Raw genomic sequence first — 72089 nt, forward strand, 5'->3', positions numbered from 1 at the left:
AGGTACCGAAAAGAAAGCGGAGCAGAGGTCAATAACAGTGAAAAATTTCGCAGTGGGAGGGATTTGCATAAGGATGACAGCTGGATTTGGCACTACGGGGAACTGACTCTCAACTATTTTGTTGATCCCCCTTAGATCCTGCACTAGCCGGTAACCCCTCCCCCCACTCTTTTTCACAGGGAAGATGGGACTATTGGCAGTGCTGGACGTTCTTACCAGAATACCCTGTTGTAGCAAGCGCTCTATTACGGGATACACTCCTAACTCCACCTCTGGCTTCAGAGGGTACTGTGGGATTTTTGGAGCTATCCTACCATCTTTTACTTGTACAACTACTGGAGCTACGTTTGCCATTAATCCAGTGTCCTGTCCATCTTTAGTCCAAAGTGACTCTGGTATCTGGGATGTCATTTCTTCTACTTTGGATGGAGTCCTATTTGTCATAATGGTATGTGACATTAATTTTGATGGGGAGTCTAACATGTCTCGCACTTCCTGAGCGTGATTCTCAGGTATGTCCAAGAATACACCTTCAGGAGTACAATAAATGACGCACCCCATTTTACACAATAAGTCTCTTCCCAGGAGATTAGTCGGTGCCGATGCAGCCAGCAAAAAGGAATGCTTGGTATGTAAAGGCCCTACTGTAATCTCGGCTGGTTTGCTAACAGGGTAGTGCTGGACTACTCCCGTTACCCCTATGGCTGGAATTGTCTTACCAGTGGTTCTCATGCCCACTGTCGAATTTATCACTGATTTGGCCGCCCCTGTGTCTACAAGAAAGTTTAATGATTTACCAGCTACATTGATTGCAATTTCAGGTTCACTCCCAAGGCTTGCAATCAATTTTACTGGCTGCAGATTACAGGTATGGCTACACCCCTATTGGGTATGGTGACCTCCCTGAATCCCGCTGGCAGCAACTACTTGTGAAGGGGTTAAATGGGAACTGCCAGGAGTTTGCCAGTCTCTGTTCGGGGGGTATCTTTTTGTTTCTCCTGCATGTGGCTCATAACTCCGTCTCTGCGGACCTTGCTCCCAATGTCGTGTGTCGTGTCGTTGTCTAGGGGGTTGGTAAGATCTTTGCGAATTTTTCGCTCTACAGTCTCGTGCTATGTGTCCCTGTTTATGACAAAAATAACATGTTACCACATTTGACTTACCCACAGGGTTTGGTGATATAAACACAGGCTGTTTTGTGGTCAGGGCCTGTATACTTACTGACATTAACTTATCACCTTGCGACTCCCTGTGTCTGGTGATATTCCGGTCGTGATCAATAGCAGCCTCTCTCAAAGTAGCCACTGACAGACCTCGCCAACATGGTTGCGTGGTCTGTACCCTTGTCTTTAATGCTTCTTTTAAACCATCCATTAGCACAGATACTGCTACTTCTTGATGGTTTGCATTGGTCCTAATGTCCTCTATGCCAGTGTACTTTGCCATTTCTAATAATGCCCGGTGAAAATAATCAGCAGCTGTTTCTGTCTCTTTTTGTTTAATGGAAAAAATTCTATTCCATTTGGCTACAGCTGGGAAATACTCCTTTAACTGTAAATTTATTCTTTTTACGTTATCTTTGTTGTACACATCTGTAAGAGGTACATCCAGATCCAATCCACAGTCAGCTAAAAATTGAGCTGAGTCGACATTGGAGGGTAAACATGCCCTCAGCAATATCTGCCAGTCTTTGTTATTGGGCTCTAAAGTGTTTCCTAGGTCTCTGATGTATTTTTGGCTAGCAACTAAGTATTTTCTGGGGTCAGGGAATTCAGACACTATGGTCCTTAATTCCATTCTGGAAAATGGGATATACATGGCAATGTTCCTGATAGGAGTGACTCCTGATGTGTCAGTTTTCCCATTTGGAACAGCTATTACCCTAACAGGATTAAGTCTACTAACATCATTCTGTGTAGATTCTACAGCCTGTGGTGAAATGGTTTCAGCATAGTGTAAGGTGCCGTACTTACCCGTTGATACGACCTCACCTGTCCCTCCGCTAGGGGGCTTTGTTACTAATCTTATGGGTTGGGCCGTGCCTACTGTCGTTTCTAATATAGTGGCTGCTAGAGAGAGCGCCGATATTGTTGCCGATTCGTCCTCTTGATCACACTCCTGGGGAAAGTTCAAAACAGGGTACAACTTGCACGGGTTAATGCTTGCATTGGTTAACTTATTAACATTATCCTTAACATTTATACAGTTGCTAAGTGCCTGTTTGTTACCCCCTGATGCGTCATTCTCCGCAACCAATTTCTCTCCTGATATGTATGGTGGCGGCGGGGCCGTGGCTATCAGTTTCCTGATAGGGCCAGATCCCGCCGCCAGAGCCAATCCTCTCTGTATTTCACCCTCCTGTTGCCATAGCTGCAAATAATCATAATGTTGGATTCGTCTCTTTGTTGATTTAATGAGACATATCCTCCTCCTTAAATTCATTAACACTTCTGGGCTGAAGCTACCTACTCTTGGGAATTTCTCCCCGTCATGTACTGTCATTCTCTCCCATTCATCACATAAAATTTCTGTATGTAAACCATATTTTTCACACATTACATACCTTGCCGACCCGACTGGTCGGTTTACTGAATCAACCCGAACCGAGGTTGATCGCCCCCTTCCTGAACAACTGGCCCCCATAATTTGCAGGTGTTGCTTGCTCTACCTCTGACCTTTATCTCAGGGTCTTCAGCGAACCCTTACAAAAAACCAAAATATTAAAAGATAGGTTGACGGTGAAGTTTACCGAGCACCTCACTCACTCGCCCACGCCGACCAATACGCCCACACACTGATATAGCGCTGGCGTACTCGACCCAGGGCCCCTATGAACCTCTATTTACTGGAACATGCGAGAGATATCCGAAGAACACTTACTCTTTCCAGTAACTATTGGTTGTTGGACAATTCCTGAGTGACCAGCGAACTTCCCTTCAGAAAATAAAAAATTACACAAATAACGTCAGAATGTACAAATAGTTTTATGACCGGGTTTGTACACAAATGGTACTGGTCAGACTAACTTAATGCACACAATTACGTGCGGTACAATCGTTCAGCACATAAGCAACTAATCTTATGTACGGAGCGACCAGTGGAATCGACATTCAGCAGCTGCGAATTCCTTCAGCCTGAGCTTTTTATGGCCTATATGGGTGTCGCACCAACCCTTCTTGGTGTTGTGCCTTGTCTCTATAGCGGACTTCCTTGTCTGCTGTACTTGGACCTCCTGGTCTGTTATGCGACCTCCTGGTCTGACCTCCTGGTCTGTTACAGTATGACCTCCTGGTCTGCTACACTCTAATGCTCAAATTTTATGTTTAACCAGAGATGCCTCCCTAGCCACCACGTATGTCACTTACACGTATGTACTTCACGAGAACTCGATGATTTCTGTGGTTCAATCCCCAAAATTGTAAAAACAAACACTCACTCACCACATACACACTTTTGTTTCTATTTCTATTTCTGCGCAGAAATTTTTCTTTAGACCAGATGTGTTGTAAATTTGGAGAAGGATCTGTTAATTTAAATTTCGGATTTAAAATAGATTTGCGCTATTTATCGCCTGTTGCGCTATTTATCGCTTGTTGCGCTATTTATCGCCTGTTGCGATATTTATCGCTTATTGCGCTATTTATCGCTTATTGTGCTATTTAAAAATCAACACTATCGTGTGATTTGAGTTACGTGGGCGTACCCAGACGCTCCGTTGCATAATTTACGCTGCGTGCGTCGGCCTTTGCGTACGCGAGTCTCAGCCTTTTGTTAGAGACACGTGTATACAAAACCAATGTCCACCGTAACACAACTAACACGTTTTATCAATGTAGATGATCCTCAGTCGTCTACCGTGCAACACACCAATCTCTCCTTTTACCTTTAGGTAGAGCTGCGTGTGTGCTTTACACTTTATCCCTTAACGCATTACTTTTACACTTTAACTATGAAATAGCGACAAATCTCTCTTAGCACGTTTTATCAATTATAAAATGGCAAACAGGAGAGTGATATATGAAAATACACGAAAGAAAAAGAAATGCAGATATGCGTGTGTGCGTACGCAAGATAGAAATAAACAGTTTTAAAAGACACTAGTGTGTTGTTCTTACCTCCGGTTCCCGGATTCCTTCAGCACCCTTTACTAAGCGAAACAGACGCTTATCCCGTCAGCACTGCGAAGAATATGATCTCCCGCCCTTTGCTGATGGATAATGTCTGCTGAAATTACCTAGCAGAGATATGTGAAGGACAGGACGAGCCGCCAATTGATAAAGCTAAATATTTATCTTATTTAAAACCCTTTGTGAGGTCTAAGAACACTGTACGCTATTTGCGTATGGAGTACCGTAAGGGTACGCTCGTTGCGTAACAATCGCTTAGCCGTGGTCGAGACGCTCAAGCGTCACGTTCGCTCACGGCCAAGAGATCACAGGCAGGCACGCTATTGGCTGCTGACTAACGTAATGGTTCGCTATAGCGTAACGGACGCTGTATCGGGAGCGGGCTGCTCAAGCGATACAGACGCTCACGAGAATACGCTGTTGGTATCGGGCACACTTATAGGTGAGCGACTACCGTAATGCTACGCTATCAGCGTAGCGGACGCTCGAGACCACGAGGAGATCACGAGCGGCGCCGACGCTCACAATGTTAAACCTTTATGTCTAAACCACAAACAATGTAATTTGCTGTAAAACCTTAGTGTAGAGATAGGGTGTAAATGCAACACTGTATAACCTTATTAACTCAAAAGCTGTTCGAGCGTCACCGACGCTCTGAGAATACTTAACACTATAAGAAATACACAAATACCGTGCTTAGGGTCCAACGCCTAATATATATATTATGAATGTTATACTTGCAAAAGAATTAATACAATACAAGTCATACACTACAATATAACATAGACTAACTAACCAGGTAACTACACAGTAAATACAATACAAGTACGTTTAAGAGAAAATGAGAGAAAGAGAAGAGAGAGAGAGAAAGATATGGCCCATAATAACAAGAAAAGACAATATGATTACGGAGAAAACTTACGCACAAAGGAAACGATCGCATGCGCCTCTGGACATCCAGCTCCCGATTTTCAGCAATGATAACCGATGAAGAGTGAGTGCTGGATGTGATCGGCCTGTCTATTTATGCCCCACACACAATACAATTCAATGGTCCCTACAATCTCATTGTTCATTGGACACAGGAATTCGTCTTCGCATTATAACAAAAGGTCATAGGTTGATTCATACAGGTGGGCTGTGACTATTTCCAACAGCTCAGGTGGGAGGGAAACTGGGTTTCCCGCCGCATGGATAAGTAAGTGCAAATACAGTAAATGTTCATAAACTTCTTATGTCCATAACTATTCGCACGAGCGATTGATCCGCTTCAAACCAACACCGGAATATTGCTAATTAAATACTCTTCCGATGGATACTAAACACCACTGTATTACTCCTGTCTGACCCTTCGTATCAAACAATGAGGGATCTCTCTGTCCAGGAACATACTACATTAACTAAACTTTCAGAATCTATCAAAGGGACCATAATTTACAAAATGCATTATATGGTGAAAATATGTAACGAAAGAGTCGCCCGCTAGACGCACACAATCTCTACCGTAAATGCGCATACCGTGCGCCTGCGGGTGCCCGCAACAGCGAGTATGCGCACGCACGGGAGAGCGCACGCATGCGCAGCAGGGACACATATGAGGTGCAAATATGGCAGTGTGCATCGTGATATTTTTCTGACTTTGACAGCTTACATGATTCTCCGCCCAGCGAAGAATTCTGGTGGCTTCCGCCATCGCCACTCTGCTCCTTGTGCCGCCTTGGCGGTTTACATGAACTAGTGCGGTGACGTTGTCTGACTGGATCAGAACTGGTTGGTCGCGAAGTAAGGTCTCCGCTTGACATAGGGCGTTGTATATGGCCCTTAGCTCCAGGATGTTGATGTGAAGACAAGTCTCCTGACTTGACCAAAGACCTTGGAAATTTCTTCCCTGTGTGGCTGCTCCCCAACCTCGGAGGCTCGCGTTCGTGGTCACCAGGATCCAGTCCTGAATGCCGAACCTGCGGCCCTCTAGAAGGTGAGCACTCTGCAGCCACCACAGGAGAGATACCCTGGCCCTGGGGGACAGGGTGATCAACTGATGAATCTGTAGATGTGACCCGGACCACTTGTCCAGTAGGTCCCATTGCAAGATCCTCGCATGGAACCTGCCGAAGGGAATGGCCTCGTATGATGCCACCATCATTCCCAGGACTCGAGTGCAGTGATGCACTGACACCTGTTTTGGTTTCAATAGGTTCCTGACCAGAGTCATGAGTTCCTGGGCCTTTTCTATCGGAAGATAAACCCTTTTCTGGTCCGTATCCAGAATAATGCCCAAGCAAAGTCAGACGAGTCGTAGGAACCAACTGCGACTTCGGGATATTGAGAATCCAGCCGTGTTGCTGTAACACCTTCAGTGAAAGTTATACGCTGTTCAGCAACTGCTCTCTTGATCTTGCTTTTATGAGGAGATCGTTCAAGTACGGGATAATTGTGACACCTTGCTTTCGCAGGAGCACCATAATTTCCGTCATTACCTTGGTGAAAATTCTCGGAGAAAATTCTGGAGAGACCAAACGGCAACGTCTGAAATTGGTAATGACAATACTGTACCGCAAATCTTAGGTACGCCTGATGAGGTGGATAAATGAGTACATGAAGGTATGCATCCTTTATGTCCAGAGATATCATAAAATCCCCCCCTTCTAGGCTGGCGATGACCGCTCTTAGCGATTCCATCTTGAACTTGAACCTTTTCAAGTATAGGTTCAGGGATTTTAAATTTAATATGGGTCTGACCAAACCGTCCGGTTTTGGGACTACAAACAGGGTCGAATAATTTCCATTTCCTTGTTGAAGCAGGGGAACCTTGACCACCACCTGTTGAAGATACAATTTGTGAATTGCATTTAACACTATCTCCCTTTCCTGGGGAGAAGATGGTAGGGCCGATTTGAAAAACCGGCGAGGAGGCACCTCTTCGAATTTCAGCTTGTAACCCTGAGAAACAATTTCTATTGCCTAGGGATCCACCTGCGAATGAACCCAGATGTGGCTGAAAACTCGAAGACGTGCCCCCAACTGGGCGGACTCCTTTAGCGGAGCCCCAGCGTCATGCGGTGGATTTTGTAGAGGCCGGGGAGGACTTCTGTTCCTGGGAACTAGCTGTGTTGTGCAGCTTCTTCCCTCTGCCCTTACCTCTGGCAAGAAAGGACACACCTCGTACTTTCTTGTTTCTCTGTGATCGAAAGGACTGCATTTGATAATGTGGTGCTTTCTTAGGCTGTGAGGGAATATAAGGCAAAAAATTTGATTTACCAGCTGTAGCTGTGGAGACTAGGTCCGAGAGACCTTCCCCAAACAATTCCTCACCCCTGTAAGGTAAAACCTCCATATACCTTTTTGAGTCGGCATCACCTGTCCATTGCCGGGTCCATAGGACTCGTCTAGCAGAAATTGACATAGCGTTTATTCTAGAACCCAGTAGACTAATGTCACTTTGAGCATCTCTTATATATAGGACAGCATCTTTTATATGCCCTATGGTCAATAACATAGCATCCTTATCTAGGGTCTCAATCTCTGCTGATAAGGTATCTGTCCATGCTGCCACCGCGCTACAACCCCGGCCGACGCAATTGCCGGTCTGAGTAAGGTACCAGAATGTGTGTAAATGGACTTTAGGGTAACCTCCTGCTTGCGGTCAGCATGGTCCCTGATGGTAGCCGTATCCTGGGATGGCAGCGCTACCTTTTTGGATAAGCGTGTCAATGCTTTATCCACCCTAGGGGAGGATTCCCACCGTATCCTGTCCATTGGCGGGAAAGGATACGCCATAAGAATCCTTTTGGGAATCTGCAGCTTTTTGTCTGGAGATTCCCAAGCTTTTTCACATAATTCGTTCAACTCATGTGAGGGGGGAAAGGTTATCTCAGGTTTCTTTCCCTTATAGATGTGTACCCTCGTGTCAGGGACAGGGGACTCTGTGATGTGCAAAACATCTTTTATTGCAATAATCATATATCGAATACATTTAGCCAATTTTGGCTGTAACTTTGCATCATCGTAGTCGACACTGGAGTCAGAATCCGTGTCGGTATCTGTGTCAACTATTTGGGATAGTGGGCGCTTTTGAGACCCCGAAGGTCCCTGCGACATAGGGACAGGCATGGGTTGACTCCCTGACTGTTCCCTAGCTTCAGCTTTGTCTAATCTCTTGTGTAATAAGTTTACATTAGCACTTAAAACATTTCACATATCCATTCAGTCAGGTGTCGGCGTTGTCGATGGAGACACCACATTAATTTGCTCCTGCTCCTCTCTAGGAGAGCCTTCTACCTCAGACATGTCGACACACGTGTACCGACACACCATACACTCAGGGAATCCTCTTATCTGAGGACAGTTCCCCAACAAGGCCCTTTGGAGAGACAGAGAGAGAGAGTATGCCAGCACACACCCCAGCGCTATATGACCCAGGAAAAAAACACAATAATTTTATGTTTACCCAGTAGCGCTGTATTTCCATATATATATGCGCCTAATTATGTGCCCCCCTCTTCTTTAAGACCCTCTTTCTACCGTGGTATAAGCAGGGGAGAGTCCGTGGAGCTTCCCCTCAGCGGTGCTGTGGAGAAAATGGTGCTGGTGAGTGCTGAGGGAGAAGCCCCACCCCCTCAGCGACGGGCTTCTGTCCCGCTCAAATATAGTAAAAAAATGGCGGGGGCTCTTATATATATATATACAGTGCCTAGCTGCATATATATTTATTTTGCCAAAGAGAGGTCTATATTGCTGCCCAGGGCGTCCCCCCTGAGCCCTTCACCCTTACACTGACTGCCGTGTGTGAGGTGTATGGGAGCAATGGAGCACAGCTTTACTGCTGTGCGTTACCTCAGTGAAGATCATGAAGTCTTCCGCCGCCTCTGAAGTCTTCTTTTCTTCTCATACTCACCCGGCTTCTATCTTCCGGCTCTGCGAGGGGGACGGCGGCGCGGCTCTGGGACGGACGGCGAGGGTGAGACCTGCGTACCGATCCCTCTGGAGCTAATGCTGTACAGTAGCCTAAGAAGCAGAGCCTATCAACTCACAGAAGTAGGTGTGCATCTCTCCCCTCCGCCCCTCGATGCAGGGAGTCTGTTGCCAGCAGGCTCCCTGAAAATAAAAAAATCTAACAAATATACTTTCTGTCAGGAAACTCAGGAGAGCTCCCTGAAAAGCACCCAGTCTCCTCTGGGCACAGTAGTAAACTGAGGTCTGGAGGAGGGGCATAGAGGGAGGAGCCAGTGCACACCCAGATCTAAAGTCTTTCTTTAAGTGCCCATGTCTCCTGCGGAGCCCGTCTATCCCCCATGGTCCTTACGGAGTCCCCAGCATCCTCTAGGACGTAAGAGAAAAATTATGCTGGCAGAAAAATCCAATTGAGTGATTAAACAGCTCAAGAGCTGCTCTGTAAGGCAAGTAAAAGGGTGTGGGCCCTGCAGCACTACCTGTAGTTTGCATTGTGCATTGGAAGCCTAGTTTGCTGTCTGTTTCCACTTCTTTTTTCTTGAGCCCCTCCCGTCTATACCCTTGTGCACTATCCTGACTTCTCCTCCCGTCTGCTTACTTTGTGCCTTCCAATGCACAATGCATACTACAGGTAGTGCTGCAGGGCCCACACCCTTTTACTTGCCTTACAGAGCAGCTCTTGAGCTGTTACAGTGCCCAGCTGCTGCAAGAAATCAGCGTGAATGCTTCAGGGGCTGGGGCATGGCCAACATGAGCCCCACACCGAAGGAGGGTGGGGGTGTTTAATGCGAACTAGGGGTCTCGCACAATGCGAACTACAGGTAGTGCTGCAGGGCCCACACCCTTTTACTTGCCTTACAGAGCAGCTCTGGAGCTGTTACAGTGCCCAGCTGCTGCAAGAAATCAGCTTGAATGCTTCAGGGGCTGGGGCATAGCCAACATGAGCCCCACACCGACGGAGGGTGGAGGTGTTTAATGCAAACTAGGGGTCATCCAAGTGCCGCAAAAGGCCGCCATGCCCTGCACGCCCCTTTTCTCTTTTCATATGCAGACGAGGGTTGAAGCCAACTTTGACCCACTGCTTGGATGACATCGCCATATGCAAATCCATCTGCTGCAGGCCTTCCCCCAGGAATGCTTGCACTAGTTGTTGCATTTGGTTTGTTGTTTGGGGGTGCTTCAGTATTAGGCAGCCTTCTGCCCTCCCATGTTCATCTGAAAATATGTGTTCTCCCTGCAGTTGTTGTCCCCAGATGAGAGTTCCCTTGTGCTGCCTCAGTTGAATCTCCTTTACTTGACAGAGATGTGCCTGAGCAGCGGCCCTCCCCAGCCCTATCCCAAATCATACTTATTTTGCATAGGAGATACCATGGTCATGAAGACTGTTCTCCCAGGGTGCGGTTCATTCATTGCATTCTGGGTATGCTGACCCCTGTGATTTCCCCAAATGTGGGAAACTCGACTGCATTATTTAATGCGAACTAGGGGTCATCAAAGCACCGCAAAAGGCCGCCATGCCCTGCATACCCCTTTTCTCTTTTCATAAGCAGACGAGGTTTGAAGCCAACTTTGACCCACTGCTTGGATGACATCACTTGCTGCCTTTCCAATGAAGCAAGTTTAATTTAATAATAGGTGAAAAACCATCCCTACAAAGGTGTTAATCAGATACTTGGCTTTGTGGACACTTTTCAGAGCACAAATTTGTTAGCATAAAAATAAAGCCAGAAAATGAAGAGCTGTTTAATCACTCAATTGGATTTTTCTGCCAGCATATTTCTTTTTCTCTGCAACCCACTGCTAAATTGTGCTTCGTGGCTGTTTTTTTTATAAAATCACTTAATCAAATCTAACTCTGATTACATCAGAGAAGGCCAGGTACCCTACACCATAAGAGGTGGTTTGAAATTTTTACTTGTCTACTTAAAGATAACCAAAATCTGATAACGAGGTCAATTACGTCCCTAGGTGGGATTGAACCACCAACCTTTTGGTTAACAACTGAACACGCTAACTGTTTGCGCCTCAGAGACACTTTGCGAAAGTACATACTGACAAAGGTTAATAAGCATTCATCTAGAACGTTTCCTAGAAAAACTTTAAAAAGTCAATAATCTGGAGAGTTTTTGTAAGATGTTCCTTCCATCAACCAATGAAGAAACACATTGGTACTTTCCCATGATGAGTGAGTGCTTCAGGATCTCTTGCACTTACATGTGCAGCAAAGGACTACAATGGAAGCATGCTGGGCCTATAACCCAGAGGTAGGCAGATTGCAACTGTCCTCTGCTATATGCATTTTTTTTGTTAATTAAAGTAATCCAAAACTGGGATTGATATTTTGGCTCTTTTATTTTTACTTAAAGTACAATAACTTTTACTGTTTTAATTTGTTTTAATAGTATATTGACAGTATTGTTTTCTTTCAAAAATCCACTTAATTTTCTTTACCCTATTATTAAAATGGTAATTGACAAAAACAAACTACATTGTCACCAGAAGAGCAATACAAAATGTACAAGTGATATATTAAAATCATCTTTTCAGCTTGAATTTCAATGATGCATTGAGGTAACGATTTTGTGAGAAACATCTTCACCCTTAAATAAAGATTTTCTTAATTCCCTACCTGTGTGCTAATTAGATATCACCTTGTTTTCACATTAAACAGACTTTCACATGAGAAAGCAGCAAGGATGCAGTGGCGTTAATGTTTCCTGGTGTCAACCTGTATTATTTCAGTAGACATTGAAATGAGGATGCATCTTGCTGCCTTTCCAATGAAGCAAGTTTAATTTAGTAATAGGTTAAAAACCATCCCTACAAAGGTGTTAATCAGAGACTTGGCTTTGTGGACACTTTTCAGAGAACAAATTTGTTAGCATAAAAATAAAGCCAGAAAATGAAGAGCTGTTTAATCACTCAATTGGATTTTTCTGCCAGCATTTTTCTTTTTCTCTGCAACCCACTGCTAAATTGTGCTTCCTAGCTGTTTTTTTTATAAAATCACTTAATCAAATCTAACTCTGATTACATCAGAGAAGGCCAGGTACCCTACACCATAAGAGGGGGTTTGAAATTTTGACTTGTCTACTTAAAGATCACCGAAATCTGATAACAAGGTCAATTACGTCCCTGGGTGGGATTGAACCACCAACCTTTTGGTAAATAGCCTTATACACTAACTGATTGCGCCACAGCGACACTTTTCAAAAGTACATACTGACAAAGGCTAATAAGCATTCATCTAGAACGTTTCCTAGAAACATTTTAAAAAGTCAATAATGTGGAGAGTTTTTGTAAGATGTTTCTTCCATCAACCAATGAAGAAACACATTGGTACTTTCCTATGATGAGTGAGTGCTTCAGGATCTCTTGCACTTACATGTGCAGCAGAGTACTGTAATGGAAGCATGCTGGGTCCATAACCCAGAGGTAGGCAGATTGAAACTATCCTCTGCTATATGCATTGTTTTTATTAATTAAAGTAATCCAAAACTGGGATTGATATTTTTGCTCTTTTATTTTTACTTAAAGTACAATAACTTTTACCATTTTAATTTGTTTTAATAGTATATTGACAGTATTGTTTTCTTTCAAAAATCCAATTAATTTTCTTTACCCGATTATTAAAATGGTAATTGACAAAAACAATCTACATTGTCACCAGAAGAGCAGTACAAAATGTACAAGTGATATATTAAAATCATCTTTCCAGCTTGAATTTCAATGATGCCTTGGTGCAACAATTTTGTGAGAAACATCTTCACCCATAAAGAAAGATTTTCTTAATTCCTTACCTGTGTGCTGATTAGATATCACCTTGTTTTCACATTAAACAGACTTCCCCATGAGGAAGCAGCAAGGATGCAGTGACGTTTATGTTTCCTGGTGTCAACCTGTATTATTTCAGTAGACATTGAAATGAGGATGCATCTTGCTGCCTTTCCAATGAAGCAAGTTTAATTCAGTAATAGGTGAAAAACCATTCCTACAAAGGTGTTAATCAGAGACTTGGCTTTGTGGACACTTTTCAGAGAGCAAATTTGTTAGCATAAACATAAAATCAGAAAATGAAGAGCTGTTTAATCACTCAATTGGACTTTTCTGCCAGCATAATTTTTTTTCTCTGCAACCCACTGCTAAATTGTGCTTCCTAGCTGTTTTTTATAAAATCACTTAATCAAATCTAATTCTGATTACATCAGAGAAGGCCGGGTACCCTACACCATAAGAGGGGGTTTGAAATTTTGACTTGTCTACTTAAAGATCACCAAAATCTGATAACAAGGTCTATTACGTCCCTGGGTGGGATTGAATCACCAACCTTTAGGTTAATAGCCATACACACTAACTGATTGCGCCACAGCGACACTTTGCAAAAGTACATACTGACAAAGGCTAATAAGCATTCATCTAGAACGTTTCCTAGAAAAACTTTAAAAAGTCAATAATCTGGAGAATTTTTGTAAGAAACACATTGGTACATTCCCATGATGAGTGAGTGCTTCAGGATCTCTTGCACTTACATGGGCTATTAACCAAAAGGTTCCCACCCAGTGATGTAATTGACCTTGTGATCAGATTTTGGTGATCTTTAAGTAGACAAGTCAAAATTTCAAACCCCCTCTTATGGTGTAGGGTACCTGGCCTTCTCTGACGTAATCAGAGTTAGATTTAATTAAGGTGCACAAGGGCATAGAAGGGAGCGGTTTAAGAAAAGAGAAGTGGAAACAGACAGCAAACTAGGCTGGAGAGAGACCTGAGACAAAGAGATCTGAATTATACGAGAGCCGACCAGGGGAAACACAAATTATGCAGTCAAGTTTCCCACATTTGGGGAAATCGCAGGAGCAGCACACCCAGAGTGCAATGGGTGAGCCTTTCCCTGGGAGAAGCACCTTCCTGATCATAGTATCTCACCTGGCAGGTAAGTAGGAGTTGGGCTAGTGCTGGGGAGGGTCGCTGCTCGGGTACCCCCCTGTCAAGTGAAGGAGATCCAACTGAGGCAGCACAAGGGAACTCTCGAAAGAAGAACAAGGCTAGAGGAAGATCTGAGACAAAGAAATCTGACTTTTACCAGAGCTGACCAGAGGAAAGCACAAACACAGTACCCCACTACCACCAGGAAACATTAACGCCACTGCATCCTTGCTGCTTTCTCATGTGGAAGTCTATTTAATGTGAAAACAAGGTGATATCTAATTAGCACACAGAAAAGAAAATTAAGTGAATTTTTGAAAGAAAACAATACTGTCAATATACTATTAAAACAAATTAAAATGGTAAAAGTTATTGTACTTTAAGTAAAAATAAAAGAGCAAAAATATCAATCCCAGTTTTGGATTACTTTAATTAACAAAAAAAATGCATATAGCAGAGGATAGTTTCAATCTTTCTACCTCTGGGTTATGGGCCCAGCATGCTTCCATTGCAGTACTCTGCTGCACATGTAAGTGCAAGAGATCCTGAAGCACTCACTCATCATGGGAAAGTACCAATGTGTTTCTTCATTGGTTGATGGCAGAAACATCTTACAAAAACACTCCAGATTATTGACTTTTTAAAGTTTTTCTAGGAAACGTTCTAGATGATTGTTTATTAGCCTTTGTCAGTATGTAATTTTGCAAAGTGTCGCTGTGGCGCAATCAGTTAGTGTGTATGGCTATTAACCAAAAGGTTGGTGGTTCAATCCCACCCAGGGATGTAATTGACTTTGTTATCAGATTTTGGTGATCTTTAAGTAGACAAGTCAAAATTTCAAACCCCCTGTTATGGTGTTAGGTATTTAGACTTCTCTGATGTAATCAGAGTTAGATTTGATTCAGTGATTTTATAAAAACAGCTAGGAAGCACAATTTAGCAGTGGGTTGCAGAGAAAAAGAAATATGCTGGCAAAAAAATCCAATTGAGTGATTAAACAGCTCTTGGATGGTTTTTCACCTATTACTAAATTAAACTTGCTTCATTGGAAAGGCAGCAAGATGCATCCTCATTTCAATATCTACTGAAATAATACAGGTTGACACCAGGAAACATTAACGCCACTGCATCCTTGCTGCTTTCTCATGTGGAAGTCTGTTTAATGTGAAAACAAGGTGATATCTAATTAGCACACAGGTAAGGAATTAAGAAAATCTTTATTAAAGGGTGAAGATGTTTCTCACAAAATCGTTGCCCCAATGCATCATTGAAATTCAAGCTGGAAAGATGATTTTAATATATCACTTGTACATTTTGTATTGCTCTTCTGGTGACAATGTAGTTTGTTTTTGTCAATTACCATTTTAATAATCGGGTAAAGAAAATTAATTGGATTTTTGAAAGAAAACAATACTGTCAATATACTATTAAAACAAATTAAAATGGTAAAAGTTATTGTACTTTAAGTAAAAATAAAAGAGCAAAAATATCAATCCCAGTTTTGGATTACTTTAATTAACAAAAAAAAATGCATATAGCAGAGGATAGTTTCAATCTGCCTACCTCTGGGTTATGGACCCAGCATGCTTCCATTACAGTACTCTGCTGCACATGTAAGTGCAAGAGGTCCTGAAGCACTCACTCATCATGGGAAAGTTCCAATGTGTTTCTTTATTGGTTGATGGAAGAAACATCTTACAAAAACTCTCCACATTATTGACTTTTTAAAATGTTTCTAGGAAACGTTCTAGATGAATGCTTATTAGCATTTGTCAGTATGTACTTTTGCAAAGTGTCGCTGTGGCGCAATCAGTCTGTGTGTATGGTTATTAACTAAAAGGTTGGTGGTTCAATCCCACCCAGGGACGTAATTGACCTTGTTATCAGATTTTGGTGATCTTTAAGTAGACAAGTCAAAATTTCAAACCCCCTGTTATGGTGTAGGGTACCTGGCCTTCTCTGATGTAATCAGAGTTAGATTTGATTCAGTGATTTTATAAAAACAGCTAGGAAGCACAATTTAGCAGTGAGTTGCAGAGAAAAAGAAATATGCTGGCAAAAAAATCCAATTGAGTGATTAAACAGCTCTTCATTTTCTGGCTTTATTTTTATGCTAACAAATTTGTTCTCTGAAAAGTGTCCACAAAGCCAAGTCTCTGATTAACACCTTTGTAGGGATGGTTTTTCACCTATTACTAAATTAAACTTGCTTCATTGGAAAGGCAGCAAGATGCATCCTCATTTCAATGTCTACTGAAATAATACAGGTTGACACCAGGAAACATTAACGCCACTGCATCCTTGCTGCTTTCGCATGTGGAAGTCTGTTTAATGTGAAAACAAGGTGATATCTAATTAGCACACAGGTAAGGAATTAAGAAAATCTTTATTTAAGGGTGAAGATGTTTCTCACAAAATCGTTGCCCCAATGCATCATTGAAATTCAAGCTGGAAAGATGATTTTAATATATCACTTGTACATTTTGTATTGCTCTTCTGGTGACAATGTAGTTTGTTTTTGTCAATTACCATTATAAAAATAGGGTAAAGAAAATTAAGTGGATTTTTGAAAGAAAACAATACTGTCAATATACTATTAAAACAAATTAAAATGGTAAAAGTTATTGTACTTTAAAGTAAAAATAAAAGAGCAAAAATATCAATCCCAGTTTTGGATTACTTTAATTAACAATAAAAAATGCATATAGCAGAGGATAGTTTCAATCTGCCTACCTCTGGGTTATGGGCCCAGCATGTTTCCAATGCAGTACTCTGCTGCACATGTAAGTGCAAGAGATCCTGAAGCACTCACTCATCATGGGAAAGTACCAATGTGTTTCTTCGTTGGTTGATGGAAGAAACATCTTACAAAAACTCTCCAGATTATTGACTTTTTAAAGTTTTTCTAGGAAACGTTCTAGATGAATGCTTATTAGCCTTTGTCAGTATGTAAGTTTGCAAAGTGTCTCTGTGGCGCAATCGGTTAGTGTGTTTGGTTATTAATCAAAGGGTTGGTGGTTCAATCCCACCCAGGGATGTAATTGACCTTGTTATCAGATTTTGGTGATCTTTAAGTAGACTAGTCAAAATTTCAAACCCCCTGTTATGGTGTAGGGTACCTGGCCTTCTCTGATGTAATCAGAGTTAGATTTGATTAAGTGATTTTATAAAAAAACAGCTAGGAAGCACAATTTAGCAGTGGGTTGCAGAGAAAAAGAATAATGCTGGCAGAAAAATCCAATTGAGTGATTAAACAGCTCTTCATTTTCTGGCTTTATTTTTATGATAACAAATTTGTTCTCTGAAAAGTGTCCACAAAGCCAAATATCTGATTAACATCTTTGTAGGGATGGTTTTTCACCTATTACTAAATTAAACTTGCTTCATTGGAAAGGCAGCAAGATGCATCCTCATTTCAATATCTACGGAAATAATACAGGTTGACACCAGGAAACATTAACGCCACTGCATCTTTACTGTTTTCTCATGTGGAAGTCTGTTTAATGTGAAAACAAGGTGATATCTAATTAGCACACAGGTAAGGAATTAAGAAAATCTTTATTTAAGGGTGAAGATGTTTCTCACAAAATCGTTGCCCCAATGCATCATTGAAATTCAAGCTGGAAAGATGATTTTAATATATCACTTGTACATTTTGTATTGCTCTTCTGGTGACAATGTAGTTTGTTTTTGTCAATTACCATTTTAATAATCGGGTAAAGAAAATTAAGTGGATTTTTGAAAGAAAACAATACTGTCAATATACTATTAAAACAAATTAAAATGGTAAAAGTTATTGTACTTTAAGTAAAAATAAAAGAGCAAAAATATCAATCCCAGTTTTGGATTACGTTAATTAACAAAAAAAAATGCATATAGCAGAGGATAGTTTCAATCTGCCTACCTCTGGGTTATGGACCCAGCATGCTTCCATTACAGTACTCTGCTGCACATGTAAGTGCAAAAGATCCTGAAGCACTCACTCATCATGGGAAAGTACCAATGTGTTTCTTCATTGGTTGATGGAAGAAACATCTTACAAAAACTCTCCACATTATTGACTTTTTAAAATGTTTCTAGGAATCGTTCTAGATGAATGCTTATTAGCCTTTGTCAGTATGTACTTTTGCAAAGTGTCGCTGTGGCGCAATCAGTTAGTGTGTAAGGCTATTAACCAAAAGGTTGGTGGTTCAATCCCACCCAGGGACTTAATTGACCTTGTTATCAGATTTTGGTGATCTTTAAGTAGACAAGTCAAAATTTCAAACCCCCTGTTATGGTGTAGGGTACCTGGCCTTCTCTGATGTAGTTAGATTTGATTCAGTGATTTTATAAAAACAGCTAGGAAGCACAATTTAGCAGTGGGTTGCAGAGAAAAAGAAATATGCTGGCAGAAAAATCCAATTGAGTGATTAAACAGCTCTTCATTTTCTGGCTTTATTTTTATGCTAACTAATTTGCTCTCTGAAAAGTGTCCACAAAGCCAAGTATCTGATTAACATATTTGTAGGGATGGTTTTTCATCTATTACTAAATTAAACTTGCTTCATTGGAAAGGCAGCAAGATGCATCCTCATTTCAATATCTACTGAAATAATACAGGTTGACACCAGGAAACATTAACGCCACTGCATCCTTGCTGCTTTCTCATGTGGAAGTCTGTTTAATGTGAAAACAAGGTGATATCTAATTAGCACACAGGTAAGGAATTAAGAAAATCTTTATTTAAGGGTGAAGATGTTTCTCACATAATCGTTGCCCCAATGCATCATTGAAATTCAAGCTGGAAAGATGATTTTAATGTATCACTTGTACATTTTGTATTGCTCTTCTGGTGACAATGTAGTTTGTTTTTGTCAATTACAATTTTAATAATAGGGTAAAGAAAATTAAGTGGATTTTTGAAAGAAAACAATACTGTCAATATACTATTAAAACAAATTAAAATGGTAAAAGTTATTGTACTTTAAGTAAAAATAAAAGCTAAAATATCAATCCCAGTTTTGGATTACTTTAATGAACAAAAAAAAATGCATATAGCAAAGGATAGTTTCAATCTGCCTACCTCTGGGTTATGGGCCCAGCATGCTTCCATTGCAGTACTCTGCTGCACATTTAAGTGCAAGAGATCCTGAAGCACTCACTCATCATGCGAAAGTACCAATGTGTTTCTTCATTGGTTGCTGGAAGAAACATCTTACAAAAACTCTCCAGATTATTGACTTTTTAAAGTTTTTCTAGGAAACGTTCTAGATGAATGCTTATTAGTCTTTGTCAGTATGGACTTTTTGCAAAGTGTCTCTGTGGCGCAATCTGTTAGTGTGTTCAGCTATTAATCAAAAGGTTGGTGGTTCAATCCCACCCAGGGACGTAATTGACCTTGTGATCAGATTTTGGTGATATTTAAGTAGACAAGTCAAAATTGCAAACCCTCTCTTATGGTGTAGGGTACCTGGCCTTCTCTGATGTAATCAGAGTTAGATTTGATTAAGTGATTTTATAAAAAAAACAGCTAGGAAGCACAATTTAGCAGTGGGTTGCAGAGAAAAAGAAAAATGCTGGCAGAAAAATCCAATTGAGTGATTAAACAGCTCTTCATTTTCTGGCTTTATTTTTATGATAACAAATTTGTTCTCTGAAAAGTGTCCACAAAGCCAAGTATCTGATTAACATCTTTGTAGGGATGGTTTTTCACCTATTACTAAATTAAACTTGCTTCATTAAAAAGGCAGCAAGATGCATCCTCATTTCAATATCTACAGAAATAATACAGGTTGACACCAGGAAACATTAACACCACTGCATCTTTGCTGTTTTCTCATGTGGAAGTCTGTTTAATGTGAAAACAAGGTGATATCTAATTAGCACACAGGTAAAGAATTAAGAAAATCTTTATTTAAGGGTGAAGATGTTTCTCACAAAATCGTTGCCCCAATGCATCATTGAAATTCAAGCTGGAAAGATGATTTTAATATATCACTTGTACATTTTGTATTGCTCTTCTGGTGACAATGTAGTTTGTTTTTGTCAATTACCATTTTAATAATCGGGTAAAGAAAATTAATTGGATTTTTGAAAGAAAACAATACTGTCAATATACTATTAAAACAAATTAAAATGGTAAAAGTTATTGTACTTTAAGTAAAAATAAAAGCTAAAATATCAATCCCAGTTTTGGATTACTTTAATGAACAAAAAAAAATGCATATAGCAAAGGATAGTTTCAATCTGCCTACCTCTGGGTTATGGGCCCAGCATGCTTCCATTGCAGTACTCTGCTGCACATGTAAGTGCAAGAGATCCTGAAGCACTCACTCATCATGCGAAAGTACCAATGTGTTTCTTCATTGGTTGCTGGAAGAAACATCTTACAAAAACTCTCCAGATTATTGACTTTTTAAAGTTTTTCTAGGAAACGTTCTAGATGAATGCTTATTAATCTTTGTCAGTATGTACTTTTTGCAAAGTGTCTCTGTGGCGCAATCGGTTAGTGTGTTCAGCTATTAATCAAAAGGTTGGTGGTTCAATCCCACCCAGGGACGTAATTGACCTTGTAATCAGATTTTGGTGATCTTTAAGTAGACAAGTCAAAATTGCAAACCCCCTCTTATGGTGTAGGGTACCTGGCCTTCTCTGATGTAATCAGAGTTAGATTTGATTAAGTGATTTTATAAAAAAAACAGCTAGGAAGCACAATTTAGCAGTGGGTTGCAGAGAAAAAGAAAAATGCTGGCAGAAAAATCCAATTGAGTGATTAAACAGCTCTTCATTTTCTGGGTTTATTTTTATGATAACAAATTTGTTCTCTGAAAAGTGTCCACAAAGCCAAATATCTGATTAACATCTTTGTAGGGATGGTTTTTCACCTATTACTAAATTAAACTTGCTTCATTGGAAAGGCAGCAAGATGCATCCTCATTTCAATATCTACGGAAATAATACAGGTTGACACCAGGAAACATTAACGCCACTGCATCTTTACTGTTTTCTCATGTGGAAGTCTGTTTAATGTGAAAACAAGGTGATATCTAATTAGCACACAGGTAAGGAATTAAGAAAATCTTTATTTAAGGGTGAAGATGTTTCTCACAAAATCGTTGCCCCAATGCATCATTGAAATTCAAGCTGGAAAGATGATTTTAATATATCACTTGTACATTTTGTATTGCTCTTCTGGTGACAATGTAGTTTGTTTTTGTCAATTACCATTTTAATAATCGGGTAAAGAAAATTAAGTGGATTTTTGAAAGAAAACAATACTGTCAATATACTATTAAAACAAATTAAAATGGTAAAAGTTATTGTACTTTAAGTAAAAATAAAAGAGCAAAAATATCAATCCCAGTTTTGGATTACGTTAATTAACAAAAAAAAATGCATATAGCAGAGGATAGTTTCAATCTGCCTACCTCTGGGTTATGGACCCAGCATGCTTCCATTACAGTACTCTGCTGCACATGTAAGTGCAAAAGATCCTGAAGCACTCACTCATCATGGGAAAGTACCAATGTGTTTCTTCATTGGTTGATGGAAGAAACATCTTACAAAAACTCTCCACATTATTGACTTTTTAAAATGTTTCTAGGAATCGTTCTAGATGAATGCTTATTAGCCTTTGTCAGTATGTACTTTTGCAAAGTGTCGCTGTGGCGCAATCAGTTAGTGTGTAAGGCTATTAACCAAAAGGTTGGTGGTTCAATCCCACCCAGGGACTTAATTGACCTTGTTATCAGATTTTGGTGATCTTTAAATAGACAAGTCAAAATTTCAAACCCCCTGTTATGGTGTAGGGTACCTGGCCTTCTCTGATGTAGTTAGATTTGATTCAGTGATTTTATAAAAACAGCTAGGAAGCACAATTTAGCAGTGGGTTGCAGAGAAAAAGAAATATGCTGGCAGAAAAATCCAATTGAGTGATTAAACAGCTCTTCATTTTCTGGCTTTATTTTTATGCTAACTAATTTGTTCTCTGAAAAGTGTCCACAAAGCCAAGTATCTGATTAACATATTTGTAGGGATGGTTTTTCATCTATTACTAAATTAAACTTGCTTCATTGGAAAGGCAGCAAGATGCATCCTCATTTCAATATCTACTGAAATAATACAGGTTGACACCAGGAAACATTAACGCCACTGCATCCTTGCTGCTTTCTCATGTGGAAGTCTGTTTAATGTGAAAACAAGGTGATATCTAATTAGCACACAGGTAAGGAATTAAGAAAATCTTTATTTAAGGGTGAAGATGTTTCTCACATAATCGTTGCCCCAATGCATCATTGAAATTCAAGCTGGAAAGATGATTTTAATGTATCACTTGTACATTTTGTATTGCTCTTCTGGTGACAATGTAGTTTGTTTTTGTCAATTACCATTTTAATAATAGGGTAAAGAAAATTAAGTGGATTTTTGAAAGAAAACAATACTGTCAATATACTATTAAAACAAATTAAAATGGTAAAAGTTATTGTACTTTAAGTAAAAATAAAAGCTAAAATATCAATCCCAGTTTTGGATTACTTTAATGAACAAAAAAAAATGCATATAGCAAAGGATAGTTTCAATCTGCCTACCTCTGGGTTATGGGCCCAGCATGCTTCCATTGCAGTACTCTGCTGCACATTTAAGTGCAAGAGATCCTGAAGCACTCACTCATCATGCGAAAGTACCAATGTGTTTCTTCATTGGTTGCTGGAAGAAACATCTTACAAAAACTCTCCAGATTATTGACTTTTTAAAGTTTTTCTAGGAAACGTTCTAGATGAATGCTTATTAGTCTTTGTCAGTATGGACTTTTTGCAAAGTGTCTCTGTGGCGCAATCTGTTAGTGTGTTCAGCTATTAATCAAAAGGTTGGTGGTTCAATCCCACCCAGGGACGTAATTGACCTTGTGATCAGATTTTGGTGATATTTAAGTAGACAAGTCAAAATTGCAAACCCTCTCTTATGGTGTAGGGTACCTGGCCTTCTCTGATGTAATCAGAGTTAGATTTGATTAAGTGATTTTATAAAAAAAACAGCTAGGAAGCACAATTTAGCAGTGGGTTGCAGAGAAAAAGAAAAATGCTGGCAGAAAAATCCAATTGAGTGATTAAACAGCTCTTCATTTTCTGGCTTTATTTTTATGATAACAAATTTGTTCTCTGAAAAGTGTCCACAAAGCCAAGTATCTGATTAACATCTTTGTAGGGATGTTTTTTCACCTATTACTAAATTAAACTTGCTTCATTAAAAAGGCAGCAAGATGCATCCTCATTTCAATATCTACAGAAATAATACAGGTTGACACCAGGAAACATTAACACCACTGCATCTTTGCTGTTTTCTCATGTGGAAGTCTGTTTAATGTGAAAACAAGGTGATATCTAATTAGCACACAGGTAAAGAATTAAGAAAATCTTTATTTAAGGGTGAAGATGTTTCTCACAAAATCGTTGCCCCAATGCATCATTGAAATTCAAGCTGGAAAGATGATTTTAATATATCACTTGTACATTTTGTATTGCTCTTCTGGTGACAATGTAGTTTGTTTTTGTCAATTACCATTTTAATAATCGGGTAAAGAAAATTAATTGGATTTTTGAAAGAAAACAATACTGTCAATATACTATTAAAACAAATTAAAATGGTAAAAGTTATTGTACTTTAAGTAAAAATAAAAGCTAAAATATCAATCCCAGTTTTGGATTACTTTAATGAACAAAAAAAAAATGCATATAGCAAAGGATAGTTTCAATCTGCCTACCTCTGGGTTATGGGCCCAGCATGCTTCCATTGCAGTACTCTGCTGCACATGTAAGTGCAAGAGATCCTGAAGCACTCACTCATCATGCGAAAGTACCAATGTGTTTCTTCGTTGGTTGCTGGAAGAAACATCTTACAAAAACTCTCCAGATTATTGACTTTTTAAAGTTTTTTTAGGAAACGTTCTAGATGAATGCTTATTAGTCTTTGTCAGTATGTACTTTTTGCAAAGTGTCTCTGTGGCGCAATTGGTTAGTGTGTTCAGCTATTAATCAAAAAGTTGGTGGTTCAATCCCACCCAGGGACATAATTGACCTTGTGATCAGATTTTGGTGATATTTAAGTAGACAAGTCAAAATTGCAAACCCCCTCTTATGGTGTAGGGTACCTGGCCTTCTCTGATGTAATCAGAGTTAGATTTGATTAAGTGATTTTATAAAAAAAACAGCTAGGAAGCACAATTTAGCAGTGGGTTGCAGAGAAAAAGAAAAATGCTGGCAGAAAAATCCAATTGAGTGATTAAACAGCTCTTCATTTTCTGGCTTTATTTTTATGATAACAAATTTGTTCTCTGAAAAGTGTCCACAAAGCCAAGTATCTGATTAACATTTTTGTAGGGATGGTTTTTCACCTATTACTAAATTAAACTTGCTTCATTGGAAAGGCAGCAAGATGCATCCTCATTTCAATATCTACTGAAATAATACAGGTTGACACCAGGAAACATTAACGCCACTGCATCCTTGCTGCTTTCTCATGTGGAAGTCTGTTTAATGTGAAAACAAGGTGATATCTAATTAGCACACAGGTAAGGAATTAAGAAAATCTTTATTTAAGGGTAAAGATGTTTCTCACAAAATCATTGCCCCAATGCATCATTGAAATTCAAGCTGTAAAGATGATTTTAATATATCACTTGTACATTTTGTATTGCTCTTCTGGTGACAATGTAGTTTGTTTTTGTCAATTACCATTTTAATAATAGGGTAAAGAAAATTAAGTGGATTTTTGAAAGAAAACAATACTGTCAATATACTATTAAAACAAATTAAAATGGTAAAAGTTATTGTACTTTAAGTAAAAATAAAAGCTAAAATATCAATCCCAGTTTTGGATTACTTTAATGAACAAAAAAAAAATGCATATAGCAAAGGATAGTTTCAATCTGCCTACCTCTGGGTTATGGGCCCAGCATGCTTCCAGTGCAGTACTCTGCTGCACATGTAAGTGCAAGAGATCCTGAAGCACTCACTCATCATGCGAAAGTACCAATGTGTTTCTTCATTGGTTGCTGGAAGAAACATCTTACAAAAACTCTCCAGATTATTGACTTTTTAAAGTTTTTCTAGGAAACGTTCTAGATGAATGCTTATTAGTCTTTGTCAGTATGTACTTTTTGCAAAGTGTCTCTGTGGCGCAATCAGTTAGTGTGTTCAGCTATTAATCAGAAGGTTGGTGGTTCAATCCCACCCAGGGACGTAATTGACATTGTGATCAGATTTTGGTAATATTTAAGTAGACAAGTCAAAATTGCAAAACCCCTCTTATGGTGTAATGTACCCGGCCTTCTCTGATGTAATCAGAGTTAGATTTGATTAAGTGATTTTATAAAAAAAACAGCTAGGAAGCACAATTTAGCAGTGGGTTGCAGAGAAAAAGAAAAATGCTGGCAGAAAAATCCAATTGAGTGATTAAACAGCTCTTCATTTTCTGGCTTTATTTTTATGATAACAAATTTGTTCTCTGAAAAGTGTCCACAAAGCCAAGTATCTGATTAACATCTTTGTAGGGATGGTTTTTCACCTATTACTAAATTAAACTTGCTTCATTGGAAAGGCAGCAAGATGCATCCTCATTTCAATATCTACGGAAATAATACAGGTTGACACCAGGAAACATTAACGCCACTGCATCTTTGCTGTTTTCTCATGTGGAAGTCTGTTTAATGTGAAAACAAAGTGATATCTAATTAGCACACAGGTAAGGAATTAAGAAAATCTTTATTTAAGGGTGAAGATGTTTCTCACAAAATCGTTGCCCCAATGCATCATTGAAATTCAAGCTGGAAAGATGATTTTAATATATCACTTGTACATTTTGTATTGCTCTTCTGGTGACAATGTAGTTTGTTTTTGTCAATTACCATTTTAATAATCGGGTAAAGAAAATTAATTGGATTTTTGAAAGAAAACAATACTGTCAATATACTATTAAAACAAATTAAAATGGTAAAAGTTATTGTACTTTAAGTAAAAATAAAAGAGCAAAAATATCAATCCCAGTTTTGGATTACTTTAATTAACAAAAAAAAAAATGCATATAGCAGAGGATAGTTTCAATCTGCCTACCTCTGGGTTATGGACCCAGCATGCTTTCATAACAGTACTATGCTGCACATGTAAGTGCAAGAGATCCTGAAGCACTCACTCATCATGGGAAAGTACCAATGTGTTTCTTCATTGGTTGATGGAAGAAACATCTTACAAAAACTCTCCAGATTATTGACTATTTAAAGTTTTTATAGGAAACGTTCTAGATGAATGCTTATTAGCCTTTGTCAGTATGTACTTTTGAGCTGTGGCGCAATCAGTTAGTGTGTACAGCTATTAACCAAAAGGTTGGTGGTTCAATCCCACCCAGGGACATAATTGACCTTGTTATCAGATTTTGTTGATCTTTAAGTAGACAAGTCAAAATTTCGAAAACCCCTGTTATGGTGTAGGGTACCTGGCCTTCTCTGATGTAATCAGAGTTAGATTTGATTCAGTGATTTTATAAAAACAGCTAGGAAGCACAATTTAGCAGTGGGTTGCAGAGAAAAAGAAATATGCTATCAAAAAAATCCAATTGAGTGATTAAACAGCTCTTCATTTTCTGGCTTTATTTTTATGCTAACTAATTTGTTCTCTGAAAAGTGTCCACAAAGCCAAGTATCTGATTAACATATTTGTAGGGATGTTTTTTCACCTATTACTAAATTAAACTTGCTTCATTGGAAAGGCAGCAAGATGCATCCTCATTTCAATATCTACTGAAATAATACAGGTTGACACCAGGAAACATTAACGCCACTGCATCCTTGCTGCTTTCTCATGTGGAAGTCTGTTTAATGTGAAAACAAGGTGATATCTAATTAGCACACAGGTAAGGAATTAAGAAAATCTTTATTTAAGGGTAAAGATGTTTCTCACAAAATCATTGCCCCAATGCATCATTGAAATTCAAGCTGTAAAGATGATTTTAATATATCACTTGTACATTTTGTATTGCTCTTCTGGTGACAATGTAGTTTGTTTTTGTCAATTACCATTTTAATAATAGGGTAAAGAAAATTAAGTGGATTTTTGAAAGAAAACAATACTGTCAATATACTATTAAAACAAATTAAAATGGTAAAAGTTATTGTACTTTAAGTAAAAATAAAAGCTAAAATATCAATCCCAGTTTTGGATTACTTTAATGAACAAAAAAAAAATGCATATAGCAAAGGATAGTTTCAATCTGCCTACCTCTGGGTTATGGGCCCAGCATGCTTCCATTGCAGTACTCTGCTGCACATGTAAGTGCAAGAGATCCTGAAGCACTCACTCATCATGCGAAAGTACCAATGTGTTTCTTCATTGGTTGCTGGAAGAAACATCTTACAAAAACTCTCCAGATTATTGACTTTTTAAAGTTTTTCTAGGAAACGTTCTAGATGAATGCTTATTAGTCTTTGTCAGTATATTCTTTTTGCAAAGTGTCTCTGTGGCGCAATCGGTTAGTGTGTTCAGCTATTAATCAAAAGGTTGGTGGTTCAATCCCACCCAGGGACGTAATTGACCTTGTGATCAGATTTTGGTGATATTTAAGTAGACGAGTCAAAATTGCAAACCCCTTCTTATGGTGTAGGGTACCTGGCCTTCTCTGATGTAATCAGAGTTAGATTTGATTAAGTGATTTTATAAAAAAACAGCTAGGAAGCACAATTTAGCAGTGGGTTGCAGAGAAAAAGAAAAATGCTGGCAGAAAAATCCAATTGAGTGATTAAACAGCTCTTCATTTTCTGGCTTTATTTTTATGATAACAAATTTGTTCTCTGAAAAGTGTCCACAAAGCCAAGTATCTGATTAACATATTTGTAGGGATGGTTTTTCACCTATTACTAAATTAAACTTGCTTCATTGGAAAGGCAGCAAGATGCATCCTCATTTCAATATCTACTGAAATAATACAGGTTGACACCAGGAAACATTAACGCCACTGCATCCTTGCTGCTTTCTCATGTGGAAGTCTGTTTAATGTGAAAACAAGGTGATATCTAATTAGCACACAGGTAAGGAATTAAGAAAATCTTTATTTAAGGGTAAAGATGTTTCTCACAAAATCATTGCCCCAATGCATCATTGAAATTCAAGCTGGAAAGATGATTTTAATATATCACTTGTACATTTTGTATTGCTCTTCTGGTGACAATGTAGTTTGTTTTTGTCAATTACCATTTTAATAATAGGGTAAAGAAAATTAAGTGGATTTTTGAAAGAAAACAATACTGTCAATATACTATTAAAACAAATTAAAATGGTAAAAGTTATTGTACTTTAAGTAAAAATAAAAGCTAAAATATCAATCCCAGTTTTGGATTACTTTAATGAACAAAAAAAAATGCATATAGCAAAGGATAGTTTCAATCTGCCTACCTCTGGGTTATGGGCCCAGCATGCTTCCATTGCAGTACTCTGCTGCACATGTAAGTGCAAGAGATCCTGAAGCACTCACTCATCATGCGAAAGTACCAATGTGTTTCTTCATTGGTTGCTGGAAGAAACATCTTACAAAAACTCTCCAGATTATTGACTTTTTAAAGTTTTTCTAGGAAACGTTCTAGATGAATGCTTATTAGTCTTTGTCAGTATATTCATTTTGCAAAGTGTCTCTGTGGCGCAATCGGTTAGTGTGTTCAGCTATTAATCAAAAGGTTGGTGGTTCAATCCCACCCAGGGACGTAATTGACCTTGTGATCAGATTTTGGTGATATTTAAGTAGACAAGTCAAAATTGCAAACCCCCTCTTATGGTGTAGGGTACCTGGCCTTCTCTGATGTAATCAGAGTTAGATTTGATTAAGTGATTTTATAAAAAAAACAGCTAGGAAGCACAATTTAGCAGTGGGTTGCAGAGAAAAAGAAAAATGCTGGCAGAAAAATACAATTGAGTGATTAAACAGCTCTTCATTTTCTGGCTTTATTTTTATGATAACAAATTTGTTCTCTGAAAAGTGTCCACAAAGCCAAGTATCTGATTAACATCTTTGTAGGGATGGTTTTTCACCTATTACTAAATTAAACTTGCTTCATTGGAAAGGCAGCAAGATGCATCCTCATTTCAATATCTATGGAAATAATACAGGTTGACACCAGGAAACATTAACGCCACTGCATCCTTGCTGCTTTCTCATGTGGAAGTCTGTTTAATGTGAAAACAAGGTGATATCTAATTAGCACACAGGTAAGGAATTAAGAAAATCTTTATTTAAGGGTGAAGATGTTTCTCACAAAATCGTTGCCCCAATGCATCATTGAAATTCAAGCTGGAAAGATGATTTTAATATATCACTTGTACATTTTGTATTGCTCTTCTGGTGACAATGTAGTTTGTTTTTGTCAATTACCATTTTAATAATAGGGTAAAGAAAATTAAGTGGATTTTTGAAAGAAAACAATACTGTCAATATACTATTAAAACAAATTAAAATGGTAAAAGTTATTGTACTTTAAGTAAAAATAAAAGAGCAAAAATATCAATCCCAGTTTTGGATTACTTTAATTAACAAAAAAAAATGCATATAGCAGAGGATAGTTTCAATCTGCCTACCTCTGGGTTATGGGCCCAGCATGCTTCCATTGCAGTACTCTGCTGCACATGTAAGTGCAAGAGATCCTGAAGCACTCACTCATCATGGGAAAGTACCAATGCGTTTCTTCATTGGTTGATGGAAGAAACATCTTACAAAATCTCTCCAGATTATTGACTTTTTAAAGTTTTCTAGGAAACGTTCTAGATGAATGCTTATTAGCCTTTGTCAGTATGTACTTTTGCAAAGTGTCTCTGTGGTGCAATCGGTTAGTGTGTTTGGTTATTAACCAAAGGGTTGGTGGTTCAATCCCACCCAGGGATGTTATTGACCTTGTCATCAGATTTTGGTGATCTTTAAGTAGACAAGTCAAAATTTCAAACCCCCTCTTATGGTGTAGGGTACCTGGCCTACTCTGATGTAATCAGAGTTAGATTTGATTAAGTGATTTTATCAAAAAACAGCTAGGAAGCACAATTTAGCAGTGGGTTGCAGAGAAAATGAAATATGCTGGCAGAAAAATCCAATTGAGTGATTAAACAGCTCTTCATTTTCTGGCTTTATTTTTATGCTAACAAATTTGTTCTCTGAAAAGTGTCCACAAAGCCAAGTATCGGATTAACATCTTTGTAGGGATGGTTTTTCACCTATTACTAAATTAAACTTGCTTCATTGGAAAGGCAGCAAGATGCATCCTCATTTCAATATCTACTGAAATAATACAGGTTGACACCAGGAAACATTAACGCCACTGCATCCTTGCTGCTTTCTCATGTGGAAGTCTGTTTAATGTGAAAACAAGGTGATATCTAATTAGCACACAGGTAAGGAATTAAGAAAATCTTTATTTAAGGGTGAAGATGTTTCTCACAAAATCGTTGCCCCAATGCATCATTGAAATTCAAGCTGGAAAGATGATTTTAATATATCACTTGTACATTTTGTATTGCTCTTCTGGTGACAATGTAGTTTGTTTTTGTCAATTACCATTTTAATAATCGGGTAAAGAAAATTAAGTGGATTTTTGAAAGAAAACAATACTGTCAATATACTATTAAAACATATTAAAATGGTAAAAGTTATTGTACTTTAAGTAAAAATAAAAGAGAAAAAATATCAATCCCAGTTTTGGATTACTTTAATTAACAAAAAAAAAATGCATATAGCAGAGGATAGTTTCAATCTGCCTACCTCTGGGTGATGAACCCAGCATGCTTTCATTACAGTACTCTGCTGCACATGTAAGTGCAAGAGATCTTGAAGCACTCACTCATCATGGGAAAGTAACAATGTGTTTCTTCGTTGGTTGATGGAAGAAACATCTTACAAAAACTCTCCAGATTATTGACTTTTTAAAGTTTTTCTAGGAAACGTTCTAGATGAATGCTTATTAGCCTTTGTCAGTATGGACTTTTGCAAAGTGTCTCTGTGGCGCAATTGGTTAGTGTGATTGGTTATTAACCAAAGGGTTGGTGGTTCAATCCCACCCAGGGATGTAATTGACCTTGTTATCAGATTTTGGTGATCTTTAAGTAGACAAGTCAAAATTTCAAAAACCCCTGTTATGGTGTAGGGTACCTGGCCTTCTCTGATGTAATCAGAGTTAGATTTGATTCAGTGATTTTATAAAAACAGCTAGGAAGCACAATTTAGCAGTGGTTTGCAGAGAAAAAGAAATATGCTGGCAAAAAAATCCATTTGAGTGATTAAACAGCTCTTTATTTTCTGGCTTTATTTTTATGCTAACAAATTTGTTCTCTGAAAAGTGTCCACAAAGCCAAGTATCTGATTAACATCTTTGTAGGGATGGTTTTTCACCTATTACTAAATTAAACTTGCTTCATTGGAAAGGCAGCAAGATGCATCCTCATTTCAATATCTACTGAAATAATACAGGTTGACACCAGGAAACATTAACGCCACTGCATCCTTGCCGATGATAACCTCAAGTTGGGTCATTCGGTGCTGCAGAGTCGTACGCACTCTTCCACCCGTTCAAGAGCTTTGGTATAACCCCATGGTTCTTAATGTGACCCCAGCATCCTCTAGGTCGTATGAGAAAATAGGATTTTAATACCTACCGGTAAATCCTTTTCTCTTAGTCTGTAGAGGATGCTGGAGTTCCCTTGTGCTGCCTCAGTTGAATCTCCTTTACTTGACAGAGATGTGCCTGAGCAGCGGCCCTCCCCAGCCCTATCCCAAATCATACTTATTTTGCATAGGAGATACCATGGTCATGAAGATTATTCTCCCAGGGTGAGGTTCATTCATTGCATTCTGGGTATGCTGACCCCTGTGATTTCCCCAAATGTGGGTAACTCGACTGCATTATTTGTGGTAGTGGGGGACTGTGTTTGTGTTTTCCTCTGGTCAGCTCTGGTAAAAGTCAGATTTCTTTGTTTCAGATCTTCCTCTAGCCTTGTTCTTCTTTCGAGAGTTCCCTTGTGCTGCCTCAGTTGGATCTCCTTCACTTGACAGGGGGGTGCCCGAGCAGCGACCCTCCCCAGCTCAAGCCCAACTCCTACTTACCTGCCAGGTGAGATACTATGATCATGAAGGTGTTTCTCCCAGGGCAAGGCTCACCCATTGCACTCTGGGTGTGCTGCCCCTGCGATTTCCCCAAATGTGGGAAACTTGACTGCATAATTTGTGTTTCCCCTGGTCGGCTCTCGTATAATTCAGATCTCTTTGTCTCAGGTCTCTCTCCAGCCTAGTTTGCTGTCTGTTTCCACTTCTTTTTTCTTGAGCCCCTCCCTTTTATACCCTTGTGCACTATCCTGACTTCTCCTCCTGTCTGCTTACTTTGTGCCTTCCAATGCACAATGCAAACTACACACCCTTTTACTTGCCTTACAGAGCAGCTCTGGAGCTGTTACAGTGCCAAGCTGCTGTAAGAAATCAGCTTGAATGCTTCAGGGGCTGGGGCATTGTCAACATGAGCCCCACACCGAAGGAGGGTGGGGGTGTTTAATGCGAACTAAGGGTCATCCAAGCGCCGCAAAAGGCCGCCATGCCCTGCATACCCCTTTTCTCTTTTCATATGCAGATGAGGGTTCCAGCCAACTTTGGCCCACTGCTTGGATGACATCACCGTATGCAAATCCATCTTCTGCAGAACTTCCCCCAGGAATGCTTGTACTAGTTGTTGCATTTGGTTTGTTGTTTGGGGGTGCTTCAGTATTAGGCAGCCTTCTGCCCTCCCATGTTCATCTGAAAATATGTGTTCTCCCTGCAGTTGTCTCCAGATGAGAGTTCCCTTGTGCTGCCTCAGTTGAATCTCCTTTACTTGACAGAGATGTGCCTGAGCAGCGGCCCTCCCCAGCCCTATCCCAAATCATACTTATTTTGCATAGGCGATACCATGGTCATGAAGATTGTTCTCCCAGGGTGAGGTTCATTCATTGCATTCTGGGTATGCTGACCCCTGTGATTTCCCCAAATGTGGGAAACTCGACTGCATTATTTGTGGTAGTGGGGGACTGTGTTTGTGCTTTCCTCTGGTCAGCTCTGGTAAAAGTCAGATTTCTTTGTCTCAGATCTTCCTCTAGCCTTGTTCTTCTTTCGAGAGTTCCCTTGTGCTGCCTCAGTTGGATCTCCTTCACTTGACAGGGGGTGCCCGAGCAGCAATCCTCCACAGCTCTGGCCCAACTCCTACTTACCTGCCAGGAGAGATACTATGATCTTCACTGTTAGGGCAATCAGGATGTGGAATTCCCTGCCAGGGAAGGTGGTAATGGCGGACTCTGTAATTGGATTTAAAAAAGGAATGGATACATTTCTGAATGAAAAAGCTATCCAAGGTTATAATACTTAAAATATCAACATGGTTAATCCGGGGGTAACATGAGTTGTAGTAGCTAACTAGTCATAAAACATTATTCAGCAAGTATGTAGAATCATCACAACTTAAAACAGGTTGAACACGATGGGCAATTTGCCTCTATTCAACCTCAAAAACTATGTTACTATATGTTACTATATTACTATGTTACTGTAGTATACAGAACACCACAATGCAATGAGCAGTGATAGTGAGCACTGATGAGGATACTAGAACTGACACTGAGCAGCAAGATGCAGCACTGGACTATTAGTAATGTACTGTAGTATGCTGAGCACAACAATGCAGCACAAGACAATGAGCAGTGATACTGAGCACTGATGAGGATACTACTGAGAACTGACACTGAGCAGGAGAGACACACTACTAGTATTACTGAGCAGCAATAAGTATCCACTGATACTGAGCACTGATATTGAGATTTCCACTGAGAGAACATAGCCACGTCCTCTCCGCTCTCTCTTCAATGCACGAGTAAAAATGGCGGCAACGCGCAGCTCTTTATATGGAATCCGAATCTCGCGAGAATCCGACAGCGGGATGATGACATTTTCCCTTGTTCAGGTTTTCCGAGTCAGGCGGGAACAACCGAGCCTGCCTCGTACCAGTGTAAACCACGTGGAGTTCGTGGGGAATTCGGTTCTCGGAGAACCGAACCCGCTCCTCTCTACCTTATACCCATCAATTTTTTTTATTTTCAATCTAAGCCCCTGCAGTTTTCTGTAAGCATCTGCTTTGCTATGATGATCAACAAGTCACAAGGGCAAACACTCAGGGCTTGAGGCGTAGATCTTAGGACCAGCTGCTACAAGCATGGCAGAGGTGTCACTATCACTGGTGACACCCAGAGAGGTGGCGAGGGAGATTGTAATGCAGTGCGCGCAGATAAGCAGCGCAATGGTAAAAAGGAGGCATGGTTTCATAGGTAGGGGCGTGGCCTGGTGGCCTGAATCTACATTTTGTTGCTCCGGGTGTCCCGGGGGTTGGGGGCTGCACCGGGGACTAGTGTGTGAGCGGTGCTGGCTCCTGCACAGTGACATGGCATGGCCACTAGAGATGTGCACCGGAAATTTTTCGGGTTTTGTGTTTTGGTTTTGGGTTCGGTTCCGCGGCCGTGTTTTGGGTTCGAACGCGTTTTGGCTAAACCTCACCGAATTTTTTTTGTCGGATTCGGGTGTGTTTTGGATTCGGGTGTTTTTTTCAAAAAACCCTAAAAAACAGCTTAAATCATAGAATTTGGGAGTCATTTTGATCCCAAAGTATTATTAACCTCAATAACCATAATTTCCACTCATTTTCAGTCTATTCTTAACACCTCACACCTCACAATATTATTTTTAGTCCTAAAATTTGCACCGAGGTCGCTGGATGACTAAGCTCAGTGACCCAAGTGGCCGACACAAACACCTGGCCCATCTAGGAGTGGCACTGCAGTGTCACGCATGATGGCCCTTCCAAAAAACACTCCCCAAACAGCACATGATGCAAAGAAAAAAAGAGGCGCAATGAGGTAGCTGTGTGACTAAGCTCAGCGACCCAAGTGGCCGACACAAACACCTGGCCCATCTAGGAGTGGCACTGCAGTGTCACGCAGGATGGCCCTTCCAAAAAACACTCCCCAAACAGCACATGACGCAAAGAAAAAAAGAGGCGCAATGAGGTAGCTGTGTGACTAAGCTCAGCGACCCAAGTGGACGACACAAACACCTGGCCCATCTAGGAGTGTCACTGCAGTGTCACGCAGGATGGCCCTTCCAAAAAACACTCCCCAAACAGCACATAACGCAAAGAAAAAAAGAGGCGCAATGAGGTAGCTGTGTGACTAAGCTCAGCGCCCAAGTGGCCGACACAAACACCTGGCCCATCTAGGAGTGGCACTGCAGTGTCACGCAGGATGGCCCTTCCAAAAAACACTCCCCAAACAGCACATGACGCAAAGAAAAATAAAAGAAAAAAGAGGTGCAAGGTGGAATTGCCTTGGGCCCTCCCACCCACCCTTATGTTGTATAAACAGGACATGCACACTTTAACCAACCCATCATTTCAGTGACAGGGTCTGCCACACGACTGTGACTGAAATGACGGGTTGGTTTGGACCCCCACCAAAAAAGAAGCAATTAATCTCTCCTTGCACAAACTGGCTCTATAGAGGCAAGATGTCCACCTCATCATCCTCCGATTCATCACCGTGTACATCCCCCTCCTCACAGATTATCAATTCGTCCCCACTGGAATCCACCATCTCAGCTCCCTGTATACTTTGTGGAGGCAATTGCTGCTGGTCAATGTCTCCACGGAGAAATTGATTATAATTCATTTTAATGAACATCATCTTCTCCACATTTTCTGGAAGTAACCTTGTACGCCGATTGCTGACAAGGTGAGCGGCGGCACTAAACACTCTTTCGGAGTACACACTTGTGGGAGGGCAACTTAGGTAGAATAAAGCCAGTTTGTGCAAGGGCCTCCAAATTGCCTCTTTTTCCTGCCAGTATACGTACGGACTGTCTGACGTGCCTACTTGGATGCGGTCACTCATATAATCCTCCACCATTCTTTCAATGGTGAGAGAATCATATGCAGTGACAGTAGACGACATGTCCGTAATCGTTGGCAGGTCCTTCAGTCCGGACCAGATGTCAGCATCAGCAGTCGCTCCAGACTGCCCTGCATCACCGCCAGCGGGTGGGCTCGGAATTCTGAGCCTTTCCTCGCACCCCCAATTGCGGGAGAATGTGAAGGAGGAGCTGTTGACCGATCAAGTTCCGCTTGACTTGATAATTTTCTCACCAGCAGGTCTTTGAACCCCTGCAGACTTGTGTCTGCCGGAAAGAGAGATACAACGTAGGTTTTAAATCTAGGATCGAGCACGATGGCCAAAATGTAGTGCTCTGATTTCAACAGATTGACCACCCGTGAATCCTGGTTAAGCGAATGAAGGGCTCCATCCACAAGTCCCACATGCCTAGCGGAATCGCTCTGTCTTAGCTCCTCCTTCAATGTCTCCAGCTTCTTCTGCAAAAGCCTGATGACGGGAATGACCTGACTCAGGCTGGCAGTGTCTGAACTGACTTCACGTGTGGCAAGTTCAAAAGGTTGCAGAACCTTGCACAACGTTGAAATCATTCTCCACTGCGCTTGAGACAGGTGCATTCCACCTCCTATATCGTGGTCAGATGTATAGGCTTGAATGGCCTTTTGCTGCTCCTCCATCCTCTGAAGCATATAGAGGGTTGAATTCCACCTCGTTACCACTTCTTGCTTCAGATGATGGCAGGGCAGGTTCAGGCGTTTTTGGTGTTGCTCCAGTCTTCTGTACGTGGTGCCTGTACGCCGAAAGTGTCCCGCAATTCTTGTTGCCACCGACAGCATCTCTTGCACGCCCCTGTCGTTTTTTAAATAATTCTGCACCACCAAATTCAAGGTATGTGCAAAACATGGGACGTGCTGGAATTTGCCCAGATATAATGCACGCACAATATTGCTGGCGTTGTCCGATGCCACAAATCCACAGGAGAGTCCAATTGGGGTAAGCCATTCTGTGATGATCTTCCTTAGTTGCCGTAAGAGGTTTTCAGCTGTGTGCGTATTCTGGAAAGCGGTGATACAAAGCGTAGCCTGCCTAGGAAAGAGTTGGCGTTTGCGAGATGCTGCTACTGGTGCCGCCGCTGCTGTTCTTGCGGCGGGAGTCAATACATCTACCCAGTGGGCTGTCACAGTCATATAGTCCTGAGTCTGCCCTGCTCCACTTGTCCACATGTCCGTGGTTAAGTGGACATTGGGTACAACTGCATTTTTTAGGACACTGGTGAGTCTTTTTCTGAGGTCTGTGTACATTTTCTGTATCGCCTGCCTAGAGAAATGGAACCTAGATGGTATTTGGTACCGGGGACACAGTACCTCAATCAAGTCTATAGTTGGCTCTGAAGTAATGATGGATACCGGAACCACGTTTCTCACTGCCCAGGATGCCAAGGCCTCAGTTATCCGCTTTGCAGCAGGATGACTGCTGTGATATTTCATCTTCCTTGCAAAAGACTGTTGGACAGTCAATTGCTTGGTGGAAGTAGTAAAAGTGGTCTTACGACTTCCCCTCTGGGATGACCATCGACTCCCAGCAGCAACAACAGCAGCGCCAGCAGCAGTAGGCGTTACACTCAAGGATGCATCGGAGGAATCCCAGGCAGGAGAGAACTCGTCAGAATTGTCAGTGACATGGCCTGCAGGACTATTGGCATTCCTGGGGAAGGAGGAAATTGACACTGAGGGAGTTGGTGGGGTGGTTTGCGTGAGCTTGGTTACAAGAGGAAGGGATTTACTGGTCAGTGGACTGCTTCCGCTGTCGCCCAAAGTTTTTGAACTTGTCACTGACTTATGATGAATGCGCTGCAGGTGACGTATAAGGGAGGATGTTCCGAGGTGGTTAACGTCCGTACCCCTACTTATTACAGCTTGACAAAGGCAACACACGGCTTGACACCTGTTGTCCGCATTTCTGTTGAAATACTTCCACACCGAAGAGCTGATTTTTTTGGTATTTTCACCAGGCATGTCAATGGCCATATTCCTCCCACGGACAACAGGTGTCTCACCGGGTGCCTGACTTAAACAAACCACCTCACCATCAGAATCCTCCTTGTCAATTTCCTCCCCAGCGCCAGCAACACCCATATCCTCCTCATCCTGGTGTACTTCAACACTGACATCTTCAATCTGACTATCAGGAACTGGACTGCGGGTGCTCCTTCCAGCACTTGCAGGGGGCGTGCAAATGGTGGAAGGTGCATGCTCTTCACGTCCAGTGTTGGGAAGGTCAGGCATCGCAACCGACACAATTGGACTCTCCTTGTGGATTTGTGATTTTGAAGAACGCACAGTTCTTTGCTGTGCTTTTGCCAGCTTAAGTCTTTTCATTTTTCTAGCGAGAGGCTGAGTGCTTCCATCCTCATGTGAAGCTGAACCACTAGCCATGAACATAGGCCAGGGCCTCAGCCGTTCCTTGCCACTCCGTGTGGTAAATGGCATATTGGCAAGTTTACGCTTCTCCTCCGACGATTTTTATTTAGATTTTTGAGTCCTTTTTTTACTGATCTTTTGTGTTTTGGATTTTACATGCTCTGTACTATGACATTGGGCATCGGCCTTGGCAGACGACGTTGATGGAATTTCATCGTCTCGGCCATGACTAGTGGCAGCAGCTTCAGCATGAGGTGGAAGTGGATCTTGATCTTTCCCTATTTTTGGAACCTCAACATTTTTGTTCTCCATATTTTAATAGGCACAACTAAAAGGCACCTCAGGTAAACAATGGAGATGGATGGATACTAGTATACTTATGGATGACGAGTGACTGACGACACAGAGGTAGCTACAGCCGTGGACTACCGTACTGCGTCTGCTAGTATAGAGATGATAATTAATGATATAAAAAAAATATATATATAACTACTGTAGGTATATATAATATAATGACGGACCTGGTGGACACTGTCAGCAGACTGCTAAACTACTAGTATGAAGAAGATAGAAAAAAACTTCCACCACAGGTAGGTAGGTATACAATTATGGACGAGCACTGACGACACAGAGATAGCCACAGCCGTGGACTACCGTACTGCGTCTGCTAGTATAGAGATGATAATTAATGATATAAAAAAATATATATATAACTACTGTAGGTATATATAATATAATGACGGACCTGGTGTAATTCAGATCTCTTTGTCTCAGGTCTCTCTCCAGCCTAGTTTGCTGTCTGTTTCCACTTCTCTTTTCTTGAGCCGCTGCCTTCTATGCCCTTGTGCACTCTCCTGACTTCTCCTGTCTGCTTACTTTGTGCCTTCCAACGCACAATGCAAACTACAGGTAGTGCTGCAGGGCCCACACCCTTTTACCTTGCCTTACAGAGCAGCTCTGGAGCTGTTACAGTGCCCAGCTGCAGCAAGAAATCAGCTTGAATGCTTCAGGTGCTGGGGCATAGCCAACAAGAGCCCCACACCGACGGAGGGTGGAGGTGTTTAATGCAAACTAGGGGTCAGCCAAGCGCCGCAAAAGGCCGCCATGCCCTGCATGCCCCTTTTCTCTTTTCATATGCAGACGAGGGTTGAAGCCAACTTTGACCCACTGCTTGGATGCCATCACCATATGCAAATCCATCTGCGGCAGGCCTTCCCCCAGGAATGCTTGCACTAGTTGTTGCATTTGGTTTGTTGTTTGGGGGTGCTTCAGTATTAGGCAGCCTTCTGCCCTCCCATGTTCATCTGAAAATATGTGTTCTCCCTGCAGTTGTTGTCCCCAGATGAGAGTTCCCTTGTGCTGCCTCAGTTGAATCTCCTTTACTTGACAGAGATGTGCCTGAGCAGCGGCCCTCCCCAGCCCTATCCCAAATCATACTTATTTTGCATAGGAGATAACATGGTCATGAAGATTGTTCTCCCAGGGTTAGGTTCATTCATTGCATTCTGGGTATGCTGACCTCTGTGATTTCCCCAAATGTGGGAAACTCAACTGCATTATTTGTGGTAGTGGGGGACTGTGTTTGTGCTTTCCTCTGGTCAGCTCTGGTAAAAGTCAGATTTCTTTGTCTCAGATCTTCCTCTAGCCTTGTTCTTCTTTCAAGAGTTCCCTTGTGCTGCCTCAGTTGGATCTCCTTCACTTGACAGGGGGGTGCCCGAGCAGCGACCCTCCCCAGCTCTAGCCCAACTCCTACTTACCTGCCAGGTTAGATACTATGATCATGAAGTTGCTTCTCCCAGGGCAAGGCTCACCCATTGCACTCTGGGTGTGCTGCCCCTGCGATTTCCCCAAATGTGGGAAACTTGACTGCATAATTTGTGTTTCCCCTAGTCGGCTCTCATATAATTCAGATCTCTTTGTCTCAGGTCTCTCTCCAGCCTAGTTTGCTGTCTGTTTCCACTTCTTTTTTCTTGAGCCCCTCCCTTCTACACCCTTGTGCACTATCCTGACTTCTCCTCCTGTCTGCTTACTTTGTGCCTTCCGATGCACAATGCAAACTACAGGTAGTGCTGCAGGGCCCACACCCTTTTACTTGCCTTACAGAGCAGCTCTGGAGCTGTTACAGTGCCAAGCTGCTGAAAGAAATCAGCTTGAATGCTTCAGGGGCTGGGGCATGGCCAACATGAGCCCCACACCGAAGGAGGGTGGGGGTGTTTAATGCGAACTAAGGGTCATCCAAGCGCCGCAAAAGGCCGCCATGCCCTGCATACCCCTTTTCTCTTTTCATATGCAGATGAGGGTTCCAGCCAACTTTGGCCCACTGCTTGGATGACATCACTGTATGCAAATCCGTCTTCTGCAGACCTTCCCCCTGGAATGCTTGAACTAGTTGTTGCATTTGGTTTGTTGTTTGGGGGTGCTTCAGTATTAGGCAGCCTTCTGCCCTCCCATGTTCATCTGAAAATATGTGTTCTCCCGGCAGTTGTTGTCCCCAGATGAGAGTTCCTTTGTGCTGCCTCAGTTGAATCTCCTTTACTTGACAGAGATGTGCCTGAGCAGCGGCCCTCCCCAGCCCTTTCCCAAATCATACTTATTTTGCATAGGAGATACCATGGTCATAAAGATTGTTCTCCCAGGGTGAGGTTCATTCATTGCATTCTGGGTATGCTGACCCCTGTGATTTCCCCAAATGTGGGAAACTCAACTGCATTATTTGTGGTAGTGGGGGACTGTGTTTGTGTTTTCCTCTGGTCAGCTCTGGTAAAAGTCAGATTTCTTTGTCTCAGATCTTCCTCTAGCCTTGTTCTTCTTTCGAGAGTTCCATTGTGCTGCCTCAGTTTGATCTCCTTCACTTGACAGGGGGGTACCCAAGCAGCGACCCTCCCCAGCTCTAGCCCAACTCCTACATACCTGCCAGGTGAGATACTATGATCATGAAGGTGCTTCTCCCAGGGCAAGGCTCACCCATTGCACTCTGGGTGTGCTGCTCCTGCGATTTCCCCAAATGTGGGAAACTTGACTGCATAATTTGTGTTTCCCCTGGTCGGCTCTCGTATAATTCAGATCTCTTTGTCTCAGGTCTCTCTCCAGCCTAGTTTGCTGTCTGTTTCCACTTCTCTTTTCTTGAGCCGCTGCCTTCTATGCCCTTGTGCACTCTCCTGACTTCTCCTGTCTGCTTACTTTGTGCCTTCCAACGCACAATGCAAACTACAGGTAGTGCTGCAGGGCCCACACCCTTTTACTTGCCTTTCAGAGCAGCTCTGGAGCTGTTACAGTGCCCAGCTGCTGCAAGAAATCAGCTTGAATGCTTCAGGGGCTGGGGCATAGCCAACATGAGCCCCACACCGACGGAGGGTGGAGGTGTTTAATGCGAACTAAGGGTCATCCAAGCGCCGCAAAAGGCCGCCATGCCCTGCATACCCCTTTTCTCTTTTCATATGCAGATGAGGGTTCCAGCCAACTTTGGCCCACTGCTTGGATGACATCACCGTATGCAAATCCGTCTTCTGCAGACCTTTTCCCAGGAATGCTTGTACTAGTTGTTGCATTTGGTTTGTTGTTTGGGGGTGCTTCAGTATTAGGCAGCCTTCTGCTCTCCCATGTTCATCTGAAAATATGTGTTCTCCCTGCAGTTGTTGTCCCCAGATGAGAGTTCCCTTGTGCTGCCTCAGTTGAATCTCCTTTACTTGACAGAGATGTGCCTGAGCAGCGGCCCTCCCCAGCCCTATCCCAATTCATACTTATTTTGCATAGGAGATACCATTGTCATGAAGATTGTTCTCCCAGGGTGAGGTTCATTCATTGCATTCTGGGTATGCTGACCCCTGTGATTTCCCCAAATGTGGGAAACTCGACTGCATTATTTGTGGTAGTGGGGGACTGTGTTTGTGCTTTCCTCTGGTCAGCTCTGGTAAAAGTCAGATTTCTTTGTCTCAGATCTTCCTCTAGCCTTGTTCTTTTTTCGAGAGTTTCCTTGTGCTGCCTCAGTTGGAGCTCCTTCACTTGACAGGGGGGTGCCCGAACAGCGACCCTCCCCAGCTCTAGCCCAACTCCTACTTACCTGCCAGGTGAGATACTATGATCAGGAAGGTGCTTCTCCCAGGGCAAGGCTCACCCAATGCACTCTGGGTGTGCTGCTCCTACGATTTCCCCAAATGTGGGACACTTGATTACAAACTACATTGTCACCAGAAGAGCAATGCAAAATGTACAAGTGATATATTAAAATCATCTTCCATCTTGAATTTCAATGATGCATTGGGACAACAATTTTGTGAGAAACATCTTCACCCATAAAGAAAGATTTTCTTAATTCCTTATCTGTGTGCTGATTAGATATTACCTTGTTTTCACATTAAACAGACTTCCACATGAGAAAGCAGCAAGGATGCAGTAACGTTTATGTTTCCTGGTGTCAACCTGTATTATTTCAGTAGACATTGAAATGAGGATGCATCTTGCTGCCTTTCCAATGTAGCAAGTTTAATTCAGTAATAGGTGAAAAAACATTCCTACAAAGGTGTTAATCAGAGACTTGGCTTTGTGGACACTTTTCAGAGAGCAAATTTGTTAGCATAAAAATAAAGTCAGAAAATGAAGAGCTGTTTAATCACTCAATTGGACTTTTCTGCCAGCATAATTTTTTTTTCTCTGCAACCCACTGCTAAATTGTGCTTCCTAGCTGTTTTTTATAAAATCACTTAATCAAATCTAACTCTGATTACATCAGAGAAGGCCAGGTACCCTACACCATAAGAGGGGGTTTGAAATTTTGACTTGTCTATTTAAAGATCACCAAAATCTGATCACAAGGTCAATTACATCCCTGGGTGGGATTGAACCACCAACCTTTTGGTTAATAGCCAAACATGCTAACCGATTGCACCACAGAGACACCTCGTAAAAGTCCATTCTGACAAAGGCTAATAAGCATTCATCTAGAACGTTTCCTAGAAAAACTTTAAAAAGTCAATAATCTGGAGAGTTTTTGTAAGAAACACATTGCTACTTTCCCATGATGAGTGAGTGCTTCAGGATCTCTTGCACTTACATGAGCAGCAGAGTACTGCAACGGAAGCATGCTGGGCCCATAACCCAGATGTAGGCAGATTGAAACTATCTTCTGCTATATGCATTGTTTTTTGTTAATTAAAGTAATCCAAAACTGGGATTGATATTTTGGCTCTTTTATTTTTACTTAAAGTACAATAACTTTTACCATTTTAATTTGTTTTAATAGTAAATTGACAGTATTGTTTTCTTTCAAAAATCCACTTAATTTTCTTTACCCTATTATTAAAATGGTAATTGACAAAAACAAACTACATTGTCACCAGAAGAGCAGTATAAAATGTACAAGTGATATATTAAAATCATCATTCCAGCTTGAATTTCAATGATGCTTTGGTGCAACAATTTTGTGAGAAACATCTTCACCCATAAAGAAAGATTTTCTTAATTCCTTACCTGTGTGCTGATTAGATATCACCTTGTTTTCACATTAAACAGACTTCCCCATGAGGAAGCAGCAAGGATGCAGTGACGTTTATGTTTCCTGGTGTCAACCTGTATTATTTCAGTAGACATTGAAATGAGGATGCATCTTGCTGCCTTTCCAATGAAGCAAGTTTAATTCAGTAATAGGTGAAAAACCATTCCTACAAAGGTGTTAATCAGAGACTTTACTTTGTGGACACTTTTCAGAGAGCAAATTTGTTAGCATAAACATAAAATCAGAAAATGAAGAGCTGTTTAATCACTCAATTGGACTTTTCTGCCAGCATAGTTTTTTTTCTCTGCAACCCACTGCTAAATTGTGCTTCCTAGCTGTTTTTTATAAAATCACTTAATCAAATCTAACTCTGATTACATCAGAGAAGGCCAGGTACCCTACACCATAAGAGGGAGTTTGACATTTTGACTTTTCTACTTAAAGATTACCAAAATCTAATCACAAGGTCAATTACATCCATGGGTGGGATTGAACCACCAACCTTTTGGTTAATAGCCAAACATGCTAACCGATTGCACCACAGAGACACCTCGTAAAAGTATATACTGACAAAGGCTAATAAGCATTCATCTAGAACGTTTCCTAGAAAAACTTTAAAAAGTCAATAATCTGGAGAGTTTTTGTAAGAAACACATTGGTACTTTCCCATGATGAGTGAGTGCTTCAGGATCTCTTGCACTTACATGAGCAGCAGAGTACTGCAACGGAAGCATGCTGGGCCCATAACCCAGAGGTAGGCAGATTGAAACTATCCTCTGCTATATGCATTGTTTTTTGTTAATTAAAGTAATCCAAAACTGGGATTGATATTTTGGCTCTTTTATTTTTACTTAAAGTACAATAACTTTTACCATTTTAATTTGTTTTAATAGTATATTGACAGTATTGTTTTCTTTCAAAAATCCACTTAATTTTCTTTACCCTATTATTAAAATGGTAATTGACAAAAACAAACTACATTGTCACCAGAAGAGCAGTACAAAATGTACAAGTGATATATTAAAATCATCTTTCCAGCTTGAATTTCAATGATGCTTTGGTGCAACAATTTTGTGAGAAACATCTTCACCCATAAAGAAAGATTTTCTTAATTACTTACCTGTGTGCTGATTAGATATCACCTTGTTTTCACATTAAACAGACTTCCCCATGAGGAAGCAGCAAGGATGCAGTGACGTTTATGTTTCCTGGTGTCAACCTGTATTATTTCAGTAGACATTGAAATGAGGATGCATCTTGCTGCCTTTCCAATGAAGCAAGTTTAATTCAGTAATAGGTGAAAAACCATCCCTACAAAGGTGTTAATCAGAGACTTGGCTTTGTGGACACTTTTCAGAGAGCAAATTTGTTAGCATAAACATAAAATCAGAAAATGAAGAGCTGTTTCGTCACTAAATTGGACTTTTCTGCCAGCATAATTTTTTTTCTCTGCAACCCACTGCTAAATTGTGCTTCCTAGCTGTTTTTTTATAAAATCACTTAATCAAATCTAACTCTGATTACATCAGAGAAGGCCAGGTACCCTACACCATAAGAGGGGGTTTGAAATTTTGACTTGTCTATTTAAAGATCACCAAAATCTGATTACAAGGTTATTTACATCCCTGGGTGGGATTGAACCACCAACCTTTTGGTTAATAGCCAAACATGCTAACCGATTGCGCCACATAGACACCTTGCAAAAGTAGATACTGACAAAGGCTAATAAGCATTTATCTAGAACGTTTCCTAGAAAAACTTTAAAAAGTCAATAATCTGGAGAATTTTTGTAAGAAACACATTGGTACTTTCCCATGATGAGTGAGTGCTTCAGGATCTCTTTCACTTACATGGGCTATTAACCAAAAGGTTGGTGGTTCAATCCCACCCAGGGATGTAATTGACCTTGTGATCAGATTTTGGTGATCTTTAAGTAGACAAGTCAAAATGTCAAACCCCCTCTTATGGTGTAGGGTACCTGGCCTTCTCTGACGTAATCAGAGTTAGATTTAATTAAGTGATTTTATAAAAAACAGCTAGGAAGCACAATTTAGCAGTGGGTTGCAGAGAAAAAAATAACATTTTAAACCTACCGGTAAATTTTTTTTCTCGTAGTCCGTAGAGGATGATGGGGACTCCGTAAGGACCATGGGGGATAGACGGGCTCCGCAGCAGACATGGGCACTTTAAGAAAGACTTTAGATCTGGGTGTGCACTGGCTCCTCCCTCTATGCCCCTCCTCCATACCTCAGTTAGAGAAACTGTGCCCAGAGGAGACGGACAGTACGAGGAAAGGATTTTTGTTAATCCAAGGTCAAGATTCATACCAGCCACACCAATCACACCGTATAACTTGTGATATACTACCCAGTTAACAGTATGAAAACAACATAGCATCAGTCCAAGACCGATGAAAACTAACATATAACCCTTATGTAAGCAATAACTATATACAAGTCTTGCAGAAGTAGTCCGCACTTGGGACGGGCACCCAGCATCCTCTACGGACTACGAGAAAAAGATTTACCGGTAGGTTTAAAATCTTATTTTCTCTTACGTCCTAAAAGATGCTGGGGACTCCGTAAGGACCATGGGGATTATACCAAAGCTCCCAAACGGGCTCCTGCGGATGACTCTGCAGCACCGATTGAGCAAACAGGAGGTCCTCCTCAGCCAGGGTATCAAACTTATAGAACTTTGCAAAGGTGTTTGAACCCGACCAAGTAGCAGCTCGGCACAGCTGTAGTGCCGAGACCCCCGGGCAGCTGCCCAAGAAGAGCCCACCTTCCTAGTGGAATGGGCCTTGACTGAATTAGGCAACGGCAATCCCGCCATAGAATGCGCCTGCTGAATCGTGTTACAGATCCAGAGAGCAATAGTCTGATTTGAAGCAGGGGTGCCAATCTTGTTGGCTGCATACAGGACAAACAGTGCTTCTGTTTTTCTGACTCTAGCCGTTCTGGCCACGTAAATTTTCAAAGCCCTGACCACATCAAGGGACTCGGAATCCTCCAAGTCACGCGTAGCCACAGGCACCACAATAGGTTGGTTCATATGAAAGGATGAGTCCACTTTTAGCAGGAATTGAGGACGGGTCTGCAATTCCGCTCTATCCATATGGAAAACCAGATAGGGGATTTTATGTGATAAAGCTGCTAATTCCGACACTCGCCTAGCGGAAGCCAAGGCTAATAACATGACCACCTTCCAAGTGAGATATTTAAACTCCACCATTTTAAGTGGTTCAAACCATAACCTTAACACCACGTTAAGGTCCCAAGGGACCACCGGAGGTACAAAAGGAGGCTGAATATGCAGTACTCCCTTCACAAAAGTTTGTACTTACTTCAGGAAGAGAGGCCAATTCCTTTTGAAAGAAAATGGATAAGGCCAAAATCTGAACCTTAATAGAGCCTAATTTTAGGCCCAAATTCACTCCAGTTTGTAGGAAGTGAAGGAAGTGGCCCAGGTGGAATTCTTACGTATGAGCATTCCTGGCCTCACACAAAGAAACATATTTTCGCCATATACAGTGATAATGTTTAGATGTCACGTCCTTCCTAGCCTTTATTAGCGTAGGAATGACCTCATCTGGAATACCCTTTTCCGCTAGGATCCGGCGTTCAACCGCCATGCCGTCAAACGCAGCCGCGGTAAGTCTTGGAACAGACAGGGCCCCTGTTGCAACAGGTCCTGTCTTAGAGGAAGTGGCCACGGATCTTCTGTGAGCATTTCCTGCAGATCTGGATACCAGGTCCTTCGCGGCCAATCTGGAACAATGAGAATTGTTCTTACTCCTCTTTTTCTTACTATTATCAACACCTTGGGTATGAGAGGTAGAGGAGGAAATACATAGACCGACCGGAACACCCACGGTGTCACTAGGGCGTCTACAGCTACTGCCCGAGGGTCTCTTGACCTGTTGCAATACCTCTGTAGCTTTTTGTTGAGGCGGGACGCCATCATGTCTATCTGGAACAGTCCCCACCGACTTGCAATCTGTGCGAAGACTTCCTGATGGAGTCCCCACTCTCCTGGATGTAGGTCGTGTCTGCTGAGGAAGTCTGCATCCCAGTTGTCCACTCCCGGAATGAACACTGCTGACAGTGCGCTTTGATAAAGCTAAATATTTATCTTATTTAAAACCCTTTGTGAGGTCTAAGAACACTGTACGCTATTTGCGTATGGAGTACCGTAAGGGTACGCTCGTTGCGTAACAATCGCTTAGCCGTGGTCGAGACGCTCAAGCGTCACGTTCGCTCACGGCCAAGAGATCACAGGCAGGCACGCTATTGGCTGCTGACTAACGTAATGGTTCGCTATAGCGTAACGGACGCTGTATCGGGAGCGGGCTGCTCGAGCGATACAGACGCTCACGAGAATACGCTGTTGGTATCGGGCACACTTATAGGTGAGCGACTACCGTAATGCTACGCTATCAGCGTAGCGGACGCTCGAGACCACGAGGAGATCACGAGCGGCGCCGACGCTCACAATGTTAAACCTTTATGTCTAAACCACAAACAATGTAATTTGCTGTAAAACCTTAGTGTAGAGATAGGGTGTAAATGCAACACTGTATAACCTTATTAACTCAAAAGCTGTTCGAGCGTCACCGACGCTCTGAGAATACTTAACACTATAAGAAATACACAAATACCGTGCTTAGGGTCCAACGCCTAATATATATATTATGAATGTTATACTTGCAAAAGAATTAATACAATACAAGTCATACACTACAATATAACATAGACTAACTAACCAGGTAACTACACAGTAAATACAATACAAGTACGTTTAAGAGAAAATGAGAGAAAGAGAAGAGAGAGAGAGAAAGATATGGCCCATAATAACAAGAAAAGACAATATGATTACGGAGAAAACTTACGCACAAAGGAAACGATCGCATGCGCCTCTGGACATCCAGCTCCCGATTTTCAGCAATGATAACCGATGAAGAGTGAGTGCTGGATGTGATCGGCCTGTCTATTTATGCCCCACACACAATACAATTCAATGGTCCCTACAATCTCATTGTTCATTGGACACAGGAATTCGTCTTCGCATTATAACAAAAGGTCATAGGTTGATTCATACAGGTGGGCTGTGACTATTTCCAACAGCTCAGGTGGGAGGGAAACTGGGTTTCCCGCCGCATGGATAAGTAAGTGCAAATACAGTAAATGTTCATAAACTTCTTATGTCCATAACTATTCGCACGAGCGATTGATCCGCTTCAAACCAACACCGGAATATTGCTAATTAAATACTCTTCCGATGGATACTAAACACCACTGTATTACTCCTGTCTGACCCTTCGTATCAAACAATGAGGGATCTCTCTGTCCAGGAACATACTACATTAACTAAACTTTCAGAATCTATCAAAGGGACCATAATCTACAAAATGCATTATATGGTGAAAATATGTAACGAAAGAGTCGCCCGCTAGACGCACACAATCTCTACCGTAAATGTGCATACCGTGCGCCTGCGGGTGCCCGCAACAGCGAGTATGCGCACGCACGGTAGAGCGCACGCATGCGCAGCAGGGACACATATGAGGTGCAAATATGGCAGTGTGCATCGTGATATTTTTCTGACTTTGACAGTCCACCCTTTGGCAGTCAACAATAACTGCCACTTCCTAAAACATTTCAAAAAGAGAAAAATATATGTCAGGGGTTAATACATTTACATGGTTGGGTAGGGGAGGAGAGGAGAAGGTAGGAAAAGGGTATGACCTAGTGAGATAGCAGAAGCATGTGTGTATGAATCCATGTTTGGGGGGTCATGTATCATCGTGCCGTACGTGTTTTAAATCAAGCTTTGAGGTATTGCGAAGTATACATTTGAATTCCTTCTTATCCCGTGGTACGGGTCTGTGGATGGGCTGTCAAACTTTACCGAGCTTTTTTCGGATTTTGGTTGTAACAAAAATGGGGAGCACATTTTAGTTGATGATACATGAATGGGGGAATATGTGATTGCTGATATCTGTGCCTGTATTCCCTATACTATGTGTGTAATTACCTGAAGGTTGTAGAGATGAAGAAAATACATAGTTACGGTAAATGCAGTGGTATTCTATGTCAGGTTAATGAACATTCGTCGATTGAGGTCTTGTTTGGTGTCTGTTGAATGCAGTCTTCTTTGTGCTTTTGCCCATAAGGTGCGAGCAAAAAGCTTTGTCAATGTCCATAGATTTACAAAAGTGTTGGGCTAGAGTAATTTTAAAATTTCTAGGGAAACTGGGGATCTATGGCATAGTTCATCAAAAATCTGTGTATAAGGTTGTCAAAACTTCTTCTTTAATCCATCTGTTGTCTGTATATCGGCTCATCAAATTCCTCGTCCAAGTGGGTCTTTTTACCTCAGAGGAAAACGGAAAAACAGGTGAAAGAAACGGACCGTAGAAATCGCATTACAATTTCCTCACTCCTTAAACTCATCACCCTGGTACTTCGTTTGCACTTCGTTAAAGCCTGACCGCATCTAAATATCAAGCCAATCGTTATGATAACACCTAAGATACATAGGAGAAACTTCCCTACATCCATTATAACTCCTTGAGCCCATTCTCCTAAACCGGAGAACCAATTTCGCGGGTTCAACCATGACACCCAACTAGTCAGCTCATTACTCACAGCAGCAAGGGTGAGATTGTGTCTCCTGCGAAATTCCCACTTCAATTGGAGAATATCGTCCATCTTTTGGTCTATGACCTCGACCGGGTCCTCGGTACTATTCGTTATATATGTGCAGCATTTCACGCCGTACTGCGTTGCCAGTGTGACACAATATCCACCTGTTACTGCTGTGAGATAATTGAGAATCATTCTATGCTGAACTAGTTCTGTTTTATAAGCTTGAAGTTCTCTTCCAGTATACCTAAACGTGTCATCATACATTTCTGTGATATTGTCTAACAAATTTGCGAGCGCAGATATGTATTTATAATTCAACACTCCTCTGGCGGTGCGAGTGAGGTCTAACGCAAGTAGAAACTGAATCCCGGTGGATTCATGGATCATGTCAGAGGCCGGGTGCTCTGTTCTTTCTATCAGGTGCCGTTTAACTACGTGCTCGTAATGGGTGTGAGTATAAGGAGTTTGGGCAACACGGTGTATGTCTTTCATTTTGGCATGTGATACAGTCATTACCTCAGGCAATACTTTTCCAATATAACACAATCCTTCAGAGTTTGGGGCAAGCCACTTATACGCCTTCCTCCCGCATATGAAATATGCATCATCGGGGAGAACATATGGGACGGAGTAGGACATAACCATATTACACATTTTCCATGTGAAATCTCCTAACCCTAATTCTCCCATCTGTCTAGTACACGTATCAGCTTGTACGATATGTGCACAGTATCCTGGTGATACCTCTCCAACTCTCGTAATCCTACTTCCTAGGGTATACCTATACCGGAAAGATTTTCCTCTACTGGCTATGTGGCGTATAAGCTCTGTATCTGTCGGCATTCTATCTGCTCTATATGAAAAGGTCATGGTTTGGTTACTCCATGACACTTCCCAATTTCCCGGCTTTCGGGGATTGGAAATGTTAAAACATATGAGGGATCTATCCACATGATATTGGTGGAGCTTCAAACTAGGAGGACTGGAGATATTAAACCTCATGTCCACCGGTCTCCCACCACTTAGCTCAAGTACCTCCCCTATCGTTAAAGGAAATGGTACTAGTCCTGATTTGCTATGACCTTGAGGTACTTGAGAGCATACCCAACAATCTGTTTGATTTAACACGCTACCCACTAAGGAGTGATAGTCACTCAAGGGATGCCGGTCCATGTGGATATTAAAACTGGATTGGCATTTCTTAATGCACCCATCCTCGACTACGTTGTCACAGAGCCTACAGATACAGTTTTCTTCAGCTAACAATCCTTCACAATTCCTTCTATTGTCAATGCTATTGGATCGTTTTCTGATACTCGCCTTTGCTTGTTGATTATGTTGTTCTCGGAAAACTACGCCTCCATCTCTGTCATCAGAACCCATTCCAGAACCTCTCTCGACCTCCATGGTACTCTCGCCGGAACAGACTGCTCTGGTCAACATCATGGTCAACAGGAAAATCCGGATCACAGTCTCTTGGGGCAAGTCCATCTTATAGGAGGAAACGAAGAAGAATGAGAAGGGGGGGGAAATAATTTGAGGGAGAGGGGATGGGAAGTTGGAGAAAAACAATAAAAGGGAACAGGGAATCGACAACTGCTTTTGATCTTGTGATTTTCAATGCTCAGGTGCCGCCTCAGTCCTCCTGGAACAGACACTCCAGTGATACAACGTCCTCTACCGTCTGTTCCTTATCACGGGACCTCTCTGGATCAGCAACCTTCTTACAATGGGACGAATGAACCCAAGTCTCTCTCTCGGCAACTTTCAATGCTGTAGTGCTAGTCAATAAGACTTGGTATGGTCCTTCCCATCTGTCAATAAGGCAACCTGAGCGTAGAAAATTTTGTATCATTACATACTCCCCAGGTTCAATGTCATGACAATTACTATCTGGTAAATCAGGAATCACCAACTTCAAATTATTATTTTGATTCCTTAGCTGTTAACTCATATTAACCAGGTACTTTACAGTCACTTCATTGTTACACTTCAAATCATCCTGAGGGTTAATCATAACATGCGGTTGTCGACCAAACAAGATTTCAAAAGGGGACAGATTAAGAGGGGACCTGGGAGTGGTTCTGATGCTGTACAGTACAATGGGTAAAGCTTCTGGCCATGTCAATCCTGTTTCTGCCATAACTTTGCTCAAATTATTTTTAATAGTGCTATTCACTCTTTCCACCTTCGCACTCGCCTGTGGACGGTATGGAGTGTGCAGCTTGCTATCAATTCCCATCAACTTACACATTCCTTGAAAGACATCACCTGTAAAATGGGTACCCCTATCACTTTCGATAATTCTAGGGATACCATATCTACATACAAATTCCTGCACAATTTTCTTAGCAGTAAACATAGCGGTATTTGTGGCCGCCGGGAATGCTTCAACCCAATTTGAGAACACATCTATACAAACAAGTACATATTTCAAATTTCGACAAGGGGGTAATTGAATGAAGTCAATCTGTATTGCCTGGAAAGGACCGCCTGCAGGTGGGATATGAGATGGTTCTGTTGGTATTGCCTTTCCGATATTCTTTCTCAAACAGGTAAGGCATGACATTGCTCTCTTACTTGCATGAGATGAAAATCCTGGGGCGCACCAATATGCTCTTACCAACTTGCACATTCCTTCCTTGCCCAGATGAGTCAGCCCGTGAGCTGCCTCAGCTAAACATGGAAGATATGCTCTGGGGGCCACCGGTTTACCTTGTCCATCCGTCCAGAGTCCTGAGGACTCCTGGCCATATCCCTTCGCCTTCCAGACTGCCTTTTCCTGTGTGGAACACAAATTTTGCATTTCACACAACTTCTGTGTGTTGATGGTATTAAATACCATCAGTTGTGTGGTGTCTGTCTGTCTGGGGGTACCAGCTGCTAACTTAGCTGCTTCGTCTGCTCGGCTGTTACCAAGTGATACTGGGTCCTGGCTATATGTGTGTGCTTTACACTTGATAACAGCCACTCTGTCGGGTTCCTGTATCGCTGTTAGAAGCCTTTTGATGTGAGCTGCATGCGCTACCGGTGTACCAGCTGCCGTCATGAAATTTCTGAGGCGCCATAGGGCTCCGAAATCATGGACTACCCCGAATGCGTATCTAGAGTCGGTGTAGATATTGGCTGATTTGCCCTTAGCCAATTCACATGCTCTGGTTAGGGCGACCAGTTCAGCAACCTGGGCTGAGTGAGGTGGGCCTAGCGGTTCCGCTTCTATGGTGCCTTGGTCATCTACGACTGCGTATCCAGTACACAAGTCTCCCGAGTCTGACTGTCTGTGACAACTACCGTCCGTGTAGAAAGTTAGATCTACATTTTCCAGCGGGTTGTCACTGATGTCAGGCCTTGCGGTAAAATTTTGGGTCAAATATTCCATACAATCATGTGTGTCCTCCTGTGTGTTAAATTCTCCTTCCCCACCACTCTCATCCTCCACCCTTTGTGCCTGTCCAGGCACACCTGGGAGATATGTTGCAGGATTTAATGCACTGCATCTCCTTATGGTGATGTTTACGGGGGCCATTAGTGCCAATTCCCATCTTGTAAACCGCGCTGATGAGACGTGCCTGGTTTGGGCAGAATTTAGCAAGGCTGACACTGCATGTGGTGTATGAATTGTGAGGTTGTGACCTAGCACTACATCTTCGCTTTTCGTTACTAGCAATGCTATCGCAGCGACGCTTCGCAAGCATGTGGGGAGGGATCGCGCTACCGTGTCTAGCTGAGCGCTGTAGTATGCTACTGGCCTGCTGGCATCACCGTGCTTTTGGGTTAAGACGCCTGCCGCGCAACCAGCACTTTCTGTTCCGTACAGCTCAAAGGGTTTCCCATAGTCTGGCATACCTAATGCTGGTGCCTGCGTTAGGCACTGTTTAAGTCTCTCAAATGCCATCTCGGACTCGTCTGTATGCGAAATCCGATCAGGTTTGTTTGAGGAGACCATCTCCTGCAGAGGTAACGCTAGAATGGAAAACCCTGGGATCCAGTTACGGCAATACCCACACATTCCTAAAAATGTTCTGATCTGTTGCTGGGTTTTTGGCAGAGTCATGTCTCTAATTGCTTGAATTCTATCAGTGGTCAGGTGTCTCAGTCCTTGTGTTAGACAGTGTCCCAAATATTTTACCTTAGTTTGGCATAATTGCAACTTGTCTTTGGAAACCTTGTGTCCTGTGTCTGAAAGATGAAACAGGAGCTGTTTCGTATCCTTCAGGGATGCTTCCAATGAATCAGAACACAGTAGTAGATCATCCACGTACTGTATTAATACTGATCCACTCTCTGGTTGGAAAGACTGTAAACAATCATGCAAAGCCTGGGAAAATATACTTGGACTGTCTATGAAACCTTGTGGTAATCGAGTCCATGTGTATTGGACTCCTCTGTATGTGAATGCAAACAAATATTGGCTGTCAGGGTGCAGAGGTACCGAAAAGAAAGCGGAGCAGAGGTCAATAACAGTGAAAAATTTCGCAGTGGGAGGGATTTGCATAAGGATGACAGCTGGATTTGGCACTACGGGGAACTGACTCTCAACTATTTTGTTGATCCCCCTTAGATCCTGCACTAGCCGGTAACCCCTCCCCCCACTCTTTTTCACAGGGAAGATGGGACTATTGGCAGTGCTGGACGTTCTTACCAGAATACCCTGTTGTAGCAAGCGCTCTATTACGGGATACACTCCTAACTCCACCTCTGGCTTCAGAGGGTACTGTGGGATTTTTGGAGCTATCCTACCATCTTTTACTTGTACAACTACTGGAGCTACGTTTGCCATTAATCCAGTGTCCTGTCCATCTTTAGTCCAAAGTGACTCTGGTATCTGGGATGTCATTTCTTCTACTTTGGATGGAGTCCTATTTGTCATAATGGTATGTGACATTAATTTTGATGGGGAGTCTAACATGTCTCGCACTTCCTGAGCGTGATTCTCAGGTATGTCCAAGAATACACCTTCAGGAGTACAATAAATGACGCACCCCATTTTACACAATAAGTCTCTTCCCAGGAGATTAGTCGGTGCCGATGCAGCCAGCAAAAAGGAATGCTTGGTATGTAAAGGCCCTACTGTAATCTCGGCTGGTTTGCTAACAGGGTAGTGCTGGACTACTCCCGTTACCCCTATGGCTGGAATTGTCTTACCAGTGGTTCTCATGCCCACTGTCGAATTTATCACTGATTTGGCCGCCCCTGTGTCTACAAGAAAGTTTAATGATTTACCAGCTACATTGATTGCAATTTCAGGTTCACTCCCAAGGCTTGCAATCAATTTTACTGGCTGCAGATTACAGGTATGGCTACACCCCTATTGGGTATGGTGACCTCCCTGAATCCCGCTGGCAGCAACTACTTGTGAAGGGGTTAAATGGGAACTGCCAGGAGTTTGCCAGTCTCTGTTCGGGGGGTATCTTTTTGTTTCTCCTGCATGTGGCTCATAACTCCGTCTCTGCGGACCTTGCTCCCAATGTCGTGTGTCGTGTCGTTGTCTAGGGGGTTGGTAAGATCTTTGCGAATTTTTCGCTCTACAGTCTCGTGCTATGTGTCCCTGTTTATGACAAAAATAACATGTTACCACATTTGACTTACCCACAGGGTTTGGTGATATAAACACAGGCTGTTTTGTGGTCAGGGCCTGTATACTTACTGACATTAACTTATCACCTTGCGACTCCCTGTGTCTGGTGATATTCCGGTCGTGATCAATAGCAGCCTCTCTCAAAGTAGCCACTGACAGACCTCGCCAACATGGTTGCGTGGTCTGTACCCTTGTCTTTAATGCTTCTTTTAAACCATCCATTAGCACAGATACTGCTACTTCTTGATGGTTTGCATTGGTCCTAATGTCCTCTATGCCAGTGTACTTTGCCATTTCTAATAATGCCCGGTGAAAATAATCAGCAGCTGTTTCTGTCTCTTTTTGTTTAATGGAAAAAATTCTATTCCATTTGGCTACAGCTGGGAAATACTCCTTTAACTGTAAATTTATTCTTTTTACGTTATCTTTGTTGTACACATCTGTAAGAGGTACATCCAGATCCAATCCACAGTCAGCTAAAAATTGAGCTGAGTCGACATTGGAGGGTAAACATGCCCTCAGCAATATCTGCCAGTCTTTGTTATTGGGCTCTAAAGTGTTTCCTAGGTCTCTGATGTATTTTTGGCTAGCAACTAAGTCTTTTCTGGGGTCAGGGAATTCAGACACTATGGTCCTTAATTCCATTCTGGAAAATGGGATATACATGGCAATGTTCCTGATAGGAGTGACTCCTGATGTGTCAGTTTTCCCATTTGGAACAGCTATTACCCTAACAGGATTAAGTCTACTAACATCATTCTGTGTAGATTCTACAGCCTGTGGTGAAATGGTTTCAGCATAGTGTAAGGTGCCGTACTTACCCGTTGATACGACCTCACCTGTCCCTCCGCTAGGGGGCTTTGTTACTAATCTTATGGGTTGGGCCGTGCCTACTGTCGTTTCTGATATAGTGGCTGCTAGAGAGAGCGCCGATATTGTTGCCGATTCGTCCTCTTGATCACACTCCTGGGGAAAGTTCAAAACAGGGTACAACTTGCACGGGTTAATGCTTGCATTGGTTAACTTATTAACATTATCCTTAACATTTATACAGTTGCTAAGTGCCTGTTTGTTACCCCCTGATGCGTCATTCTCCGCAACCAATTTCTCTCCTGATATGTATGGTGGCGGCGGGGCCGTGGCTATCAGTTTCCTGATAGGGCCAGATCCCGCCGCCAGAGCCAATCCTCTCTGTATTTCACCCTCCTGTTGCCATAGCTGCAAATAATCATAATGTTGGATTTGTCTCTTTGTTGATTTAATGAGACATATCCTCCTCCTTAAATTCATTAACACTTCTGGGCTGAAGCTACCTACTCTTGGGAATTTCTCCCCGTCATGTACTGTCATTCTCTCCCATTCATCACATAAAATTTCTGTATGTAAACCATATTTTTCACACATTACATACCTTGCCGACCCGACTGGTCGGTTTACTGAATCAACCCGAACCGAGGTTGATCGCCCCCTTCCTGAACAACTGGCCCCCATAATTTGCAGGTGTTGCTTGCTCTACCTCTGACCTTTATCTCAGGGTCTTCAGCGAACCCTTACAAAAAACCAAAATATTAAAAGATAGGTTGACGGTGAAGTTTACCGAGCACCTCACTCACTCGCCCACGCCGACCAATACGCCCACACACTGATATAGCGCTGGCGTACTCGACCCAGGGCCCCTATGAACCTCTATTTACTGGAACATGCGAGAGATATCCGAAGAACACTTACTCTTTCCAGTAACTATTGGTTGTTGGACAATTCCTGAGTGACCAGCGAACTTCCCTTCAGAAAATAAAAAATTACACAAATAACGTCAGAATGTACAAATAGTTTTATGACCGGGTTTGTACACAAATGGTACTGGTCAGACTAACTTAATGCACACAATTACGTGCGGTACAATCGTTCAGCACATAAGCAACTAATCTTATGTACGGAGCGACCAGTGGAATCGACATTCAGCAGCTGCGAATTCCTTCAGCCTGAGCTTTTTATGGCCTATATGGGTGTCGCACCAACCCTTCTTGGTGTTGTGCCTTGTCTCTATAGCGGACTTCCTTGTCTGCTGTACTTGGACCTCCTGGTCTGTTATGCGACCTCCTGGTCTGACCTCCTGGTCTGTTACAGTATGACCTCCTGGTCTGCTACACTCTAATGCTCAAATTTTATGTTTAACCAGAGATGCCTCCCTAGCCACCACGTATGTCACTTACACGTATGTACTTCACGAGAACTCGATGATTTCTGTGGTTCAATCCCCAAAATTGTAAAAACAAACACTCACTCACCACATACACACTTTTGTTTCTATTTCTATTTCTGCGCAGAAATTTTTCTTTAGACCAGATGTGTTGTAAATTTGGAGAAGGATCTGTTAATTTAAATTTCGGATTTAAAATAGATTTGCGCTATTTATCGCCTGTTGCGCTATTTATCGCTTGTTGCGCTATTTATCGCCTGTTGCGATATTTATCGCTTATTGCGCTATTTATCGCTTATTGTGCTATTTAAAAATCAACACTATCGTGTGATTTGAGTTACGTGGGCGTACCCAGACGCTCCGTTGCATAATTTACGCTGCGTGCGTCGGCCTTTGCGTACGCGAGTCTCAGCCTTTTGTTAGAGACACGTGTATACAAAACCAATGTCCACCGTAACACAACTAACACGTTTTATCAATGTAGATGATCCTCAGTCGTCTACCGTGCAACACACCAATCTCTCCTTTTACCTTTAGGTAGAGCTGCGTGTGTGCTTTACACTTTATCCCTTAACGCATTACTTTTACACTTTAACTATGAAATAGCGACAAATCTCTCTTAGCACGTTTTATCAATTATAAAATGGCAAACAGGAGAGTGATATATGAAAATACACGAATGAAAAAGAAATGCAGATATGCGTGTGTGCGTACGCAAGATAGAAATAAACAGTTTTAAAAGACACTAGTGTGTTGTTCTTACCTCCGGTTCCCGGATTCCTTCAGCACCCTTTACTAAGCGAAACAGACGCTTATCCCGTCAGCACTGCGAAGAATATGATCTCCCGCCCTTTGCTGATGGATAATGTCTGCTGAAATTACCTAGCAGAGATATGTGAAGGACAGGACGAGCCGCCAATTGATAAAGCTAAATATTTATCTTATTTAAAACCCTTTGTGAGGTCTAAGAACACTGTACGCTATTTGCGTATGGAGTACCGTAAGGGTACGCTCGTTGCGTAACAATCGCTTAGCCGTGGTCGAGACGCTCAAGCGTCACGTTCGCTCACGGCCAAGAGATCACAGGCAGGCACGCTATTGGCTGCTGACTAACGTAATGGTTCGCTATAGCGTAACGGACGCTGTATCGGGAGCGGGCTGCTCAAGCGATACAGACGCTCACGAGAATACGCTGTTGGTATCGGGCACACTTATAGGTGAGCGACTACCGTAATGCTACGCTATCAGCGTAGCGGACGCTCGAGACCACGAGGAGATCACGAGCGGCGCCGACGCTCACAATGTTAAACCTTTATGTCTAAACCACAAACAATGTAATTTGCTGTAAAACCTTAGTGTAGAGATAGGGTGTAAATGCAACACTGTATAACCTTATTAACTCAAAAGCTGTTCGAGCGTCACCGACGCTCTGAGAATACTTAACACTATAAGAAATACACAAATACCGTGCTTAGGGTCCAACGCCTAATATATATATTATGAATGTTATACTTGCAAAAGAATTAATACAATACAAGTCATACACTACAATATAACATAGACTAACTAACCAGGTAACTACACAGTAAATACAATACAAGTACGTTTAAGAGAAAATGAGAGAAAGAGAAGAGAGAGAGAGAAAGATATGGCCCATAATAACAAGAAAAGACAATATGATTACGGAGAAAACTTACGCACAAAGGAAACGATCGCATGCGCCTCTGGACATCCAGCTCCCGATTTTCAGCAATGATAACCGATGAAGAGTGAGTGCTGGATGTGATCGGCCTGTCTATTTATGCCCCACACACAATACAATTCAATGGTCCCTACAATCTCATTGTTCATTGGACACAGGAATTCGTCTTCGCATTATAACAAAAGGTCATAGGTTGATTCATACAGGTGGGCTGTGACTATTTCCAACAGCTCAGGTGGGAGGGAAACTGGGTTTCCCGCCGCATGGATAAGTAAGTGCAAATACAGTAAATGTTCATAAACTTCTTATGTCCATAACTATTCGCACGAGCGATTGATCCGCTTCAAACCAACACCGGAATATTGCTAATTAAATACTCTTCCGATGGATACTAAACACCACTGTATTACTCCTGTCTGACCCTTCGTATCAAACAATGAGGGATCTCTCTGTCCAGGAACATACTACATTAACTAAACTTTCAGACTCTATCAAAGGGACCATAATCTACAAAATGCATTATATGGTGAAAATATGTAACGAAAGAGTCGCCCGCTAGACGCACACAATCTCTACCGTAAATGCGCATACCGTGCGCCTGCGGGTGCCCGCAACAGCGAGTATGCGCACGCACGGGAGAGCGCACGCATGCGCAGCAGGGACACATATGAGGTGCAAATATGGCAGTGTGCATCGTGATATTTTTCTGACTTTGACAGCTTACATGATTCTCCGCCCAGCGAAGAATTCTGGTGGCTTCCGCCATCGCCACTCTGCTCCTTGTGCCGCCTTGGCGGTTTACATGAACTAGTGCGGTGACGTTGTCTGACTGGATCAGAACTGGTTGGTCGCGAAGTAAGGTCTCCGCTTGACATAGGGCGTTGTATATGGCCCTTAGCTCCAGGATGTTGATGTGAAGACAAGTCTCCTGACTTGACCAAAGACCTTGGAAATTTCTTCCCTGTGTGGCTGCTCCCCAACCTCGGAGGCTCGCGTTCGTGGTCACCAGGATCCAGTCCTGAATGCCGAACCTGCGGCCCTCTAGAAGGTGAGCACTCTGCAGCCACCACAGGAGAGATACCCTGGCCCTGGGGGACAGGGTGATCAACTGATGAATCTGTAGATGTGACCCGGACCACTTGTCCAGTAGGTCCCATTGCAAGATCCTCGCATGGAACCTGCCGAAGGGAATGGCCTCGTATGATGCCACCATCATTCCCAGGACTCGAGTGCAGTGATGCACTGACACCTGTTTTGGTTTCAATAGGTTCCTGACCAGAGTCATGAGTTCCTGGGCCTTTTCTATCGGAAGATAAACCCTTTTCTGGTCCGTATCCAGAATAATGCCCAAGCAAAGTCAGACGAGTCGTAGGAACCAACTGCGACTTCGGGATATTGAGAATCCAGCCGTGTTGCTGTAACACCTTCAGTGAAAGTTATACGCTGTTCAGCAACTGCTCTCTTGATCTCGCTTTTATGAGGAGATCGTTCAAGTACGGGATAATTGTGACACCTTGCTTTCGCAGGAGCACCATAATTTCCGTCATTACCTTGGTGAAAATTCTCGGAGAAAATTCTGGAGAGACCAAACGGCAACGTCTGAAATTGGTAATGACAATACTGTACCGCAAATCTTAGGTACGCCTGATGAGGTGGATAAATGAGTACATGAAGGTATGCATCCTTTATGTCCAGAGATATCATAAAATCCCCCCCTTCTAGGCTGGCGATGACCGCTCTTAGCGATTCCATCTTGAACTTGAACCTTTTCAAGTATAGGTTCAGGGATTTTAAATTTAATATGGGTCTGACCAAACCGTCCGGTTTTGGGACTACAAACAGGGTCGAATAATTTCCATTTCCTTGTTGAAGCAGGGGAACCTTGACCACCACCTGTTGAAGATACAATTTGTGAATTGCATTTAACACTATCTCCCTTTCCTGGGGAGAAGATGGTAGGGCCGATTTGAAAAACCGGCGAGGAGGCACCTCTTCGAATTTCAGCTTGTAACCCTGAGAAACAATTTCTATTGCCTAGGGATCCACCTGCGAATGAACCCAGATGTGGCTGAAAACTCGAAGACGTGCCCCCAACTGGGCGGACTCCTTTAGCGGAGCCCCAGCGTCATGCGGTGGATTTTGTAGAGGCCGGGGAGGACTTCTGTTCCTGGGAACTAGCTGTGTTGTGCAGCTTCTTCCCTCTGCCCTTACCTCTGGCAAGAAAGGACACACCTCGTACTTTCTTGTTTCTCTGTGATCGAAAGGACTGCATTTGATAATGTGGTGCTTTCTTAGGCTGTGAGGGAATATAAGGCAAAAAATTTGATTTACCAGCTGTAGCTGTGGAGACTAGGTCCGAGAGACCTTCCCCAAACAATTCCTCACCCCTGTAAGGTAAAACCTCCATATACCTTTTTGAGTCGGCATCACCTGTCCATTGCCGGGTCCATAGGACTCGTCTAGCAGAAATTGACATAGCGTTTATTCTAGAACCCAGTAGACTAATGTCACTTTGAGCATCTCTTATATATAGGACAGCATCTTTTATATGCCCTATGGTCAATAACATAGCATCCTTATCTAGGGTCTCAATCTCTGCTGATAAGGTATCTGTCCATGCTGCCACCGCGCTACAACCCCGGCCGACGCAATTGCCGGTCTGAGTAAGGTACCAGAATGTGTGTAAATGGACTTTAGGGTAACCTCCTGCTTGCGGTCAGCATGGTCCCTGATGGTAGCCGTATCCTGGGATGGCAGCGCTACCTTTTTGGATAAGCGTGTCAATGCTTTATCCACCCTAGGGGAGGATTCCCACCGTATCCTGTCCATTGGCGGGAAAGGATACGCCATAAGAATCCTTTTGGGAATCTGCAGCTTTTTGTCTGGAGATTCCCAAGCTTTTTCACATAATTCGTTCAACTCATGTGAGGGGGGAAAGGTTATCTCAGGTTTCTTTCCCTTATAGATGTGTACCCTCGTGTCAGGGACAGGGGACTCTGTGATGTGCAAAACATCTTTTATTGCAATAATCATATATCGAATACATTTAGCCAATTTTGGCTGTAACTTTGCATCATCGTAGTCGACACTGGAGTCAGAATCCGTGTCGGTATCTGTGTCAACTATTTGGGATAGTGGGCGCTTTTGAGACCCCGAAGGTCCCTGCGACATAGGGACAGGCATGGGTTGACTCCCTGACTGTTCCCTAGCTTCTGCTTTGTCTAATCTCTTGTGTAATAAGTTTACATTAGCACTTAAAACATTTCACATATCCATTCAGTCAGGTGTCGGCGTTGTCGATGGAGACACCACATTAATTTGCTCCTGCTCCTCTCTAGGAGAGCCTTCTACCTCAGACATGTCGACACACGTGTACCGACACACCATACACTCAGGGAATCCTCTTATCTGAGGACAGTTCCCCAACAAGGCCCTTTGGAGAGACAGAGAGAGAGAGTATGCCAGCACACACCCCAGCGCTATATGACCCAGGAAAAAAACACAATAATTTTATGTTTACCCAGTAGCGCTGTATTTCCATATATATATGCGCCTAATTATGTGCCCCCCTCTTCTTTAAGACCCTCTTTCTACCGTGGTATAAGCAGGGGAGAGTCCGTGGAGCTTCCCCTCAGCGGTGCTGTGGAGAAAATGGTGCTGGTGAGTGCTGAGGGAGAAGCCCCACCCCCTCAGCGACGGGCTTCTGTCCCGCTCAAATATAGTAAAAAAATGGCGGGGGCTCTTATATATATATACAGTGCCTAGCTGCATATATATTTATTTTGCCAAAGAGAGGTCTATATTGCTGCCCAGGGCGTCCCCCCTGAGCCCTTCACCCTTACACTGACTGCCGTGTGTGAGGTGTATGGGAGCAATGGAGCACAGCTTTACTGCTGTGCGTTACCTCAGTGAAGATCATGAAGTCTTCCGCCGCCTCTGAAGTCTTCTTTTCTTCTCATACTCACCCGGCTTCTATCTTCCGGCTCTGCGAGGGGGACGGCGGCGCGGCTCTGGGACGGACGGCGAGGGTGAGACCTGCGTACCGATCCCTCTGGAGCTAATGCTGTACAGTAGCCTAAGAAGCAGAGCCTATCAACTCACAGAAGTAGGTGTGCATCTCTCCCCTCCGCCCCTCGATGCAGGGAGTCTGTTGCCAGCAGGCTCCCTGAAAATAAAAAAATCTAACAAATATACTTTCTGTCAGGAAACTCAGGAGAGCTCCCTGAAAAGCACCCAGTCTCCTCTGGGCACAGTAGTAAACTGAGGTCTGGAGGAGGGGCATAGAGGGAGGAGCCAGTGCACACCCAGATCTAAAGTCTTTCTTTAAGTGCCCATGTCTCCTGCGGAGCCCGTCTATCCCCCATGGTCCTTACGGAGTCCCCAGCATCCTCTAGGACGTAAGAGAAAAATTATGCTGGCAGAAAAATCCAATTGAGTGATTAAACAGCTCCAGAGCTGCTCTGTAAGGCAAGTAAAAGGGTGTGGGCCCTGCAGCACTACCTGTAGTTTGCATTGTGCATTGGAAGCCTAGTTTGCTGTCTGTTTCCACTTCTTTTTTCTTGAGCCCCTCCCGTCTATACCCTTGTGCACTATCCTGACTTCTCCTCCCGTCTGCTTACTTTGTGCCTTCCAATGCACAATGCAAACTACAGGTAGTGCTGCAGGGCCCACACCCTTTTACTTGCCTTACAGAGCAGCTCTTGAGCTGTTACAGTGCCCAGCTGCTGCAAGAAATCAGCGTGAATGCTTCAGGGGCTGGGGCATGGCCAACATGAGCCCCACACCGAAGGAGGGTGGGGGTGTTTAATGCGAACTAGGGGTCTCGCACAATGCGAACTACAGGTAGTGCTGCAGGGCCCACACCCTTTTACTTGCCTTACAGAGCAGCTCTGGAGCTGTTACAGTGCCCAGCTGCTGCAAGAAATCAGCTTGAATGCTTCAGGGGCTGGGGCATAGCCAACATGAGCCCCACACCGACGGAGGGTGGAGGTGTTTAATGCAAACTAGGGGTCATCCAAGTGCCGCAAAAGGCCGCCATGCCCTGCACGCCCCTTTTCTCTTTTCATATGCAGACGAGGGTTGAAGCCAACTTTGACCCACTGCTTGGATGACATCGCCATATGCAAATCCATCTGCTGCAGGCCTTCCCCCAGGAATGCTTGCACTAGTTGTTGCATTTGGTTTGTTGTTTGGGGGTGCTTCAGTATTAGGCAGCCTTCTGCCCTCCCATGTTCATCTGAAAATATGTGTTCTCCCTGCAGTTGTTGTCCCCAGATGAGAGTTCCCTTGTGCTGCCTCAGTTGAATCTCCTTTACTTGACAGAGATGTGCCTGAGCAGCGGCCCTCCCCAGCCCTATCCCAAATCATACTTATTTTGCATAGGAGATACCATGGTCATGAAGACTGTTCTCCCAGGGTGCGGTTCATTCATTGCATTCTGGGTATGCTGACCCCTGTGATTTCCCCAAATGTGGGAAACTCGACTGCATTATTTAATGCGAACTAGGGGTCATCCAAGCACCGCAAAAGGCCGCCATGCCCTGCATACCCCTTTTCTCTTTTCATAAGCAGACGAGGTTTGAAGCCAACTTTGACCCACTGCTTGGATGACATCACTTGCTGCCTTTCCAATGAAGCAAGTTTAATTTAATAATAGGTGAAAAACCATCCCTACAAAGGTGTTAATCAGATACTTGGCTTTGTGGACACTTTTCAGAGCACAAATTTGTTAGCATAAAAATAAAGCCAGAAAATGAAGAGCTGTTTAATCACTCAATTGGATTTTTCTGCCAGCATATTTCTTTTTCTCTGCAACCCACTGCTAAATTGTGCTTCGTGGCTGTTTTTTTTATAAAATCACTTAATCAAATCTAACTCTGATTACATCAGAGAAGGCCAGGTACCCTACACCATAAGAGGTGGTTTGAAATTTTTACTTGTCTACTTAAAGATCACCAAAATCTGATAACGAGGTCAATTACGTCCCTAGGTGGGATTGAACCACCAACCTTTTGGTTAACAACTGAACACGCTAACTGTTTGCGCCTCAGAGACACTTTGCAAAAGTACATACTGACAAAGGTTAATAAGCATTCATCTAGAACGTTTCCTAGAAAAACTTTAAAAAGTCAATAATCTGGAGAGTTTTTGTAAGATGTTCCTTCCATCAACCAATGAAGAAACACATTGGTACTTCCCCATGATGAGTGAGTGCTTCAGGATCTCTTGCACTTACATGTGCAGCAAAGGACTACAATGGAAGCATGCTGGGCCTATAACCCAGAGGTAGGCAGATTGCAACTGTCCTCTGCTATATGCATTTTTTTTGTTAATTAAAGTAATCCAAAACTGGGATTGATATTTTGGCTCTTTTATTTTTACTTAAAGTACAATAACTTTTACTGTTTTAATTTGTTTTAATAGTATATTGACAGTATTGTTTTCTTTCAAAAATCCAATTAATTTTCTTTACCCGATTATTAAAATGGTAATTGACAAAAACAATCTACATTGTCACCAGAAGAGCAGTACAAAATGTACAAGTGATATATTAAAATCATCTTTCCAGCTTGAATTTCAATGATGCCTTGGTGCAACAATTTTGTGAGAAACATCTTCACCCATAAAGAAAGATTTTCTTAATTCCTTACCTGTGTGCTGATTAGATATCACCTTGTTTTCACATTAAACAGACTTCCCCATGAGGAAGCAGCAAGGATGCAGTGACGTTTATGTTTCCTGGTGTCAACCTGTATTATTTCAGTAGACATTGAAATGAGGATGCATCTTGCTGCCTTTCCAATGAAGCAAGTTTAATTCAGTAATAGGTGAAAAACCATTCCTACAAAGGTGTTAATCAGAGACTTGGCTTTGTGGACACTTTTCAGAGAGCAAATTTGTTAGCATAAACATAAAATCAGAAAATGAAGAGCTGTTTAATCACTCAATTGGACTTTTCTGCCAGCATAATTTTTTTTCTCTGCAACCCACTGCTAAATTGTGCTTCCTAGCTGTTTTTTATAAAATCACTTAATCAAATCTAATTCTGATTACATCAGAGAAGGCCGGGTACCCTACACCATAAGAGGGGGTTTGAAATTTTGACTTGTCTACTTAAAGATCACCAAAATCTGATAACAAGGTCTATTACGTCCCTGGGTGGGATTGAATCACCAACCTTTAGGTTAATAGCCATACACACTAACTGATTGCGCCACAGCGACACTTTGCAAAAGTACATACTGACAAAGGCTAATAAGCATTCATCTAGAACGTTTCCTAGAAAAACTTTAAAAAGTCAATAATCTGGAGAATTTTTGTAAGAAACACATTGGTACATTCCCATGATGAGTGAGTGCTTCAGGATCTCTTGCACTTACATGGGCTATTAACCAAAAGGTTCCCACCCAGTGATGTAATTGACCTTGTGATCAGATTTTGGTGATCTTTAAGTAGACAAGTCAAAATTTCAAACCCCCTCTTATGGTGTAGGGTACCTGGCCTTCTCTGACGTAATCAGAGTTAGATTTAATTAAGGTGCACAAGGGAATAGAAGGGAGCGGTTTAAGAAAAGAGAAGTGGAAACAGACAGCAAACTAGGCTGGAGAGAGACCTGAGACAAAGAGATCTGAATTATACGAGAGCCGACCAGGGGAAACACAAATTATGCAGTCAAGTTTCCCACATTTGGGGAAATCGCAGGAGCAGCACACCCAGAGTGCAATGGGTGAGCCTTTCCCTGGGAGAAGCACCTTCCTGATCATAGTATCTCACCTGGCAGGTAAGTAGGAGTTGGGCTAGTGCTGGGGAGGGTCGCTGCTCGGGTACCCCCCTGTCAAGTGAAGGAGATCCAACTGAGGCAGCACAAGGGAACTCTCGAAAGAAGAACAAGGCTAGAGGAAGATCTGAGACAAAGAAATCTGACTTTTACCAGAGCTGACCAGAGGAAAGCACAAACACAGTACCCCACTACCACCAGGAAACATTAACGCCACTGCATCCTTGCTGCTTTCTCATGTGGAAGTCTATTTAATGTGAAAACAAGGTGATATCTAATTAGCACACAGAAAAGAAAATTAAGTGAATTTTTGAAAGAAAACAATACTGTCAATATACTATTAAAACAAATTAAAATGGTAAAAGTTATTGTACTTTAAGTAAAAATAAAAGAGCAAAAATATCAATCCCAGTTTTGGATTACTTTAATTAACAAAAAAAATGCATATAGCAGAGGATAGTTTCAATCTTTCTACATCTGGGTTATGGGCCCAGCATGCTTCCATTGCAGTACTCTGCTGCACATGTAAGTGCAAGAGATCCTGAAGCACTCACTCATCATGGGAAAGTACCAATGTGTTTCTTCATTGGTTGATGGCAGAAACATCTTACAAAAACACTCCACATTATTGACTTTTTAAAGTTTTTCTAGGAAACGTTCTAGATGATTGTTTATTAGCCTTTGTCAGTATGTAATTTTGCAAAGTGTCGCTGTGGCGCAATCAGTTAGTGTGTATGGCTATTAACCAAAAGGTTGGTGGTTCAATCCCACCCAGGGATGTAATTGACTTTGTTATCAGATTTTGGTGATCTTTAAGTAGACAAGTCAAAATTTCAAACCCCCTGTTATGGTGTTAGGTATTTAGACTTCTCTGATGTAATCAGAGTTAGATTTGATTCAGTGATTTTATAAAAACAGCTAGGAAGCACAATTTAGCAGTGGGTTGCAGAGAAAAAGAAATATGCTGGCAAAAAAATCCAATTGAGTGATTAAACAGCTCTTGGATGGTTTTTCACCTATTACTAAATTAAACTTGCTTCATTGGAAAGGCAGCAAGATGCATCCTCATTTCAATATCTACTGAAATAATACAGGTTGACACCAGGAAACATTAACGCCACTGCATCCTTGCTGCTTTCTCATGTGGAAGTCTGTTTAATGTGAAAACAAGGTGATATCTAATTAGCACACAGGTAAGGAATTAAGAAAATCTTTATTAAAGGGTGAAGATGTTTCTCACAAAATCGTTGCCCCAATGCATCATTGAAATTCAAGCTGGAAAGATGATTTTAATATATCACTTGTACATTTTGTATTGCTCTTCTGGTGACAATGTAGTTTGTTTTTGTCAATTACCATTTTAATAATCGGGTAAAGAAAATTAATTGGATTTTTGAAAGAAAACAATACTGTCAATATACTATTAAAACAAATTAAAATGGTAAAAGTTATTGTACTTTAAGTAAAAATAAAAGAGCAAAAATATCAATCCCAGTTTTTGATTACTTTAATTAACAAAAAAAAATGCATATAGCAGAGGATAGTTTCAATCTGCCTACCTCTGGGTTATGGACCCAGCATGCTTCCATTACAGTACTCTGCTGCACATGTAAGTGCAAGAGGTCCTGAAGCACTCACTTATCATGGGAAAGTTCCAATGTGTTTCTTCATTGGTTGATGGAAGAAACATCTTACAAAAACTCTCCACATTATTGACTTTTTAAAATGTTTCTAGGAAACGTTCTAGATGAATGCTTATTAGCATTTGTCAGTATGTACTTTTGCAAAGTGTCGCTGTGGCGCAATCAGTCTGTGTGTATGGTTATTAACCAAAAGGTTGGTGGTTCAATCCCACCCAGGGACGTAATTGACCTTGTTATCAGATTTTGGTGATCTTTAAGTAGACAAGTCAAAATTTCAAACCCCCTGTTATGGTGTAGGGTACCTGGCCTTCTCTGATGTAATCAGAGTTAGATTTGATTCAGTGATTTTATAAAAACAGCTAGGAAGCACAATTTAGCAGTGAGTTGCAGAGAAAAAGAAATATGCTGGCAAAAAAATCCAATTGAGTGATTAAACAGCTCTTCATTTTCTGGCTTTAATTTTATGCTAACAAATTTGTTCTCTGAAAAGTGTCCACAAAGCCAAGTCTCTGATTAACACCTTTGTAGGGATGGTTTTTCACCTATTACTAAATTAAACTTGCTTCATTGGAAAGGCAGCAAGATGCATCCTCATTTCAATGTCTACTGAAATAATACAGGTTGACACCAGGAAACATTAACGCCACTGCATCCTTGCTGCTTTCGCATGTGGAAGTCTGTTTAATGTGAAAACAAGGTGATATCTAATTAGCACACAGGTAAGGAATTAAGAAAATCTTTATTTAAGGGTGAAGATGTTTCTCACAAAATCGTTGCCCCAATGCATCATTGAAATTCAAGCTGGAAAGATGATTTTAATATATCACTTGTACATTTTGTATTGCTCTTCTGGTGACAATGTAGTTTGTTTTTGTCAATTACCATTATAAAAATAGGGTAAAGAAAATTAAGTGGATTTTTGAAAGAAAACAATACTGTCAATATACTATTAAAACAAATTAAAATGGTAAAAGTTATTGTACTTTAAAGTAAAAATAAAAGAGCAAAAATATCAATCCCAGTTTTGGATTACTTTAATTAACAATAAAAAATGCATATAGCAGAGGATAGTTTCAATCTGCCTACCTCTGGGTTATGGGCCCAGCATGTTTCCAATGCAGTACTCTGCTGCACATGTAAGTGCAAGAGATCCTGAAGCACTCACTCATCATGGGAAAGTACCAATGTGTTTCTTCGTTGGTTGATGGAAGAAACATCTTACAAAAACTCTCCAGATTATTGACTTTTTAAAGTTTTTCTAGGAAACGTTCTAGATGAATGCTTATTAGCCTTTGTCAGTATGTAAGTTTGCAAAGTGTCTCTGTGGCGCAATCGGTTAGTGTGTTTGGTTATTAATCAAAGGGTTGGTGGTTCAATCCCACCCAGGGATGTAATTGACCTTGTTATCAGATTTTGGTGATCTTTAAGTAGACTAGTCAAAATTTCAAACCCCCTCTTATGGTGTAGGGTACCTGGCCTTCTCTGATGTAATCAGAGTTAGATTTGATTAAGTGATTTTATAAAAAAACAGCTAGGAAGCACAATTTAGCAGTGGGTTGCAGAGAAAAAGAAATATGCTGGCAGAAAAATCCAATTGAGTGATTAAACTGCTCTTCATTTTCTGGCTTTATTTTTATGCTAACTAATTTGTTCTCTGAAAAGTGTCCACAAAGCCAAGTGTCTGATTAACATCTTTGTAGGGATGGTTTTTCACCTATTACTAAATTAAACTTGCTTCATTGGAAAGGCAGCAAGATGCATCCTCATTTCAATATCTACGGAAATAATACAGGTTGACACCAGGAAACATTAACGCCACTGCATCTTTGCTGTTTTCTCATGTGGAAGTCTGTTTAATGTGAAAACAAGGTGATATCTAATTAGCACACAGGTAAGGAATTAAGAAAATCTTTATTTAAGGGTGAAGATGTTTCTCACAAAATCGTTGCCCCAATGCATCATTGAAATTCAAGCTGGAAAGATGATTTTAATATATCACTTGTACATTTTGTATTGCTCTTCTGGTGACAATGTAGTTTGTTTTTGTCAATTACCATTTTAATAATCGGGTAAAGAAAATTAATTGGATTTTTGAAAGAAAACAATACTGTCAATATACTATTAAAACAAATTAAAATGGTAAAAGTTATTGTACTTTAAGTAAAAATAAAAGAGCACAAATATCAATCCCAGTTTTGGATTACTTTAATTAACAAAAAAAAGGCATATAGCAGAGGATAGTTTCAATCTGCCTACCTCTGGGTTATGGACCCAGCATGCTTCCATTACAGTACTCTGCTGCACATGTAAGTGCAAGAGATCCTGAAGCACTCACTCATCATGGGAAAGTACCAATGTGTTTCTTCATTGGTTGATGGAAGAAACATCTTACAAAAACTCTCCAGATTATTGACTATTTAAAGTTTTTATAGGAAACGTTCTAGATGAATGCTTATTAGCCTTTGTCAGTAAGTACTTTTGCAAAGTGTCGCTGTGGCTCAATCAGTTAGTGTGTATGGCTATTAACCAAAAGGTTGTTGGTTCAACCGCACCCAGGGACATAATAGACCTTGTTATCAGATTTTGTTGATCTTTAAGTAGACAAGTCAAAATTTCGAAAACCGCTGTTATGGTGTAGGGTACCTGGCCTTCTCTGATGTAATCAGAGTTAGATTTGA

The 72089-nt window shown here is 41.8% G+C and overlaps 10 non-coding genes and 4 pseudogenes across 10 annotated transcripts; 11 read left to right on the plus strand and 3 right to left on the minus strand.

The window, feature by feature from the left end:
* The first annotated feature begins 10421 nt into the window (after positions 1–10421).
* LOC135044139 (U1 spliceosomal RNA) lies at positions 10422–10600 on the plus strand (annotated as a pseudogene).
* Positions 10601–13852: 3252 nt separating this feature from the next.
* Positions 13853–14015, minus strand: LOC135044184 (U1 spliceosomal RNA). Its single transcript, XR_010236903.1, has one exon. It is a non-coding gene; the product is annotated as a U1 spliceosomal RNA (small nuclear RNA).
* A 17763-nt stretch (positions 14016–31778) lies between these two features.
* LOC135044167 (U1 spliceosomal RNA) lies at positions 31779–31942 on the plus strand. Its single transcript, XR_010236887.1, has one exon. It is a non-coding gene; the product is annotated as a U1 spliceosomal RNA (small nuclear RNA).
* Positions 31943–32094: 152 nt separating this feature from the next.
* LOC135044176 (U1 spliceosomal RNA) lies at positions 32095–32257 on the plus strand. Its single transcript, XR_010236895.1, has one exon. It is a non-coding gene; the product is annotated as a U1 spliceosomal RNA (small nuclear RNA).
* Positions 32258–32909: 652 nt separating this feature from the next.
* LOC135044159 (U1 spliceosomal RNA) lies at positions 32910–33073 on the plus strand. The gene has a single exon (XR_010236879.1). It is a non-coding gene; the product is annotated as a U1 spliceosomal RNA (small nuclear RNA).
* A 6730-nt stretch (positions 33074–39803) lies between these two features.
* Positions 39804–39967, plus strand: LOC135044164 (U1 spliceosomal RNA). Its single transcript, XR_010236884.1, has one exon. It is a non-coding gene; the product is annotated as a U1 spliceosomal RNA (small nuclear RNA).
* Positions 39968–40119: 152 nt separating this feature from the next.
* LOC135044133 (U1 spliceosomal RNA) lies at positions 40120–40254 on the plus strand (annotated as a pseudogene).
* A 702-nt stretch (positions 40255–40956) lies between these two features.
* On the plus strand, positions 40957–41120 carry LOC135044153 (U1 spliceosomal RNA). Its single transcript, XR_010236873.1, has one exon. It is a non-coding gene; the product is annotated as a U1 spliceosomal RNA (small nuclear RNA).
* A 152-nt stretch (positions 41121–41272) lies between these two features.
* LOC135044190 (U1 spliceosomal RNA) lies at positions 41273–41435 on the plus strand. The gene has a single exon (XR_010236909.1). It is a non-coding gene; the product is annotated as a U1 spliceosomal RNA (small nuclear RNA).
* A 671-nt stretch (positions 41436–42106) lies between these two features.
* Positions 42107–42270, plus strand: LOC135044157 (U1 spliceosomal RNA). The gene has a single exon (XR_010236877.1). It is a non-coding gene; the product is annotated as a U1 spliceosomal RNA (small nuclear RNA).
* A 152-nt stretch (positions 42271–42422) lies between these two features.
* On the plus strand, positions 42423–42550 carry LOC135044141 (U1 spliceosomal RNA; annotated as a pseudogene).
* Positions 42551–43190: 640 nt separating this feature from the next.
* On the minus strand, positions 43191–43264 carry TRNAN-AUU (transfer RNA asparagine (anticodon AUU)). The gene has a single exon. It is a non-coding gene; the product is annotated as a tRNA-Asn (tRNA).
* A 22092-nt stretch (positions 43265–65356) lies between these two features.
* Positions 65357–65535, plus strand: LOC135044136 (U1 spliceosomal RNA; annotated as a pseudogene).
* Positions 65536–67616: 2081 nt separating this feature from the next.
* Positions 67617–67779, minus strand: LOC135044185 (U1 spliceosomal RNA). Its single transcript, XR_010236904.1, has one exon. It is a non-coding gene; the product is annotated as a U1 spliceosomal RNA (small nuclear RNA).
* Positions 67780–72089: the final 4310 nt, after the last annotated feature.

This window comes from Pseudophryne corroboree, unplaced genomic scaffold (genome assembly GCF_028390025.1).
Source record: "Pseudophryne corroboree isolate aPseCor3 unplaced genomic scaffold, aPseCor3.hap2 scaffold_893, whole genome shotgun sequence".
In the NCBI taxonomy this organism is placed as follows: Eukaryota; Metazoa; Chordata; class Amphibia; order Anura; family Myobatrachidae; genus Pseudophryne; species Pseudophryne corroboree.